Source organism: Brassica rapa, chromosome A02 (genome assembly GCF_000309985.2).
Source record: "Brassica rapa cultivar Chiifu-401-42 chromosome A02, CAAS_Brap_v3.01, whole genome shotgun sequence".
Lineage (NCBI taxonomy): Eukaryota > Viridiplantae > Streptophyta > Magnoliopsida > Brassicales > Brassicaceae > Brassica > Brassica rapa.
In genome coordinates, this window is record NC_024796.2 from 31,065,956 (window position 1) to 31,138,044 (window position 72,089).

General features: G+C 30.7%; 6 protein-coding genes across 7 annotated transcripts; 5 read left to right on the forward strand and 1 right to left on the reverse strand.

The window, feature by feature from the left end:
* Positions 1 to 7,113: 7,113 nt before the first annotated feature.
* LOC103855309 (transcription factor bHLH93) lies at positions 7,114 to 17,360 on the forward strand. The gene is made up of 4 exons (XM_009132271.3): positions 7,114 to 12,197; positions 13,473 to 13,655; positions 13,809 to 13,976; positions 14,081 to 17,360. The coding sequence occupies exons 1-4, from the start codon at positions 11,559 to 11,561 to the stop codon at positions 14,165 to 14,167; spliced, it is 1,077 nt and encodes a 358-aa protein (XP_009130519.1). The 5' UTR covers positions 7,114 to 11,558; the 3' UTR covers positions 14,168 to 17,360.
* Positions 17,361 to 18,782: 1,422 nt separating this feature from the next.
* Positions 18,783 to 19,909, reverse strand: LOC103855310 (uncharacterized protein At5g65660). The gene is made up of 2 exons (XM_009132272.3): positions 19,534 to 19,909; positions 18,783 to 19,138 (listed from the first exon to the last, which is right to left on the reverse strand). Exons 1-2 carry the CDS (start codon positions 19,765 to 19,767, stop codon positions 18,956 to 18,958), a joined length of 417 nt encoding a protein of 138 aa, XP_009130520.1. The 5' UTR covers positions 19,768 to 19,909; the 3' UTR covers positions 18,783 to 18,955.
* Positions 19,910 to 29,899: 9,990 nt separating this feature from the next.
* Positions 29,900 to 31,805, forward strand: LOC103855311 (auxin-responsive protein IAA9). The gene is made up of 6 exons (XM_009132274.3): positions 29,900 to 30,067; positions 30,338 to 30,729; positions 30,804 to 31,026; positions 31,105 to 31,246; positions 31,334 to 31,395; positions 31,488 to 31,805. The coding sequence occupies exons 2-6, from the start codon at positions 30,613 to 30,615 to the stop codon at positions 31,523 to 31,525; spliced, it is 582 nt and encodes a 193-aa protein (XP_009130522.1). The 5' UTR covers positions 29,900 to 30,067; positions 30,338 to 30,612; the 3' UTR covers positions 31,526 to 31,805.
* Positions 31,806 to 32,035: 230 nt separating this feature from the next.
* On the forward strand, positions 32,036 to 38,663 carry LOC103855312 (probable E3 ubiquitin-protein ligase WAVH2). The gene is made up of 2 exons (XM_009132275.3): positions 32,036 to 36,432; positions 36,651 to 38,663. Exons 1-2 carry the CDS (start codon positions 36,034 to 36,036, stop codon positions 38,376 to 38,378), a joined length of 2,127 nt encoding a protein of 708 aa, XP_009130523.1. The 5' UTR covers positions 32,036 to 36,033; the 3' UTR covers positions 38,379 to 38,663.
* Positions 38,664 to 38,913: 250 nt separating this feature from the next.
* Positions 38,914 to 45,941, forward strand: LOC103855313 (phosphoenolpyruvate carboxykinase (ATP)-like). Of its 2 annotated transcripts, XM_009132277.3 has the most exons (9): positions 38,914 to 43,096; positions 43,347 to 43,519; positions 43,613 to 43,766; positions 43,860 to 43,944; positions 44,052 to 44,625; positions 44,710 to 44,954; positions 45,033 to 45,202; positions 45,294 to 45,462; positions 45,575 to 45,941. In XM_009132277.3, the coding sequence occupies exons 1-9, from the start codon at positions 42,807 to 42,809 to the stop codon at positions 45,716 to 45,718; spliced, it is 2,004 nt and encodes a 667-aa protein (XP_009130525.2). In that variant the 5' UTR covers positions 38,914 to 42,806; the 3' UTR covers positions 45,719 to 45,941. The 2 variants fall into 2 exon arrangements, with proteins under 2 accessions (XP_009130525.2, XP_033140900.1); XM_033285009.1 differs by having other exon boundaries at positions 43,347 to 43,766.
* Positions 45,942 to 50,426: 4,485 nt separating this feature from the next.
* Positions 50,427 to 55,330, forward strand: LOC103855314 (transcription factor RAX3-like). Its single transcript, XM_009132279.3, has 3 exons — positions 50,427 to 52,331; positions 52,452 to 52,581; positions 52,682 to 55,330. Exons 1-3 carry the CDS (start codon positions 52,196 to 52,198, stop codon positions 53,529 to 53,531), a joined length of 1,116 nt encoding a protein of 371 aa, XP_009130527.1. The 5' UTR covers positions 50,427 to 52,195; the 3' UTR covers positions 53,532 to 55,330.
* Positions 55,331 to 72,089: the final 16,759 nt, after the last annotated feature.

Below are 72,089 nucleotides of genomic sequence, written 5' to 3' on the forward strand. Positions count from 1 at the left end.
CACCTTTTCCAATCTTCAGCTTATTGACATTCATTGTCTTGGTTTAAGCTTAACCGGATTGATCTTCCATCACCAAAGCTCTACACATAGTAGTTCGGAAACGTCGATCCGAATATTTTATATTAGTTGGAAGGCATTCAATATTTGGATTAAGATTAGACAATATAACAATCAATCCATTCTGCACCATTAAATATATTTTTTATAAGTGACTGGACCAGTCAATAGAGCAAATGTTTTTTTTTTTAATAAGTAAACGGTGTTAGAATTGATATGAAACTCGGTTGGTCGTTTTATCGTATATATGTATAAGTTTTCAATAATATATCCCTTACTTTTACGTAGAAAAAGTGTTAAAGATTATATCATCGCTTATGTCTACGCTAATAATAACAACATAAACTATAATTTTTTACTATACCTGCAATTTTTTTAAAGAAGTATACTGCAATTAAATATCTACTGGCCATGTTTCAGGTTTTAACCATATGTACGATTTCATTATCTTTTTTTTTACCACATTTCATTATCTAAACAGGGATTTTCAGTTTCCCTAAACTTATTTTTATAACACTCAATATATGTTTGGCTAGTACTTTTAACAAAATTTATGAAAGGTATTGTCTTTTATGTCCTTTGATAAAAGCATTATTGATTTCTTTTCGTTCCTCATATATGTTGTATACTTGTATTAGTCAGTCGTTTAACCTAAATATTTTCTTTGTTAAAATGTTTAATCTAAATCTAATATTTTATATTGTAAAATCAAGAATTAAAATGTGTATACAGGACGAGCTGGCTCAAGAAATTCCTAGTTTGAATATACTTAACAATCTGGAGAGAGAATTTAGCAACCGGCTTTTATCTCTGACTCTGAAATAATTAATCAGACCATAAGGTCTGGATTATCTTCTGATCTTTAAAACAAATTAAAATGTAATTTAGGAGCCACAAACGGCCCCCAAAGGAAGAATTATGTGTCTTTCTTTGTTTACAAAAAAAATAGTGAACAATGCAAAAGAGAAAGCGGTTTTGATAAGAGAATGTGGCTAAACTATGGGCTGTCCACCGAATTCATGCAATGCAAACAAAATCTCCCTACGTACGTTTTTTTTTAAATACTATTTTTGCAAAAACATTAGATTCTCAATCAAGTAAACTATATATTTTATCTACAGATTCTCAACTCCAGCCAAGAAAAATAATTAAACATTTTCGTGTTAGATTAAATATTTAATAGCTGCTCTGTTCTTCTTCCATACGACCATACCTCTTAAATAATTAGTTTTGGAATAAACACGGAAAATTCCTACAATCATTTAACGGTTCTTTTCGGTATGTCGATATTCATTATCATATAAAGAAAAACAGTTATTTTTATTAATTTGGGGGTATGTTAATCCACAAAAGTAGGTACAGTACACTGATAGATCCTATTTTCGAATATGCAAATATACCGTAAGTAAAATCACATATCCGTGTAGATATCCAGAACAATATGACTTAGTTTCATACAACAGGTGGATCGAACGTAAAACGTGTTGGCATTCCAAATCCCTTTCTTTATCAAATGACCACAAACCCCAAACAAATAGTTGTTCATTTTTTTTATTAACCTGAGAAAATAATATATTGTGCAGTACCTTCGTTAATATTTTAATATAATACTAAATTTTGATCTGTTTTCTAGAATTATTTTTGGCTGAAATATTTTTTATGATGAAAATTGGATATACATTTTTTATGTAATCTATATTTAAGTTTGTAGGTATGATTTATTTTAGTTATTTCTCTTAGGTGAACTAATCAAATCAAAAATTATGATGGTACATTTATTTAACCTGTTTATTTAACATGTTTTGAATTGATTTTATTTTTAATATTTTTTTAAAAAATAAGATAATCAACTTTTTAACCATTTTTTATTAATTAATTTTAGTGTTTCATAATACAAATATGTTAATATGTTTGTTCAACCCTTTATACTTTTTTTTTGGAACATTTCAACCCGTTATATTTGATACATATTAATATTGAAATCATGTTCATTATGCCATCATATGTTTGTTCGATGCAAAAATTTCTATGAAATGGCTTTGGTTACTATTGACATCTTCTAGACCATACATGCATTTACTATCTATACTAATACTTATACATAAAATATGAATTGTTCTAGAAAATGATAAATATATGTGATTGACTACGGATGTAGACCTCCTAAAAAAATCTTGAGACTAACAATGAGGAAATATTTATAAATAATTAGTCTATAATCGATGAGGATATCTCTATGAAAATGTTAACAAAATCATGGGTAGACTAAATTGATTAACCATCGCTAAAAAAATGACAAAATTGGTTAATTAACCATTTATATAGGATAGTTGCACACGATTTTGTTAGTCTTAAATTGCACTTTCACTTTACCCTTTATGAGTAACTAATTTTTAGGCAAATTCATGATGGCACAAAATATAATATCCAAAAAAAAAGACAAAGTTGCACACGATTTTGTTGATCTTAAATTGCACTCTCACTTTATCCTTAATGAGAAACTAATTTTTAGGCCACAAAATATAATATCTCAAAGAAAGCCAAGAGAAAATCTAAAAAATGATAATGTTTTAATTGTATTGACTAGATTATGAACTGAGTATATAAAACGCGAGAATATTTTTTTAACAAAATGTATAAAAATCAGTATGTTTTCACATTTTTTATTTTATTATATTTTAATACTATATAATTATATTATTTTGTATTCATATTAAATATGAAACTGTATTATATATTACTGAATTTTGTTTTTCAATTATTTCAACCCCGTTTCATTATTAGTTTTTAATAAAATATCTGTAATTTTTTTTTAAAATTGTGTGATAGATATTTTGATATATATAAATAAATATTCTATTAATTTAATTTATTTCATATCAAATAAAATTATTTTGTAGTATCTAAACCTATTTAACATAGTTGTACTTGTTTTTAATATTTTCATAAATTATTTGAGTGTTTTAGTCAATTATTTGATTTAACAAATAATTTAAAAAAATATTAATAAAAATTTATTAAAAATGTAAGACGTAACGTTTTATATTGTCTGGATACAAAATCAATTATTGTGTTAGAAAAATATTTAGTAGCATAATATAAATTATCCTTAATAACAATCTAATGTTTTTATTAATTAATAGTGACATTCAATTTAATATAGTGTATAACTAAAAGTTAAATCCAAATAAATGTTTTTATTTTAATAAGAGAGATTTTAGAGGGAAAAAAGGAAGAAAATAGTATGCTTTCTTGTGAAAGTCAAAATAGCTATTCCCCGAAATTAAAATAAACTGTGTTCAAGGAAACCAAAATAAACAAACATTGTGCGCGTCTGCATCGCATCCCTCCGATTTAAGCTCTTAACTAGATTTTGACCCGCGCTTAAAAGCGCGGATTATTTTTTGGTTGATAAAAATATTTGATAGGAATTAGTATTTTTTTTTTACATTATTATGTTACAAAGTCATATTTTATCAAAAGATAATTTTTTAATTTGGTTATTTAATGTAATTATATTTTCAATTGCTTTTATTAATTATTTTTTAAAATTTTATATGGTGTGATCAAACTCAGCATGCCTATTTTTTAAATTAGATAAGAAAAAAATTTATATCAAGTTCAGACCAACGGTCAAACCGGTAAACAATAACTTGTACATAAGTTGGTTGGGATTTAAGGAAAACTCGTTAATTTAAAGCATGCAAACTTTAAAAAACTCGCAATCAAGTGTGATCTGCGCTTATAAACAAAAATCTCGTTAATTTAAACCGGTAAACCAATTTTTGAATTGTATACAGTGAAATTAACAATAAACTCAATAATAGTTTTATTTAAATTCTATCATCAATTTTCATTGAACATAATTGGTTTTACATGATATTAATTTGTAGCTGGTAAAAAGTTGATGAACACAAATTTATTGATGAAATACTTGTATGCATGTATGGTAATAGTGTAGTTTGAAGGCATTTAATTTTGACTTCTAAATTTAAAAAAAAAATTGTATGGAGTAATTGATATCCAAATATATGTAAAGATAATAAATGATGAAATGCATTTATATAAGAACTAATCGTTGGAGGGCTTAGCAAATAATAAAATATATGTAAAGATAATAAATGATGAAATGCATATATATAGGAACTAATTGTTGGAAGGCTTAGCAAATAATAAGGGAACCTAATAACAAATTTTGTATATATATATGTTTAAGTTTCTAATGAATAGGTTCAACAAACTTTTGTAAGTAGATTTTTTATGATTTCTTTCCTTTTAATAGTATTGATGACACACTATATATTATTAAAATAATTGTTATTCATAAACTTTTTTTTTGTCCAAAAAACAAAATTCATAAGTTGTAAAATTACTAACAGTTACTTTTTGTCAGTAACAATTTTTTTGTCAGTAACAATAACAACTACTATTATACAAGAGCATTTTGTTTAGTTTCTTCGCATTTTGTTATTTTTGGCGCATACGGAAAAGATGCGTGGTCGCTTGGCATTGTTAACTCGAACACGTGTGCGCTTCAAAGAAAGGCTATGTATGAAAATTGCTTGGAGAATTCACGTGGTCTTGGCCCCTTTTCTTTGTCACACATTCACCTTGAGGAACAGCCCATAGTTTAATATCTAAATGTTATGCCTTTTTATAAGTAATTCTAAATGGTATGTTATATATCAAATAAATTATATGTTATATATATCAAAAGATATCTGGTTATCTTATAGAACACTAAGTCATCTATAATTTGCTAATTGTTTTGATTAAACTGTTGGAACATTGTCTATTTAGCATTAGTTTATACATCACCACCATCGGTTTATTGTCTAGCCCCTAACAATAAGCATTTTCTTACTAACTTTAAAAATAATTATAATGTTACAAACTATGAAAACAGAAGGTTGTGGCATGTTTAAACTACAACTTTTCTTTCTGATAATCTAACATTTTAAAATAATGAAGCCAACTACTTGACTTAAGTGATGAGATTAGGGCTTATACAACAAATAACCAGCACTCGTTATTAACTGGCAGTATGTAGATGTAGTATTATATACTTTAACTATCGTCTCTAGTTTTAACATCTAGAAGTTAATCACGTTTCTCAAAAAAAATCTAGAAGTAAATTATTTCCTTTACGTAGATGAATAAATATTAAAAATAATCATTAAAATTTGTCGAACTATCCCAATCGTCGAAATTTCTTAGATAAGCAAGGGGGTTGACTTATGATTATAGTCCAAAAATAAGTTAGTGGAAATGACGAGTATGTACATGCAGAAGATGAAGACGAACTTATAATTAATGTTTTTGACGAGCATCTTTTTGGTTAGTTGAGTCATGTGAAGAGGAGGAAGACGAAGATAATAGAGGAGTTCATTAATTAGGGACAGGGTCACGATAGATAACAGTTCACTGAATGTGCCCCAACAAATTCTCACGCATATCACAGCTTCCGAATACAAACAAGCCTCGATCCATTCCACAGCCTTGTCCGTCTCTTCTTCTTCACAACATTCATCGTTTCTGATAAATATAAACACCTATCCTATTATACGTATTAGAAGTGTATCAATATTATTAAAAGGGAAGGAGTCTAAAAAAATCTACCTATGAAAGTTATTTGGACTCTTTCATTTAACTCATTATTTTTTGGTCTTACCTTAAATTTAAACTAACAATATGTTACCATATATTTCTCTAACAATATTTTATTCAATTCTTTTATTTATTTAAATCTCACTCCTAAATCCTAATCATTACTATATTTACCATTTTGATTTTTAATCGTAAAAGCATTGAAACTAATGTTTTATAATATCACTTTTATTATATAATATATGATTTAAAGCAAGATAAATTGCAAGACATATATGTGTACATTCTAACTTTCTCTTTCGTTTATAATAAAGTAATCATATAATATATAAACTTTCTCACTAAAATCTCATATCATATATTAAACTTTCAACCGTCTATAGTTTGATAATATTTTCATATTTAAAAATATTTTTTTCTGAATATTCATGTTACCTTCAAAAAAATGAAGAAATTCATTGATTCTATTAAAGCTAACCCGACTTCACGATAACAGTATTGATTATTCAAAATTTTAAAAATTATTGGTTTAGATATTATACTTTTATATACTTTTCACTTAAAACGAATCAATACTATTAAAAGGGAAAGAGTTTTAAAAAATCTAATATAAAAGAAATTGTTGGAGTTATGTATAACTATTTATTATTTTTCTGATAATACATTAATCATTCTAAACATACAATATTTTAAATATTTTTAATAGCTCTTATATTATTTCTTATGATACCTTTACTCAGAAAAATATTTCATCAACCATGTTTTTGTACAATAACGTTAAAAATCTATATCAAAAGGTTGTTGGACCTGATATGGACGTAATAGGTCCACATCTGTTCGAGTATTTAGGATCCTAAAAGAATTCGAAATATCTAAAAAATCTGAAAAATATCCGAAACGCGAAAAGTATTTGAAACTCCAAACAAATACCAAAAAAATTCAAATACCTAAAAATTTAAAATCTTATTCAAACGATGAACTGAAAAATACTCAAAATTTTATCCAAATACGCAATTTTTTTTTTAATTTGAAAAATTTACCTGAAATCAAAACTCTAATCGTAAACCAAAAACTTAAAAACAATATCCATAATACCAGAAACATATTCGAAATGTCCAAATATACCTAATAAACACATATTTATGATCGGGTCTAGGTAGGATCCGGACTCAAACAAAGACCTGCGGATTCAAAAAACCCAATAGGTTATCTTCTCTGGACCTGAACCAAACCTATAATTTTGGGTCGGTTCGGTTTGTTTTTTTATCTGGATATAATTCTCATATCGAAAAAAACTTACATAAAAGTGTACATATAAAATCTCAAATAAACTAATTTGTAAATTATATAGCTGTTAAAAATTATGTTTTTCGATATAATAAGACTTTGTATATTATAATATAATCCAACAACTCCGCGCTTTTCAAGCGCGGGTCAAAATCTAGTATATACTTATAAGTTACATTCATTTGTTTTATTGTTTATGTGTGCCAGAACCGGTTCTAGAAAATATTAGACCTGCAATTCAAACTTTGGTTGGAAGCAAAAAAAAGTTAAAACCCTTAAAATTTTACCACTAGACCAAAAGAAAGTTTTGGAATTTTATGGCCGAAATTGTTCTTATAATTAAGTGGCTAAAAGCAGTGGCTTATTCGGCTTGGTCCAAGGACCGGCTCTATGTGTGCCTATAAATACATTTTGCAGTATCTTTATGTTCTTAGTAAGTTTTTATCAAGCAACTTGTTTTCAGTATGTATTGATAATAGACTGACTGTTTTATGTTGAAACATAAACAACATGTTTGTTTGATACTTAAAATTCTACTTTTCATCAAAAAATAATAATTGTTAATGCAGACGACATATTATGCAGTATATAATAATATTTTAAGCACAGAACATAATTCTTTTTTTTTTAACACAGCACAGAACATAATTCTAAACATATATAATATCACATTATTACTTACGTTTTAATTAATGTGGCAATCTTCTACAATATATATATATATATATGGCAGCCTATCAGGCACCAGCAAATGTATTTTTATCACAGGCGTATACTTTTTGCTTTATTATAAATGATGTTTAAAGTTTTTTTTAATACGCATGTCAAAAATTTGTTACTTGTACTATAATACCCGGTCTTATTTAAATTCAAAATTCAATTAAATATGAAATGATAAAATAAAAATAATCACAAAATAATTTTGTATTAAAATTATAAATATATTTAAATAACACAATAAATTTTGTCTAAAATATCCAAAATATGATAAAGAGGAAATAATACTAAACAAATTGACAAGCAACTGAGCTAACAATATCCAAACAGATAAACTAGCTTGTGTTTTCTCTTTCACAATTAGAAATACTTTTCTTTGATCTAACTAATTATATATAGAAGAATTTTTGAACTTATAAATTTCAGAAATTCCAAAACTTTACTCATAAACTCTTGCGGTATCTATATATAGTCAACCATTGATAGTGTTACAAAAAAAAGTGTTACAAAAAAAAAAGTCAACCACTGATAATATCATATTCAAAATGTAAATCATTTTTTCTTAAATTGAATTGAAATAGTGATCGTCACCATCTTGAAAACTTTCAAGTATCACAAGATCACCATCCATATTTTGGTTAGAGAATTTTGAAATACATTATATACATATATATATGTAAAAATACTCACACCTGTACCATAGAAATGTGAATGTATATATATGGGTTTATTATAGATTGAAAGTGAGTGAACTGAAAGGACGGGAGAGGCCTTAGACAGCTTGTTTGTTTTCGTGAACATGGAGCTTCGCTTTGCCATGTGCTCTCTCTTCTTATATTCTTTTATTTATTCTTATGTTTTATACACAACTAGACATTGATTCGCGGGTATTTATTTTATGTTTTTAGTTTTTTTTTGTTTATATTAAATGATGCATTTGTAATATTAAAACATAAATTTATATTGAAAATTAATTTTTGCAGTTATAATAAAAATTAAAATTAAAAGTTTAATAAAATATTCTGATATAAATTTTAAATTTCCTAATTAAAATAATATAGAGGTGGTCAAATTTTTTTCCAATTTAAAAATCTAAGTTTCCTTAAAGACAAAGAAAATAAATTTATAAATATATAAAATATATAAACATATTTGGAACTATAATTTCTATTAAAATAAATTTGTTAAAGAAAAATAATCTTGCTATTGTTATTTTTTCTAGAACTTGATCTGTGACCGTATAAATATATATATATATATATATATATGTAAATTAAAATGTATTACACAATTGTTAATATAACATTTTTAAACATGACAACTTTATTTATTACTTTGAATAATTATATTTTGTGATTTTAATCGTCTATTATATCACAATGTATAATATAAACAAATCTAATATTTATAACTAATTGGACTTATATTATGAAATCATTATACTAATATATGAATAAAATATTTTATATTTTATTTATATGTTATATAAATTGATTATGATGTGTGATTTTTTATTTTTTTATTTATTACTTGTAAATATTAAAAATATTGAATATGTTAATATGAAATATATTAGGAAATTTAGTTTGGCTATGATTTGATAAAGAAAATCTATTATTTAAATTTTAAAAAGACATTAAATGCTTAAATCTATTATTTAAATTAGGAAAAGACAAGCATTCTTAAATATAGGTTCAATAAATATCTCAATGATATTTTAATGTAAATAAATGGTAAAATTAAAAGGTATTTCTATTTTATATTTCTCTTTTAATAATATAGATAAGAATGACACTGAAGATGGAGCATGAAGTGTACATGCAAACATAGAAATTAATAGAAAATGAGAAAGCTACATTCTAGGCATATATGCGTGATTGTCCACGGATTTGTTTCGTATATAAAATACCACCCATATGCTTAGCAGTCAAGTAGCTAGATTTGCTTCTATAAGTGTGTTTCTAAATTAACCCTTAACTTTCATATTTGCTAAACTACATCCCTAATAGTGCCCTAGTTAATAGCAAACCAAAGTTCCAATTTGTTGGGTGATTAGTTTATAATAATTGCAGCTTACAGTCCATCTGAATTATGAAAACATGACTTTAAAAGCGTACAATTAAAAGATAAACGTCCATATCAAATGTACGTGAGACAAATGTGAACATATACAATAAGGCAATTATTTCTATAGCCTATGTTCCAATCATTTAAAAAAGGTTGGGATTACTATTGACAAAAGATACCTTGATTTAAGGGTCGAATAGTAACTAAAACCAAAACTGAGGCTAATTATCGAATTTAGGGTAAGATCGACGCAATTTAGTTATTTGCGTATACACAAGAATAGACAACTACGTACCCTGTGTGACCAGATAATAGTAATTTCCTCTGAAGACACTAGTTCAACATTAGTTTGTAAATATAAAAATATGTCAGACAAAATAAATAAACATATACATAAAGAGTATAAATAAAGCAAGAGGGAGTCGACAATGTTGATGATCCGTTTTCGTCGAGACAGAAAATTTGTGGGATCAAAGCTTTCCTGTATGGAAAGGGATTAATCAAACGTATACTCTCTCTCCTTTCTTGTTGTTTGTCATTTACGTATAACTAATTATTAGACTTTAGATAATTACATTTTCATTTGTTGATATAAGTCTGAATTTGGGTCTTTTTTTCTTCTTCAAAACAACTTAAATCCTCCTTTTTATTGAAAGAGATATTAATTTAACATCATGTTATGTAACCACTATTATTACAGAATTTCGTGATAAACAAATCTCCAATTGTAAACCATATAACCAACGTACACAACTGAAGTTTACTAATTCCGCAATCGTACGTATGATACTATTTAAATATATGGATATGCGTGTATGAATCATACATAAAAGAAAAATCAATATATAAAACACTTTATATGTTGGATTCTATAGTGGTATAGTGGTTCAAATCAAAAGTGTTAAGATTTTTAAGGATCCCTACAATTTCAGCAATAATTAACACCAAATGTAATAAGAAACGATCACATGTATGATGTATATAATGAATGAAAAAAAACAAATTAAGAATGGCGAAAGATTTCACGTTTTAATGGGGGAATAGATAGTGTAAACCTATAGATCTTCCATCTTCGTTTAGACATCTTAACGTTGCATCGTATTTATATATATCGACATAGAACCTCTAGAAATTAGAAACCGCACATACTGCAATAATATAAATCATCAAAACTAATCTCTTATAGAATTCAACTATGGCTTCCTCCTAACTTTCTACAAACTATCGAGTATCCATTTAAAAAACAAAGACTTATGCGTTCTATTATATGATTTTTGAGTAAAACTCGATTAACATTCGCATCTTTATTTTTGCATAGGCACTCGGCAAAATAAAAATTACATCGATTTATGTCAAGTCTTGTACCAATATAAATAGCTCATCTACTCATCATAGCTAGACAGAGGTAGAGCCTAGAGCTAACGAAAATGTTTTTTATTAGAGCAAATTAGCTCAATACACTAAAAAGAGTGAGATACCATTGAATTAAGGGAAAATAGTAGTGATGGGGGGAAAAATTGAAGAAAAATAGTGTATGGAGTGCAAATAGAGAGGAAGTTGTGTGTAGGGAGTACAAATACTCTTTTTATTATTCGTCACGAGAAATAATTATAAAATGTGTTAATCAAACCAAACAAAGCCACACATTATATAAAGCCCAAATTAAGACGAGTCTTTAATTTAATCAATAGATTTCTCTCTCACTGAAACATCTCTCTGGATTTTATTTATAAATACGCTTACGCTTCATCTTCTTTAATCCACAAAACTCTTTATCTCTCACACACATACACACTGTATTCTCTTCCCCTTATTACAGAAAAATGGAACTGTCGACTCAGATAAATGTGTTCGAAGAGCTTCTTGTTCCGACAAAGCAAGAAACCACCGACAACTACAACTACAATACCAGCATCAACAACCTGAGCTTTAATGGCGGATTTGATCATCATCAGTTATTCTCAAATGGATGGAACATTGATTACCTCTGTTTCGACAATGAAGAAGAAGACGAAAATACTCTTCTGTACTCATCTTCTTTCATGGACCTAATCTCTCAACCTCCACCGTTGCTTCTTCACCAAACACCACCTTTACCACCACCCTCATCTTCATCTCCGCCGTTAATCTCCTCCACGGCCTCAACATTCGATGACCCTTTTCTTGAGGCCCTACAAGAGATTATAGACTCTTCTTCCTCTTCACCACCAGTGATGCTTCCAACTTCCCAAGAAGAGAGCTTCATTAATCACTCGTCGTATCCATCTCCACTGGTGGAGTCTGATCAGAGCAAAAGCTTCAGTGTTGGATACTGTGGAGGAGTAGTAGAGACAACAAACAAGAAGAAGAGCAAAAAACTTGAAGGCCAACCTTCAAAGAATCTCATGGCGGAGAGGCGTCGAAGAAAACGGCTTAACGATCGTCTCTCTATGCTCAGATCCATTGTTCCAAATATCAGTAAGGTAAAATAATAATTCTAACGTTTTATGATTTAACCTTTTTGAATAATTATAATCATAATGGTCAAAATCAAGAAAAGATTCTTCCCCTATTTTTTTTAATTAATGGGAGTAATGTATTTTTTTCTATTATTATAGGGGCCAATAAACTGATAAAGAGATCAGTCTTTTTAATCATTATGTTCGAACTTAGTTAAATCTCAAAATTTAAACCCTAGCTAACTGTAGTATTTGTTTTATTTGAAGATTTAACGTTTGGTTCAAAAGATTCGTCCTTTATACATCTTATATATTAAAACAGAAGTCACAACCGTGATTCATGTGTAATTTAAAAAAAAAAAAATTTAATGGACATATTCCTAAAAAGTCATATTATATTTAATCTCTAATTTTATCATTTAAATTTTGAGTCTACCAGAAATTTTTATTGGGCTATCAATAATTGAATTTAAACAATAGATCCATTGGATTTATAGATAATATAAATTAAATAGATATAATTTAATGTTGTAATATTATATCTTCATATATTAATTATTTAAATATTTATCGATGTTAAATTTTAAAATTATGAAGATTTTTTTTTAATAACAAAAATCATATTATCTAACAATGATTAATCTTTACTACCTTAAACCAATGAAAACAAATTTTAAACTATATAGTTTATTTTAAAAATTAAACAAAAACTAAATGTTTAATTATTTACTCAATAATATAAATCTGTCAAGTAAAGTTTAATTTTTAAAAAACTTTTTAAATTTGTTAAATGTTACAATATTTTTGAATATGACAATAAAATAATATTTTACTAATCTTTATATAGTTACGATTTTAATAATGAAATAATAATCCAAAAAAATATATATATAGAAGAAGGTAACAATACATGTGAAGGTTTGAAACAATTTATTCAATGAAAAAAAAACCGTAAATTTATTATGTTTTAAAAATTGATAGACACATATATATTATAATATATACCAACTTAGAATTGAAAGCAAAATGTTTATATACAAATAAATGAAAACAAAAACACGTGTGGTTGCGTGGATCGAGATCTAGTTAATATATTAAAAGTGTTTTCATGAAAATAGCGTTTTCTATGTTTTCAACATTATATGTTTGTTTTTCTTGTTTGAACCTTTTTTAAGACTTGTTTAATTATCGTGTTCTTACTTTTATGGGAATCTACAGAACCTGTTGAAAAGTAGATATATAAATGTTTAATAATTTAAAAGTTTTTAAGATAATGATTATTGTTTTCTTCAAAATTAGATGGACAGGACATCGATACTAGGGGATGCCATAGATTACATGAAGGAGCTTTTAGACAAAATCAACAAGTTACAAGACGAGGAACAAGAACTCGTAGTTAGCAACAGTTCACATCATTCTAAGCTCTTCGGTGATATCAAGGATCTTAATACAAACGAACCTCTGGTCAGAAACTCACCAAAGGTATAGCAAGAATGAATTTTTTTTTCTTTTCATGTCAGTAATCTTGATTTTTGTAGTTTTACTTGTGAACTGTTACTAGAAATACCCTCGAAGTTTCACAAAATCACCAGTGGATGAAGACTGATTTTGTTAATTTCGTTATGTTTTGGATAGTTTGAAGTGGACCGGAGAGACCAAGATACTCGGGTTGAGATACTTTGCTCACCCAAACCGGGATTGCTTCTATCAACTGTTAATACACTAGAGACTCTAGGCTTGGAGATTGAACAATGTGTTATTAGCTGCTTTAGTGATTTCTCTTTGCATGCTTCTTGTTCCGAGGTAGTAAGAATATATCAAGATAATATATGAATACGATATCCAAATAATATATCTGCAAGGGTAAGATTGATGAGTTTGTTTGTGTTGTGTGTCTGTCTTTATAGGTAGCTCAGCAGAGAGATTTCATCAACTCCGAAGATATTAAGCAAGCATTGTTTAGAAACGCAGGTTATGGAGGAAAATGCTTGTAAGGAGTTATTATGACGAAATTAATGAACCAACATACTATTTATTTAATGCTTTCAAAAAATTAGAAGTTTGGTGTCTATTTCCATTGCGAGCTTGAATTTTCTAGGGGGAAAACATTATGAGTTGTTAAAAGAAGGAAAGAAAAAGATATTTTCTTGGAGATTAGATTTGTAGATGGAGGTTATAATCTTAATTAAAAGTTCAAGATCGAAAAGTGTAATGATGTATCAATGAATAAAATATTGATTAATAAAAGGTAAAAGTTTATACTGAATTCAATAATTGAAATTAGGGTTTGTAGATGACAGTGCAGATGTCTCCGATCAGAAAGATACGTATAATAAACAGCGTATTAATCACAAAGTTTTAATGGCTAATGATGGGAGTGATTATAATGTTAATCCCTGTGCCGTCAGGCCCACCATCACACGCATTCATCATTACATGGTACTGTATCAGTGTATCAACATTTAATCTTACCGATTTTTCATAATTAGGAAAGAAAAAGTTAATTCACAGAAGCCTAAGGCGTAAGCAAATAAACTGGACAGGCCCATAGTTATAATGCTGTATCATTTGGGCCTTGGAAGGAATAGATATTGTTTTTGACTGTCGAGATCTTGCATGGTTTTTGGAAGTAGAGAATAGTTTCTCTCGATTTATTTAATGAAACAAACGGAAACTATAATAATTGGACTAAGAATCATCGCATATTTGGAATGAAGTTAAACTCCCAAGAAAAGGAAAATACTCACACACAAAACATTAGTTTTTAGTTGAGAAATGACTCCACTTGGGCACTATGAAACAACTTGTCACAATAACGCTCACTACCACAATGAAAAGAAGGCTACCCACAATCCGGAAACAAAAGACCATAAAATATGTTCATCTCGTTTTCTTAGTTAGATAATTATACTTGATCAGGCAATGATTAGAAAACTGAGAAAACACAAATCAAAATCTCCTGTAAAAATACAATAAGACTGGTTTAAAGTAGCAAATATCATCAATGCTATATTAGTAAAGTCTAATTACGAATCTTAGTTATGCAACTTGCACAAGTATAGATATTAAGCGTGAACTGTATAACATTTGTCCACATCCCTGTTTCAACATCATCAACATCTTGGTACTAATGATGAAACTTTTTTGAATTGTGGTTTATCCCCACAAGTTGTGTAGCAGCCCTTTTACAATCATGCTTGACAGATAGTATTACAGAAACAATAAAGTCAAAAGAGAAATAATAGAACATATATGAATTGATGGTTACTTTAGATTTTTAACTATGATAAAAATCTAATAAATTAGAAAGCATCATATAATACTTTCAAATTAATTTTGCTTGTAGATAACAATATTGTCGAAAATACAAGAAACTATCAATAACACGTGAATAATCTAATTTAATGATCTTTACATGGAAATGAAAGAATCTGGAGTTGGTTACTTTAGATTTTTAACTATGATAAAAATCTAATAAATTAGAAAGCATCATATAATACTTTCAAATTAATTTTGCTTGTAGATAACAATATTGTCGAAAATACAAGAAACTATCAATAACACGTGAATAATCTAATTTATGATGGATAATAACCTCCAAGAGGTTATAGTCCACAAACTACATTAACTGGCATTATTTAACATCTGAATGCTTTATAATTATTTGGCCAATCCCATGTTTCTAAGCAAATTGTGTGTGTAACACCAAAAGAAAACAGGGGTTGGTATTAATCCATGTTTAGTTTTAAGATCGTATTTAGAGAAAATACACAATCTTTTTGTTTTATGTTCGAAAGTGAAATGAACGATGTATTTAATATCATTGTAGCTTCCTGCTAATATATAACAAAGAGAGAGAAAAAAGAGAATAAGAAGAATGAAGAAAAATGAAAAAGGTGGCGTCAGAAATAAGGGAGCGATAAGAAATGTTTCCCCATGTGATTTGATATTCTTCAATCTCCGGCCCGCGCTTGTCTTGCTTATCATCCGTACGTTTTACATTATACTCCGCTTTTTTTTTTTTGAAGATAATTATACTCCGCTTTTCATCCATTTAAATTCATTTTCTTCTAGTTTAATTTAAATTATTTCAATGACTTAAAAATTTTCATTTGACTATTTATTGTTGAGTTATTTGGAAGGTTTTGTATTTTCGAATAGTGATAACTAATTCTTTTTTCGTGAAAAAATGAAAACGTTCATGAAAATGCATGTTTTCTTATTTATTAATCATATTATTCAATATTCTCTGCAATTATAGCTCTAAAAACAAATAAAGAAATGAAATGGCATGATCCCTAGGTTTCAGCGGTGATTGCGGTGCCCTCACATGCTTTCATATGACTACACAGTATAATAAATTTGTTTTTCATGATAATATAGTATTTTCAACAGGAATATATAGAATAAAATCTACTCTCTCTTTTTTTTTTACAACTCTAGTCAATTAATTATACGAGTTTTCCTCCATCTGTTACACAAACAAAATAATTCGTAAGGCACGAAATAAAGAAACATCGTTTTAAAAAGGTAGCTTAAATGATCCATATTCCTTTTTCTTAACTAATTGAGCAATATTCTTTTTGTTTTATAATAGGTTTAATTCATAAAACATCACATATAACCATTTGTATAGAATAAAACTTGAGATCAGATATACTGAAACAAGATGCTTTCATGGGATTGTAAGCAAAATATTTAATTTTGTTTTAGTTTAATTTAGCTAATTAATTAATTTTAAATATAAATTTGAATACTCATAAAATAATATGGGATATGAAAGTTTCTTTATAAAAAAAAATATCTTAGCTGAAAAATTCTATTTACTCTATTCTTCAATTTTTTTAATTTATTTTTGGTGACTTCATAATCACTTTGATTTCTTAGCGCGTAATGTATATAACAAATATTTAATACCAAAGCTTTGTTAATTGATATTTATAAATTTATTTGCCAAATAACAAAAAAAAAGATTAATTTTTTAATAAAAGATTAGAGAGAGATAAGAAAATAAATAAAAAGAGAGATGATGTTTTTGGTTAGATATCGAATTTATGTTTTTTTTCATGGTTATAAGATGCAAATTCTTTATTAATGGGCTTATTGAATACCAACACAATAAAATACCCGTAAACAACAACAATTTACAAAAATAAAATAAAACGGTTGTTGAAGAACCGCGAAGCATAGATAACGTCATCAAAGGAACCAATCCCAGTTTTGTACTTTGCAGTATGACTTACTTGACACAAGCACTGATTACTTTGCATTTTTCGTTTTTTCTAAAAATATACTATATGGAACTCTCCAAGCATTTTTTTTCTTTTTATCACGATGACTCTCTGCAAGCATTTAATAACTCATTCGAGAGTGAATTTAGTTAGTTCTAACATTTTCTGGTACTATTATTTATGTCGTTTGATGGGTCAGAAATTTGAAACTTGATATGATAAAAAAAGAGCTTTGATTCGAACTTTCGACCTGACCTAATTTATTTAACATTTGGTGTTCTCTTTTTTGTTGTTGTATAATTGATAATTAGTGGACTTGAGCAAAAGGTAAATCTCTATCGATCAGATTCGGAAGTATTTGGGTTAGAATATTAGGATAAACCAATGCATTATAAAACTGATATTCAATTTAAAATGACAAATCAGCAAAGTATAAGAATAATATGTATATGTATAACAGTGAATTTAGGTCATGAAGTGGATTGTTAAATTGGAGGGGTCAGTGGTGGGGATGTGTTTTGAGCACTTGGTTAAGAAACTTGCTAGTGACGTCAATTTTGGATTCATAACTTTAGTGCCAAATTTATGAAGTTTTTATATTTTGAGTGACTCGAACTTTTTTTCTTTCTTTTTTTGTGTAAAAGTGACTCGAACTTTATTAAAACAAAATGGTTATGACCGAAATAAGGGTCGTAATTAACGGAGAGCTATATTGTTATCTTCGTCCGTCCATACTGTAAATGTAATAATTAATTAGCTCTTATAGAATGTTTACTATGTTCAATGATTAATCATGAGGTTTCTTGTTATGACGCACAAGCTTTGCAATTTAATTGATATGCCTGTTTTCCATTTAAAGTATCAAACGTGGTTACAGAAAACACCTTTTTAAAATTGGACTACTAATAAAGAACGGAAATGTGAATATAAATACAATCTGCGCTATTTCTGGTACAATTCAAACAAATCTCGAGATATCCTAAATTAGTAGTAATCTATAGTATTATTTTGGTAAAAACAACAGTATTACAATAAAAATATAATAGTTTTTTTCGGTTAACGTCTATTTCATACAGTAAGTATTTGTAATTTTGTATAGCCAAAGGAAATATAATTGAATCAGGACATCGACATCGAAAATATCGTCCGACGAAACGTGCCATGTGTTTTGTTGTTGCATACAGCATTCATAGATAAATAATAGCTCAAATCGATGAATAATATTCACCATTAAAAACAAAATAACCATGTAGTTTTACCTCAGTTTTAAGTGTGCGAGTTTATAATTTTTTTTAACCAATCAAACAATCATGTTTTAAAAGAATAACATCTAACTACATCATTAGTTGATTAATATAAGTGTCATTCTCTATAAAAATTTCACACAATCAAACCACTTCATAATGTTGCCAACTGAATACATAAATAATAAATCAGAGAACAAAATTAAATTTATAATAGTTTCAAAAAAAATTTATGATTTACATGTACATCAAAACGAGATATTTCGACATTTTTCCTCCTTTGTGTTATCTTTTAGCTAAATTAAATCTAACAAAGAGGAATGGGAAAACGCGGCGGCTTAACAGGTGGTGAGAACGGTGGACTTTGGACATCAACGGTGAGGTTCTCTGGCCGAGGTGGTGCACACGGACACGGCAATGCTATAAATTTAGGCGTATTATCTCCAGGCATCACCACCGTTATGCTTAGATCCTGGGGTTTCTTCACATCCTGTTCACAATAGTTATTTTTAGTTCATAATCAACTCACTAGATTTATATTTATATTTTATTTTTTACTTTCTACTTACTAACTAAATTTTCAAAATTCAACTTCTGGTCCTTAATAAATTACAATTTCATCAAGATAGTAATGTATTCCATATGCTTTCACTTACTTTTCGATTTCTAAAATATTTATAAGAAACCCTATTTTGTATTTACTCGAAAAAAACGTGAACTTTTTTTATTAAATTTAATAGTAACTAAAATCCTTCAAACATACGAGTTTTAAATCCTCGATGAGAAATGGAAATAAAATGTTGTGGCAAATATGTTTTCCCTTTTTTTTTTGTTGGTAAAATCGAAATTTATAATAATTTCAGAAAATGGGAGAGGAGACTATACCGGAAAAAAGGGTCTAGGTTTGAACGGAGAGGACTCTATGTCGGCGGAGGGATGACCAGAGGCATTGGCCAAAGAACGGCGGAGCGAGCGATGTTTGTCCCAATGGTAACAGCAAGAGAATATCCCGGAAAGGCTGAAAATGATTATGAGAAGCAGAGCTGTGCCGAGAGGGAATCCTAGTGACGGCCGAGAAGCGTCCATGTGAGGCGGCGAGGATCCTTGAGTGTTCTCCATCTAAGCTGGCGATATAACCGAAGACTGAGATTGTGAGATGAGTTTGTTCTCTCATGCGTTAGAGAGATAAACAGAGAGAAGAGAGAGGGAACTTGTGTGAGTTTGGAGAAGACAGGGGACGGGGAAGGAGAGGAGATATTGAGCGCTTATTTATAAAAGAAAATTTTCACTTTTAATTTAATTTATCTTACTACTATTATAAATTTATGGCCTCAGTAGAAAAAAAAAAGCAAAAATGCTGTACAATAAAGTTGTCACTTATCTTTTTCCATTGAAAATTTTATTCCCGTTAGCTATTATATTATTAAAGGATGAATTTCTTAAAAAAATGCATAAGGATTTTATATGTTTCTTGACTTTGCTGAACCATTTCTATTTTATAATTTGTGATGTTGCGGTAGATATTATAAATGAACTTATACTGAAAAAATAAGTTTCACTGTCTGAGCTAGAATTATTTTTTAAGTGAAATATCATTATTCTAATATGTTAAGTTAGCAAAAAATTTATTCGTTAGAAATGTTGATAGGCATAATATTTGAGATATTTACACAAAACAAAATTTTGGAAGTAAACTTTTGGTATCATTATTCATGTTTACTTTTCCGATTTATAAACAATTATTTAAATAAATAATTAAAAGAATTTCATTTTTCGAGTTATACATTTTTTAAATTTGAAATTTTTCATACAAAATTATTTTTATTCGAATTTTCTTAAGAAACTATTTTTAAAATTTCATTTATTTATTAAAACCCTAAACTTCAGCCTCTAAAATCACAGCTCTCAAGTTTAAACAAAAGTCTAGATTATTTAACATTAGAGTTATAAATGTTTATTTATCTGTTTAAAACTAAAGATAAATGTAGTTAAAGCAAACATGAAAAGTGATACTAAGAATATGCTAATTTAAGCAATTTCTAAATTTTTAAGTATAAAAAAACAAACCAACATGAGATTAATAATATTATAAATAATATAATAAGATGAAAGAATTTAGTTAACAATCATTTTTTAACTGGCTTTCTATATTTTTTTGTGTTTTTATCAATACACCCTTATGTTTTCTTAAAAGGATATAACAACATATATTGTGACCTGAAACAACATATAAGAGTATCTCCAACTATTTATATATCATAAAGTAGATTTATTGAAATATATGATTCTATAATAATTTGTTTTTATTTATATGAGTAAATGTAGAAAATGTTATTTTACCTCTATATATAATAATTGAAATAGCTTTTTCTTTATTTTCTTTATAAATAATGAGACTCTATTTTAAATATATACATTTCTATAGATGGATTGAAGAGAATTTACCTAATAATGAAATTATGTTTTTGGATAGTCTTTGAATGTACATGGAAAGAGGAGAGAGGGAGGCTGCCTGTACGGAGAAGACGTGGACTTAAAGCTCCACCATGTTAACGTTTTTTGCCTTTGTTACCTGACCTAATCTTCGTTAATTACCCTAATCATACTATTATCTGCGCTAGCTACTCCTACAAAATATAATAGCTTAAATTTCCGTTGTATCTGTTTTATAAGTAATTATTTACACTTCCAGAAAATTCAATTTCATGTTCTCTTGTGTATGAAACCCACACTGAAAAAATTCTTCACATCTATGCAATGCGCTCTCACGTGTTTTTGCGGTTTAGATACACATCAAGTCGGACTAGAAAGAGTTCATAACATAATTCTATTATTCTTTTTAAAGTTAAAGACGAAGAAAAATCGCTATAGTTTTTGTTTTTTGTTTTATGCAAGCAATAACGAATAGCGTTAGCTCGTTGATGAGTTTATACATTTTATAATACTCTTTGGCGTTTTTAAATACGATGAAAAGCATATGCTGGGTACGGGTACTATTATGCTACCAAACCAAAACAATTATCACATGGTTTGTCTCTATTGAGATCGATTATTTTCAACGATTACAATAATTCTGATAGAGATTCGTACATCACTTAATATAATATGTATCCTGACGTGATAAATATATAATTATTTTATTCACAATGTTATGGCCGAGATTTTAAAAGCCTTTAACATTTTTAGACTAGGTTTAACATAGAGAAATTTCAATAATTAAACGTCATATTACTTATGATATTTAAAAAAAATTGGAGGGCGTTGACAAAAAAAAAATTGGAGGGCAAGACAAATATTTCATCGGATGTGTTCAGATCTGCTCTTGATAATGTAAATGCCATAAGCAAATCCTAACGACAATTTGGCCTAGACATGTTAGTGTGATATAGGCATATAGCTAAACTTCTACTCTATATGAAAACAAATTAATACCATTTTATGGTCCTGTGCATTAATTTGTGTGGGCGCGTGCTAACAGGCACACCCAAGTTGAAACGATTGGAAGAGAAGTTGAGTACGAGTTCCTTGATCATACGAACGTCCTTTCGTTTTTGTATTCGTTGTTTGTAAAAGAAAAATATACAAATCAAAATGAAAAAGGTGCTCTTTTTTTTTTAAGAAAACAAACAATAAGTTGTGGTAATTCTGTTTATAGTATAAATTGCTGAACTTCAAAACCGATAGTGTGGAATTGTCGAATTATGTTTGGTTCCTACACCGCCCAAGACAAACCAGTCCCCACTTGGTATATTGAACCAACTGAAAAAGAAATTCCGGATGACTATGAAATAACTTAACTTACGTCAAATGTTTGGGACTTTTGCCGGCACTGAGTCTCACCCTCTTCTTCCTTTTACTTTGTCAGTTTGATTATTTTTATTATTATTATTAGAATATAGATTTGACATTTTTATAAGAAATGAATAAAAATGTTGTCTAATGAAGAAAACCCTTGCTACTCAAAACTACCACTGAAATTACGAGAATGGACCTGACCGTTTTTGTGGTTGGTCCTTTGGCCTTTTGAGTTCCTAAGGGTCAAATATCAGTCCATGGATTTTAAACGACTCAACAACTGAAAGTACAGAAATCCATGACAAGATATGATCATGGGAATTGCTTGTTTGTAGTATTTTATTATGTTTATGATAACAGTTGACGTGTATGTCATAGCAATATATAAACGTAACATGTATGATCGTTGAATATGCCTAGAAATGATAAAGAAATGCAATATAACAGTAATTAAAATATTTGACCACATGGGACAGTGTCAGTAACCCATAAATACTATTAAAGTCAAATTTAAATTGTAAATTTTACGGCTGCTATACAAATCTAATGAAAAAACAAAAGAGTAGCTGCCGTGTGGAACTTCTATTTGACAATACTCTTTACTTTTCTGACTTTTTTTTTAATAGCTGTATTTTTGTTTTTTTTGTGCAAATCTGTATTTTTGTTTTTGCAGTTTTAGTTGCAAATAATGCCAAATTCAGCGAGTCTAAATTTTACGATTAATATTTTTTGCCTTTCAAGGTCTCACAAGTTTTGTAATACAAAAATAAAAGATCTCCCAGTTTTTATTTTTATTTTTTATTTACGTTTCCTTCAGGCTTAAATATTTCACATTGACATGAGAACTACACAATTTCATGCTGCCACCAATCCTTTTCTTATAATGGTTAACAACATTTATTAAGTAAACTACCATTGTTTCTTTGCATTTTCACGCTGTTTGTCCTAATCATTATCATATCTGGTATATATTATAAAACAAAATATTATTAGTCTTACGAGATTTACTTGAAAAATTGAACTAGACTTGCTATTTATATTTATATGCGTGTTTCTGTGTCTGAACTGTAAATGGGTCTTGAACTGGTCACCGCCGTTACTTTTAAGGTCAATGAGTGTGTTATCCACTACACAAACCCAACTGACACTTTAATATTACAACTTGTGTCTTTGCTTTCTATCAAGCTAAACTTCCATAAAACGTTTCTTTTTAACTATCGTATTCATATGTATGTTTTCATATAATTCAATGGACTCTGTATCATTTACCAATTACGATCTCAATGGGTATGCAACATGCTGGACTTGTTTTGAGAGTGATACCAGTCCTTTTCTACTCCAATCTACTCAACGATGCATATAGATTTTCTGATTCGGTGACATCACTTATAGAAACTAAGATATTTTCATTTAGCAAACAAAAATCCTAAGATATTTTCTTATATAGAAAAAATATTTAATATGCATTTATATTTTTACAGGAAAATCCAAACATATTGCACAAGTAAAACTAAGCTATATGGGACCATGTTGACGTAGACCAAGACCCATTGAGATAGGTACTAATGCTAATACAGGTGTTATTCAATATACAGAAGACGAAAAAAATCCAATTCATATACAGCTAGATATACCAACAATTTTATATGTTATCTTATGTAATAGTTTATTACGAGGGATGGAATTATATGTTACGAGAGATTTATATGTGAAAACTCGAAGGTGTATCTGATTTTGGCCAAGTATCCTTGTAAACGCGCTTAGTGGCCCTGGCCCATTAATAAGAAAATGATCTATGGGCCTATAATTAAATCGGTGTAATATAGTACAAAATAAGGCGTCATGATACTAAATGTAATTTGTATGCTTGTACAAGTCTGGGCCCTGGTAAGAGTCTAACGTGTCTTGTCGTAAATCTCCTTCTAATTATTACTCCCTCCGTTTTTTTATATAAGTCGTTTTACAGATATACACGTAGATTAAGAAAACCATTAATTTCTTATATTTTCTAAACAAAAACATCATTAATTATTTACCTAACCACAATTGAACCAATAAAAAAATAAAAGATATATTACCATTGGTCATATAACATTAATTACTAATAAATTTTACATAAAAAACCGAAAACGACATATAATTTGGAACAAAAAAATTTCTCTACAACGACTTATATTAAAAAACGGAAGGAGTAGTAGTTAGTTTAATTAATTATAGTGTATGCATCATTAATGAGGTAATAAAATAAGCGTGAAGGACAAAAGCACTACTGGACCCACTGTCTTGTCTAAACCAGCATTATTTGTACTCGCACTGCTAATCTGATCTACTACTGCTTTTTTTTTTTTTTTTTTAAACAAATCTACTACTGTTTACTTTTGCATTTGTGTAATAATTTTATCAGTATTGCTGTTGCATATTTTTACTAATCACTAGTATTTAATTAGCCACACATGTTTTAAGTACATGTAATATTAAATACTGAAATATATAAACTCCGCTTTGCACTCTTCTTTTCTCACTCTCCCAGAAATTCCGTTTTCTCCTGACTTAAATATTCGACATATATAAAATATGAGGAACAAACTTTATAAAGCTTGGGAATGTTAAGAAAACTCGTATACTTTTTGAAGGTGCATAAACGTTCATATAATTTATTTTGGAGATGTTTATTACTCCATGTTCTTTTTCGCAAAAGAAAATTACTTTTTTTTTAATAAGAGGGTAAATAATTAACGTGAGTTGTACGGAAGAGTGATGATTTCCGTCAGAGAACCTCATGATGGACGGACACAGGCCTCCTTCCATAATATTCAACGGCCAGATCTTTTGCTTCCCATGCGTGTTCCATTCCCATTTTCACCGCCTGTTATTATTACTAGAGTTTTTAACCGCGCTACGCGCGGATAAGATATTATATGTATTTCTCAATTCTAAAAAAATAATGTATAATATTGTATTACATTATTTAAAGAATATAAAATAAGACTACATAACATAAATATTTTTTTTTTAATTTTCTTTGTGAAAATTATTATGTTGTTTGATTGTTGTACTTGATTTGCATATTTTGCATAGATATATGTGATAGATGAATAACTTTATTTTTATTATCAGTAAATAATATATATTTATTATATAATATAAGAAAAATAAAATTATTTACTTTCTGAACAACCTTGTCTCATGTTGGGAACTCGGTTATAGACATATCATATTCGAAGAAGACATTTTACAGTTATCGATCTTCTTAAAAGTCAAGAAACAAATCTGAATATCAAAACAATATCTCATACGATCTCTTTGTGGAATAACTACTCTAAAGTAATTGAATTTAGGCATCAAAAAGGACTGGAAATGGATGTGCATATCTGTTATCTAAGTCAGCATTACAAAGTACTATTCATAGTTCATATATCATTTATGTCCATCCTATTTTTTTTGTCCATCATTTCTTAAAAATCTTGAAATAATTGATGCTAATTAATAATAAAATTTTGGCTGGCAAAAAAAATCAAATTTGTCTAATTATCGCTAAAATATTTTATTAATATTGTCTAAGAAGCTTTCAAGTGATATCATAGTTTAATTTTTGTTAGTTTTTTTTGTCAATTTTTAGAGTTTTTTGTATTTAAGATTGTTTTCATATTAAGCTTCTATTTCTTTCACTGAATTGATATATATATATATATATATATATATATATATATATATATATATATATCATAAAAATTACCATCAAATCATTTTTACTAATTTATTATTTTGTTTTTAATGAAAATACACCTTTAAATAATTTAATTTAAAATAAAATTATATATTAATTTGTTGTATTCTAACAATTTGATTGATTTAATTAATTTGCTTTGGTGGATAACTTAAAAAGTTTTCATATGAATCGGAGAAAGCAATCTTATGTTGTTATATTATATTTATTTGTGTATATAGAATCTATATATAATGCTAGTGTAATAAAGAAAGAACAATATTTTTTGTAACTTCAAAAAGATACATTATTATAATTTGAAATTAATTAAAATTGAATAAAATGGTAATTAAATATTTGTAAATCTAATTGTTTTTTTTTATCTTGTTCAGTTCGATTCTCATGAAAAAAAATCGATAGGTTAAACAAATGTTTCAAAATTTGAAATGTTTCAAAATTTGTTGTGTTATTGTTTTGTCTATAAATTACAAAATTTATTGAATTGATATATTTAACTATTGCACCCTTAAATAATATTTTATTAAGACATTAGAGAACTATGTTTTGAGTTGTTTTGTCAAAATTGTACAAAAATCTATGCTTTTTCATATTTGTCACGGAAATTTATATGTTAAACTTACTTTTACAAAATTCTTAACTTTGTCACGAAAACAAAAATCTATGATTTTTCATATTTTTCAATGTTCTCACACTTTCAAAGAATATATTAGCTTAGTCACTTACTTATTTTTTTTTACAAAACAAAGTATCGGAGTCTTGAATGTTGAATTCATATTATTGTAATTGTACATAAGAGTTTGTGATTACATACTTAGTGATTCTTGTATATGTGTTCAAGAAAGTTTCAATGGCTTAGTGGTAACTGTCCTATATTAATGTCATAATAACCCGGGTTCGATCCTTTCCTTCGCATTGTTTTTCATTTTTTACGAAAAAATAAATGAAATGACGTGGCAATTTCGGGCTCTCTGATTGGTTGATTTTTCTATCCTACGTGGACACCCTCTCCATTGCTTATATTTGCCTTTTAGTATAGTATAGATGCTCCCTTCTCCAACCTATTTTACTTATTTTTTTGTATTAATTATAACTTTAAACTCGAACGGTGATTACAAGTTACATAAACAATTTGAGGTAACCACAATTAACACCGTCAAATCTCCAGACTTTGTGACCAATGAAGTAAAAATAATGTAATGAAAACATTATTGAATGAAGCCTTTTCTAAGAAAAATATAATTAAATGCTATATTATTCTCATAAACTCGTCTAAATTATTGTATACAAACTTAACAATAACAAACTCAGAACTGCGAATAGTTAATCATTTATATATTAGACACAAAGTGTCCCACATTGGATGTTGGAAAAGATCTTTAGTAATATATAAGATAGATAGACCACTCTACTTAGCACCAATTGATTTTAGGTTAGAAGTCCATCTAGCTTAACATGGTATCAGAGCATGATCCACACAGTCCAACCCGATCCACATCAATCTGGCCTAAAGTTGACCCATCGATCTTTGCCCGAGCATTCTCAGATTGACGCTCAAAGAGCCATCATCTCGAGAGAGCGTATTATACACAGAGTGTCCCACATCGGATGTTGGAAATGATCTTTATCGTAATATATAAGATAGATAGACCATTCCACTTAACACCAATTGATTTTAGGTTGAAAGCTCATCTAGCTTAAATATAATGAACCAAAAAGAACAAAAACATAAGGTAAGTAAAAAAAAGATATTTGTATACAAAAACGCAAAATCATTTTTAAAAAGGTTTAGGGGACTAACATTTGTCTATTGGACCCCATCTAGTTGGGCCAATCTAAGTAAAAAATTAAAGCACGATAAGGAAGTGCAATAATGAAAGTTAAAAATAAATTAGGAAGGTGGCGGATTAACATTAACTAGATTTTGATCCGCGCTTCTTAAGCACGGGTTTGAGGTTTTTAATCTTTAATAAATTTTAAATCTAGTATATTTTTTTTGTTTCACATTATAACTATTAACTTTTAATGTTTTTATTATTCATTACTTTTTATAGTATGAGATTTGTTTGAAATAGATTTAAAGATGATATGTATGTTTTTAGTAGTAAAGATATTCATTATTAAAAATATATATGTTAATTATTGAACTGTATTAACTAATGTTTTGAAAATCTGATCGGACCGTACGATCGAACCAGTCGGATCCTGACTCGCTCTTCTAACTGGTTCTGAGTTGTGCTAAAAACCGAATTTGAGTTAAATCGGACTTAGTTCAATATTAAAACCCAGTTTTCGCAAATTCAAGTTAAAAAATAAAAAAAATTTGCAAATTTTAATAAGATTTCATCAAAATTTAATATTGTTTTCTACTACATATATAAATAAATTAGTTTTAAAATGGGACATTAATATTTAAAAATATGTACATTAATATTAATCTGTTTGTTATGACTATTTCCTTAAGTTATTTTCTGTATTAAGAAAATAATAATAAAATCTTTAGGTAAAATATTGTTGTTAGTTAAAATATCTCTTTTTGTACATTAAGGAAATTATGAGTTGATGTATGAAATATTACTTTGACTTAAAATATGCTGAATTATATGGTGTTAGTAACTAATAGGTCCAAACAACCTTGTATAAGTAGATTTTTTAAGAATGCTTTCCTTTTAATAGTATAGATTAAAATGAAAAAGGAAAGACTATCAAAAAGATTAAGAAGTTAATTAAACAAAAAAAAAAGGAAATTAGATTATGAGGAGGAGGAGGTTAGATGTCCCATTCACCACCCGGCAAACCGACTTGGAATGCCGCTTTCTTGTCCCCTCTCACTCCTCTTTTTCTCGCCTCGTAATTACCACTACACCCTTCACACTTCGCTTCTCCAAATCCCCTCTACACTAGATTTGGGCAAAAACAACCGGAACCAAAGAACCAAACTAGAACCGAACCGAAATATCCGAAACTAGAACAAGATACTCGAACAGTTCTTATAATTTTATATCTGAAATAGCCGAACTGAACTAAAAACCGAACATGTACCCCAATATATAAAAATATTAATTATATAGACATACATAACTATGTATATATATTTTTAATTTAAAGTCTATATATATATATTTAATTTAAAGTATATGAAAATGGTTGAGGATAACTAAATTATTATAAAGTATCTGAACTATCCGAAACTACCCGGATAATTTTATCTGAAATATCCAAAATATCCAAAAAAATTGTCTAATTCATCCTAATTATTTGATATTTTACCCTAAATAGCCGATATTATATCCAAATTATCCGAACTCTGAATCCGAACCGGATCCAAATGAGAACCAAAATTTTCCGAGCATTTTCTGGTTCCTAGTTTTACTATCCGTACCGAACCGAATCTGAAACTATCTGTACCGAACCGAAACTATCCGAACCGAACCGAACTGAAAATAGGTCAAGTAGTAAATGAATCTTCTAGCCCCCTACTCAAACTACCCGAAATATCTGAACCGAACCGAGCCCAGGCCTAGTTCACACTACGCTTCTCCAATCCCCTTCACAAGGGTAATATCGTCATCAAAGCAAAAGGGCAGGATCGGAACCATCCCCTTTCGGGAGGAGCAAGAAAGTGGTTTAATTAAAAGAGGATCCGACAATAAATCAACGGCTCAAACAACTCACCACAGATCCTACAGTCCTCGTCTCTCCTCTCGATTAAATCTCATCCGTCGGATCAGAATCCATCAACGTCCCTCCACTTATTTACAACCCTGCCACTTTCATAATTTTTTAATCACTCTGCAGCAGCAACGAGTTTTCTGGGTGGATGATGATAATTAAGCTTTTTTTTTTGTAAATGCTTTAATGGAAGGACCTTGACTCCACACCTCTCTCTCTCTTTTCGAGGTAAAAACTTCTTAGCTTCTTCGGAATCGAGCTTCGATTCGTTGATTGTTCGTGTGTTGGTTAGAGAATCTCTAGATCTACGAGCTTAATCTTCGATATATTATCTCGAATTGCGGTTTCTGTTAGCTGTTATTTAGATCGTAGAAGGTTGAAGAAGAACGTATCTGATTGGTTGGTATGGTTTAGATTCTGAAGCGTGATTTAGGAGAAGAGTGAATCCTCGCATTTCTATTTTAGGAAACCCTAATTTTGATATGGTTTCTATTTTAGGAAACCTTTTAAAGAAATGTTACTGGAGAAAGAGCTGCAGAGTTCATCACCAGCTAGCGTCTCGGGAGCATAACTACCTGGGCCTCTCTGACTGTTCCTCTTCCTCTGTTGGAAGCTCGACTCTCTCTGGCCTTGATGACAAAGCTGCTATTAGCCTGAAAGCTACGGAGCTGACGCTTGGCCTTCCTGCCAGAGAGACCGATGAGAAGCCTTTCTTTCCTTTGGTTCCTTCCAAAGATGAGGTTTCCTTGAAGAAAAGAGGCTTCTCTGATGCAATGGATAAGTCTAAAAGTTCGGTTTATACTGAGAAAAACTGGATGTTTCCTGAAGGGGTAGCAGCTAACCAATGTGTAATGAAGAAGGAGGCGACGCAGAACATGCCCAAGGGACAGGTAATGTAGCTTCTTTTGCTTGAGTTTTGATATGCAGAAGGGTAAGTTTTTGATTTCTTTTCTTCAGGGCACAGATTGTTGGTTGGCCTCCAGTGAGATCCTACAGGAAGAATACGTTGGCCACCACTTGTAAGAACAGTGATGAAGTTGATGGGAAGCCAGGTTCCGCGGCGGCCCTCTTCGTGAAGGTCAGCATGGATGGTGCTCCTTATCTGAGGAAAGTTGACCTGAGGAGCTACACTAACTACATGGAGCTTTCTTTAGCCTTGGAGAAGATGTTCACCACTTTCACTCTTGGTGAGATGTTTCTCTGTGATTTTGATAACTTTTCATGGTAGATCGATTAGTGAGTGCAATGGATTATTTTGTGTTTAGGTCAATGTGGAGCTAACGGAGCTGCAGGGAAGGATAAGCTCTGTGAGACCAAACTCAAGGATCTTCTGAATGGAAAAGACTATGTGCTCACGTATGAGGACAAGGATGGAGACTGGATGCTTGTTGGAGATGTTCCATGGGAGTAAGTTTTATGCTTTTGGAATAAAATCGAAACATGCATTGGAAAGATACTAATTGGGATTTGATTATTCTGATAAAAAAACTACAGGATGTTTATTGATGTCTGCAAGAAGCTGAAGATAATGAAAGGCTCTGATGCCATTGGTTTAGGTGAGTCTTTGTTTCCACTTGTTAACATGTTTAATGTGATAATCGCAATGTCTTGTTATATGATCGATATCGTGATGTTTTTGCAGCTGCAGCTCCGAGAGCAATGGAGAAATCGAAGATGAGAGCTTGAAAATTAGAAGCTTTCAAGTTATACAGATTATGTGCGGTTGAAATATCTCTTTTGGTGGTGTTTTAAAAAATTTCAAAACATCTTTAGCTTCTGATTTTTTTTTCTATTATAAAAACTACGTTTGTAAGAAATGAAGAAGAATTGACTACGCTTTAGCCGAAACAGTAAAGTGGTCGCTGTTTCTACTTTCTAGAGTCTGGTCTATGTTTGGTTTGATTTGATTTCGATGTGTGGTTTGACTTTTCTATTTTGGGATATTAATGTAATGTTATTCTGCCTCTCCGCCTTCTTTAGTTATCAGCTTCGTTTTGTTATAATTATCCGGCTTTGTCGTAAACAGAGTTATATTTAAGTTCAAAAATAACTTAAATTAGATAGGATTATTTTAAATATGAAACACCCAATTAGAATTTATTCAATTTGGTTCGGATACACTACATTTGGTTTCAGGTCAGATTCTCAATTAGTGAAACTATTCAGGTGACACAAAATTTCGGTTTAGTTTGTTTATACGATAGCATTTTTTTCTTGTCCACCTCCAGTTACGAATTAGGATTGATGCAGCAGACGACATGTTATTTTTGTCTGGTTTGAAAAGCTGATTGTCAAGAATGGAACCCGCAGGTTTTGTTTGCATGCATGCATTCGCAAAAACAATTTTGAATATCGATCCCTACTTAAATCGTGGAGGTGGGTTATTAAATTGTAAAACATTTACATGTGGAAGAGCGTTAAACCAAAATGCATACGTTAAACCAAAAGCATATATAGGATGGAAGGCATCACCAATGGAAATCAATTAGCTGTTCAAGTTAACTATCCAGTTCTAAACTTCTAATTGGTTTTCTCAAATCTGCCACTATAACTTTTGTGGATATCTACGTCTATCTTATTATATCAAGAAAAGATGCAGAGAAATTAATGCCTATATCTTCTGGCAGTCGGTTTGATATGCTGCTAAATTATTGGCGCAAGTAGATCCTTGAACCAACATTAATAATCCTCCTCGAAGACCCAAATGCTACGAGACAAAGGAAGAAAGGTTTGCGCAGGGAAGTGTTTGATATCGTGACTTAAAAATTTAACTTTCCATGAAACTCTTGACCAAACCTAAAAAACAAAACTTCATGAGTGTTAAACTCGTGAAAGTTAAACTCTCCAAGATGAATATATCATAGATTTCAAAAGCGGTATCAGTTTGAAATTCAGTGAGTACATTTTACCCAGATTTTAATAGTGCATTGAACTCCATCGTTTCACAAAATAATCAAAGATACATGAACATATTGATGGGATATGGACTGTATTATAATAAATACTCTCTCATCCTTCTCAAATTATTTTCTGTACCCAAAGATGCGAACGTAGTGCGCATTAGACTTTGGCAATGGTGGTTTGCTTATTAATAATTGTTTTATAAACAAATATTTCCATGATCTCATTTATTGCCCATTTTTATAATTTCCATTAGCGTTGACAAAACAGCATATAGGTTATAGTTTTATCATCCTTTGAAATAAACCCTACCCCAATGATGGTTATATTCCAAGTACCAAATTTCGAAGATGCATTAATTAATCAATTCCAGCGCATAAATTCGATCGAGATAATTAAATACTCATATACTCTAATAACAAAAGAATCTACTGGTCGAATTTAAATCGTTCTTGTTACTTTTATCCAAAGAATTGGATAGATGTGTGATTCTTATAGCTTCATGTGAAGCCTAGCAGTATGCGCATAAACAAATAGTCATTGCTTGTGAATCTCATTTAATTCGATTCGATGCACTGACTTCGAATGGGACGGACTATATAGTTTTATATAAGTTGATCAACTATATAGTATTACTGAACATTTCTAAAATTAAATATGACAAAGACTTAGGGAATGACATGTCAAATTTGTCTCCAAAAATATGAAATGAAGTATGCTTCTAAACGATGGAACGTGGCGTTACCTTTAACACTCATTTATATTGGTTTCCAAACTATCTCTATGTACACAACTATTTATATACAGATGAAACCAACAATCACAAAATGCCAACTAAAATGTTAAAATGGTAACTTGTGAACATATTGTTTTGGTTGATACTAGGAATGTATTCAAACCTTGTAGCAGTAAAAGGGTAAACTCAGACATATCAATGTCATTATCAGGTGTTTAAAAAAAATTATAGTACATTAGATTTATCAATCAATCTCACATGAATCTAATAATACATATACATACGAACATATAAATCAACACAGATAAACTATATACAAACGAACAAATTGTTTACACCTTTTCCCCACGTAAGCGGTACAAATCGCGTTCTCTCACCTTGGCTCTTCTCATTTGATAATAATATATATGTATGGTTAGCACTAGGCGTTCCATTAACCACCCAATATGTTTGACCCAAAGTTTAGAACATAACAGTTCAAACGCACACTGTTGGATTCAAGTTCTAGAAAAACATATTAACTTTGTATTCGCTCTGGGATGAACCTAGTGCTAATAAGTGCGTATAAATCATATAAATGAATTTTCATAAATGCATATACGATCAACAGAATGAGTGTTTTTATTTGGTAGACCTTCGACAACCCACCGAATTGATGGTATCCATGTATTTCTTATCAGCTATCAATCATGGGAGGTCGTGATCTATTTATTTATGGACAAAATAGTATCAGCATTATTATTGTTCAATTTTTCTTTTTCGTTTTGGAAGGTTTGATTATCAACTTTGTCCGGATAGTAACCAAAGTGTGTATACTTGTGATGTGTAGCGCATTAAAAGATCTCATTCAATTTTATAAAACCTAGTTAAGTTATTTACGAAGTAATATTTTCGTTTTCTAATGGATAGTCAATAATTCCATGGCGTGCACGCATGAAGTCATGTGATGTTCATACAAGGGTAGCAACTTAACCTACCAAGCAATTTACAAATCCTTACTTAGTATTTTAATTTAGCCATAACTAGTTAGTTTTAATCCGTATTGTTTCCTTCATTCATTCATGTGGCTCATCTGCAAAATTCCAAAATACTCAAAGCCACAAACTTTAATAATGTATGCTTTGGAGTTTATACCACTGATCTAGTAATATGGAGTTAGTTTAGGCACTGATCATCAGCCAGTAGATCTAATGGGTATTCGAAAAGATTTTAAAAGGGATAGTTAGAACTTAGAACTATCCCAGTCAAAGGAAACCACCATTTTTGCCATAGCAAGAATTCAAAAGTTTGCTGGACCAGTCTAATCTTTATGTCATATCATTAGCTCTTGTCGTCACCATATAATTTATTATTATTTGGAGCATTCGAAATGTGGACAAATTTAAATTATTTTGTTTGTAATAATAAATGCACTTCTACCTTTCTCCTTCAAACATACAAAATTTTCACATATAGTCCAAAACCAAAAACGTTAATTAAGTTAATCTGTTCAGTCCGTATATAGATGCTATATAATATAGTTAAAGTTAGATAAGCTAAACTCAAATGGAAGTAAAACAGTAGAAGTGAATGTGGAAAGATACTTGACTTTGATAGAGGGTACAGACACAGTCAGAAAAATAAATGCCTCTAGACCTACAGAACTCTGGTCATCTGCTAATTACGACGCAGTTCTGAAAAATCTCTCTGCAATCTTCATTTTTATTTATATATTCTTTTGTAATTTTTAGAACATGCTTCACCGTTTGTTGCTCAGATTCTATTTCTAACATCACGTGCCACATGAACAATGTTTGACTTCTCTTTTTTCGGCAAAACAAAATATCAGAACAACTAGACAAAGTCGAGAAAGTAAGGTTTAGTTTCTTCTACACTGAACCACATTGGAAGGTAAATATGAATCCAAATACGCCAGGTTATAATTGTTTAGTGTTGAGATATAATAATCAATTCATCAAGTTAAATTTGGTTATCAAAAAAATAAGTGAAAATTTTACAAGCAAATGGAACAAAGATTTACATGCATGCAATTTTTTTTTCCATGCAAATGGAACAAAGATCGCCGGGTCTTTAGTCAAATGAAAATCCCATATGCATATGGTCGGTTCCATCGTTGACCTTTTTTTATTTTATCGTCCATCCCAATGAAAACCATTTGAAAGATCAAACCCAAATATAAAAGTATGTAATATGACCTTCATAAACAAAGATTATAGTTTAAAAAATAGGAAGGGGACGTAACAAATCAGTGATTATTTTTCTTCGAGGCAAGAAACTATGAAAGATTTACATGCAAAATGCAAACAAAAGCCATTTCAGACGCATGAAGTCATAATTTTCACCTTTTAATATTGCTTACAATAAAAAATAATTAAATGTTTCTAAACGTCAGTAAAGAAGAAATATCTTTCTCTCTCTCGTCTTTATCTTATTTAATATCTCCATCTTCCTTATGATCAATAATGCCCAAAGCTCCCTTCATCTTCTATATAATCACTTAGAGAAAAAAAGAGTGGAAGATAGAAAGAACTTTTTTTCTTCATTTGTTTAGCTGAAAATGGTGTTTGGTTGGAGAAAAGCGTTCTGCACATCCTTTCCTAGTAATCAAGACAAATCTCATCAATCATCATCAGACCTTCTCCACACTGATCCACCTATTCCCACACCAAGACTCCGATCAAAGTTCGGTTTTTTCTCAAACCCATCAACTCCCCGCCTCCGATCTCGCGGCGGAGGTGGTGGAAACGGATGCCGCTCCGTCGCTTCAACCGCAGCCGCTACTCCATCTCTTCCCACTAGTCCCAGACTCCAATGCAGGACTACAAGCAATGCTACTCCGAGGACAAGTAACCCCTCGACTCCTAAGTTTCTCTCTAACCCTTCTTCTCCCAAATCATCATCTCCTTCCTCCCACGCCGGCGTCTCTCTCCTCCGTGCCACACTTCTTCTCAACCAGGTAAGAAGCATTATTAATTTTTTTTAAAAAAAATTTCTAATTAGTTTTATTTTCGTTTTAATTTTAGAGTCTTCAGCATACTAATCTAAATCTCTGTTTTGTAATAAGTATACTAATCTAAATCTCTGTTCTGTAATAACTATGCTAAATAAAGGCTGTTTAGTAATAAGTATATTAATCTAAAAGTACTAATCTAAAGTTCTTTGTTTGGGATGCAGAGCAATAGCAACAGATGTGGGATATGTCTACAGAGAGTTCACTCCGACCAAATCAATTCGACGGCGATTTTCACGGCGGAGTGTTCACATTCGTTCCACCTCTCTTGCGCCGTTAGATTACAAGACAAGCGCTGTCCTTTCTGTTCCACCGCGTGGAGTCACGCTCCGAGGAAAGATCCCCCGACTGCGAATTTCGGATCCGACCCGATTAGAAAACCCGGGATCCGAGAAATCAAAACCGGGAAGTCGCTGAGAGTGTACAACGACGACGAGCCGTTAGCTTACTCGCCCGTCTCTCTCGCTCGGTTCAACACTATACTAGAATCAGACGAAAACGACGACGTAGAGGAAGACGACGAGTTCCCCGGATTCTTCCCCGATTCTTCGATCACGCCGGCGGCTTCGATCTCCGGGAACCTCGAGGTTCAATTGCTGCCGGAATCCGCCGTGGTGGAGACCGGGAAAAGGATCGAGACGCACGCCGTCGTCATGAAAGTGAAGGCCTCGCCGATGAGGGACGCCGTTAGAGCGCGGCGGCCGTCGATCGATCTGGTGACGGTTCTCGATCTGAGCGGCGGCGGAGCGAATTTGCCGACGGTTAAGCACGCGATGAGGCTGGTGATCTCTCTCCTCCGGGAGATGGATCGGCTCTCGATCGTCGTGTTCTCGGCGGGGTCGAAACGGTTGATGCCGTTACGGCGGATGACGGCGAAGGGACGGGGGTCGGCGAGGAGGATCGTGGACTCGCTCGGCGGAGTTGAAGCCACCGGCGGCGGAGGGATGAGCGTTAGCGACGCGTTGAAGAAAGCGGTTAAAGTCGTTGAGGATCGGCGGGAGAGGAATCCAACGGCGAGCGTTTTGGTTTTATCCGACGGTCAGGATCAACCGGAGGCGGTTTTGAAAGCTAGGCTAAGCTCCACGCGCGTGCCGTTCGTCGTTTCCACCACTCGCTTGTCTCGTCCAATGATCCCTGTTCACTCGGTTTGGATCGCGTCTCCAAGCGCGTTGCAGTACGCGCCTCTTCGGGACGCGTTCACGGAGCGAGTCGCTGCTTTGTTCAACGTGGTTTTGCATGACGTGAAGCTTAATCTAGGTTTGGTCTCCGCATCCCCGTTGACCGAGATCTCAGCGGTTTACTCTTTAACGGGCAGACCCGAGAGTTTCGGATCCGGGTCGGCCGTTGTCGTCGGGGATCTGTTCGCGGAGGAGGAGAGAGAATATCTCGTTGAGCTCAGAGTACCGACTTCTTCGAGCGGGTCCCACCGTGTGATGTCCGTACGGTCTTCGGTCGTTGACCCCGCGACGCTTCAGCCGTTTCCTTGTCCGAACGAAAAACGGTTTTTGATCCCGCGGCCACAGACCGTCCGATTCGTCTCTGCTAGCATCGAACGGTTGAGGAGTCGACACTCTGTCTGCCGCGCTGTAGCTGAGTCACGTAAGATGATTGAGCGTGGTGATTTAGCCGGAGCCTATGAGGTTTTAACAGCGGCTCGGTCAAACGCGTTGGATGAGAATGATAGCTTAAAGAGCTTGGACGCTGAGTTAGCCGAGCTAAACCGGTTGAAACCGAGAGACGGTACAGCAAACCGAGCCGAAGAGGAGAAAACCGAGCAACTAACGCCTACTTCGGCTTGGAGAGCCGCTGAGAAATTGGCGAAAGTGGCTATCATGAGGAAGCATTTAAACCGAGTCAGCGACATGCACGGCTTGGAAAACGCCAGATTTTAAGTTGATTATTAGTTGGTATGTAATTATTTTAAATATTAGTAACCAATAATTGAGTAAGATATCATAAATAAAATTATAGAAGCATGATTTTTAGAAAGGGACCCTATAGGTGCATGACAGCGACAAGCAGTAGCCGACGGGTGTGGCCTTTTTTGTAATGCAGAGATTGGTACATTGAGAGAATTAATTGGTCTTGTAGCTTTTATCATCTCCCTTTTTGTAATTTTCAGAAAATCCAAATTTGTGACAGAAAAAGTTGGAAGAAAATAAATGAAGTTTGAATTTTTTTTATATACTATAAAAGTGTAGTGGATAATCAGAGAGTGGATGCAATGCTGGACTTCAAAATCAAAAGTAAGTTTGTACTTAGTTTATATTATCGTGCCGTTTAAATTTCATGAACTTATTATACTTTATATCTTTACATACGAAAGATCATGATTAGTCATGTGATCATCATTATAGGCTAGCATATTGTTATAGAAAACTTTAAAGGTTTACCAGAATAAAAAATATATTCCCAGTGGTTGTACTTGTATTATAATGTATGTCTTGTGACAACAATGAAATATAGAAAACTAATGATTAATATCATGAGAGACCCAAAAAATTGATTGGTGGTGCTTTGCTGTATTTTTAGCTCAGTAGGGCCAAATTTTGTAAAACAAAGATGAGAGAAGTAGGTATTGCCAAGCCCGTTAAGATAAAAGATTGATGTTGGCCCATCAATCCTTAACCTTTCATGCCACCACTCTATGTCCGATATGTCAAAAGATATAAACTATCTACCAGCAAGAAACATAAAGACCCACAAATAATTTAGTGAAAATAACATTTACACTACACTAAACCGGCCCAACAAAATGCCCTTTTTCAAAAAAACAAAAACAAAATGGACATATTCACCAAATCATGTAATTTAAGACTAGCCAGGAATTAAGAAAGTTAAGCCTTTTTCTAAACATTTTTGTTTTGCTGAAGCCTTTTAAAATTTTAATTTATTTCATGCTGAATACCAGTTGATTTTTATTTTTTACCAGTGGACGGCAGATAAAATGTACTACCTCCATTTTAAAATGTAATATGTTTAAAAAACAAAATGTTTCTAAATATAAGATGTTTTCAATAATTTAGGAAACTTTCAACTTCATTAAAAACTGTACACCCAATTATATTTTATAGTGTATTTTATAATTGGATAGCCTAATTTAATATCTGTTTCTGAAGAGAGAGAGTATCTGTTTATTGAAATTTTATCATTATTTTCTTTCTGAATGTAGTATTAGTGGTATAATTATTTAATTTAATTACTCAAATTTTAATTATTTGTAAAGTTGGTCAACTCTAAAAGACCCACGTCTCATAGATAAGGCACCTGATCTGGTTGTGATTAGGTCTGAAACTTTTATCCGAGATCCGGATTCGGTCCGAGATCCAGATTCGATCCGAGATTCAATCCGAATCCGATCCGAAAATCCGGATATCCGGAGAGGCCGAATTCGGATAGTAAAATGTTGGATTCGTCAAATCCGGATCCGAATCTAGATATCTTATTTTTTTAATCCGGATAACTGGATCCATAAATTTTATTAATAAGTATTTCAAAAATATTAATATCTATATATAAAAATTAATTTTATTGAATATGTTTTTGTTTTTATAATAGTATATATAAATTTTATGTAAATTTTGTAACATTACACATAAAAATAATTAAAACATTATATATATATAAATTATTGTTAATATTTTATATATATTATATTATTATTTATTTATTTTAAAAATCAAAATCTGGATCCGGATATCTGCTGGATATTACAATTTTCAGAAGGACACTCGGATATCCAAAAACGCTGGATCCAAATAAGAATAGTAAAATTATGGATCCACCGGATAAGGATTCGGATCCGAATACCTTAAAATTATCCGGATACCTGATCCGTCCGAGGTCTGGTTGTGATATGCGAAAAATTGTCCAACGTTGAAATTCGGATCACCGTCCCTTGAAATCGACTTCGCAGATCAAATACTGACACTTGGCTTTCTAAAAGGTTATCTATATCTAATTTACTCGAATTTTAAAGTAAACTTTTCCTAACTACAGCCCACGATTAATTATTTCTGGATATTTCTTTTTGATGACTTGTGGTTTGCAACCAGCGGTATAAACAATAACCATGTTTATATTTATTTATTACGCTAAATACAAATGAAATGCCATACATACTTACAAGTAAAAGATACGGGTTTCAACTTCCGCGTAACATTATAAATAAATTTATAGGGAAAACAATCCATTTTGCATTTGAAGTTCAAATAGTCTTCACTCACTATTTTTGTCTAGAGAAAGTAGTAATTTTTTTTTATCAACTGGTTACTTTCATTAAAATAAATCAAAACATAGAATTATGGCCTCGGGCCCAAATAAGAAACAAGACATGATTTAGCTAAATAATCCGCTGGCCCATTACAAGCCCGCGGGGTGAAGGTGAAGGAGCATGAGTGGAAGGGGGAGGAGGCGGAGAACGCCAGCGAGTCGATGTCCGATAAAATTCCATAGAGTTCCGTCGATCGTCTTCTCGTGGTGATAGCTCTGACGAGCACTTGAGAATCTGTGCGTAGACAGATGTTGGTGAACTGGAGGGATGAGGCCTGGATTAGCGCCTCTCTGATTGCTAGGGCCTCAGCCATGCAGGCGGAGGAGAAGTTTGCTTGGGGCGTGGATGCTCTGTGAAGTTCCTGGTCGTTCGGTCCGTAAAGATCCAACTCAAACCGGCTGCTTTTCGGTCTGATCGCCATGCGGCGTCTGTGTTTCCAAAATAATTAAATTATATTACTACTTAAGTTGTTTTTATTACATATACACGCATAATGAGTTTAACAGTTGATTTGATAGTATATAACCTAGTTTCCCTCATAACTGGTCGTATCAGTAAATCAACAAGGCCAAAATCAGATTATATTTATAATACATTAACAAATATTTCCACTTTAGCATGTTAAATTATCCACAAAATTATCGTATAAAAATGTGCCGTACCTTGAATAAAAACAGTATATATTATTTCAAGTCAAACAGCTGAAGACATGATCAATCATAAAAATCGAGCTTAAAATATGTTTGTAATTTGCACGGATAAGATTTTGGAAAACGACATTATACATTTGAAATACAAACATTGTGAAGATAAGAACTTGATGAGCAAGTCTTAGCAATATTCAAATGCTAACCAAAGAATAACTCAGGTTAAAGTAAGGTTTACTTGGGGTTGAGTTAGCAGACTTTGGACCAAAGAGAAGGCTCACTATTGGTGTATAGGTCTGAGCACAAAGCAGGACCGTTTGTCTCTATGCGTTTGGCCAAGACCAAGGTTGCTTCATCCATAAATAGAAACATTGGTCCAGAGAGAGAAAGTAGAGTAGAAGCGAGAGTGTGTGAGCACACAAGAAGCATTGTAAGGGTGAGAGAAACAAGATGTAAAGGCGTAAGCCTTGGGTAGTTTCTAAGGGGTTTTACAGAGTGGTTTCCTTAGCCATTCTTAGGAGAATCACTTGTAACCTCTTGTAATCCCTTTGTTCTAGTGGATTCCGAGCATAGTCTCGGCGAGATGTAGCGATCCTCGTTAATGGGCGTGAAATCGTTAAATGTCTGTGTGTTTTCCTTCTCTTAACTCTCACACTCTCTTATCCAAAGCTCTCTCTGTTTCATTCATCTCAACATAAATCTGTTCTGTATCTTTAAGTTAACACAACTAGAGTCTTGTCTGTTGAAGGAAATCTTAACAAACATATTTTCATACTGTTCTACCGGGGTGTATTAGTTGAATGTTACAATAGTTACCCGAATAGTTTCACGATTACCAACGTAAGACATGAACATATTCATCGGTCAAAACGGATATATGTAATATGCAAATTGATCTACGGTAGATCATCTACCATGTGCAAGCACAAGTTAACTATGTGGATAAACCAACGCAACGTCTAGTCATCTTACCATAGTAGACTAATAGTATATAGTAGTTGTAAACAACTGTCTTATCTACATTCTACAATCATGTATACACATTGCTACATGTGTAACGTGATAATCATCATTTAACTAAGTCAAACCACGTTTAGGCAAGTTAATTGAGACGCGTTTTCTGATAGTCAAAGGAAGCCTATAAAACGGCTTCTTCTTCTTTTCCATCATCACCCATTAATCTCTTCTCCTTTCAGACAAATCTTGTTTTTTGTTTTTGTTTTGTTATATATTCTTATTCTTCCACAAAGAAGAAGACATTCCGGTATTTACATTTTCTTCATAACTCTTTTTAAATTCATATACGTTTATATATTTGTGTGTGTGTGTGTAAAAATTGTGTAATATTTGTGTGTGAGCTAATTGTATATATTGATATATTCATCCCCACGTTAGCGGACATGGCGGGAAACGGAAACACTGACGGAGAATTCAGTTTCTCGGCTGCGGCTGCGCGTGATGCGCTTCCTCGGATCACCACGGAGAAGGGAGCCAAGTCTACGACGTCGAGTGACGTGTGCCACGACGACACCGCGTCACGAGGCAACTTTCAGACCATCGATCAGCTCCACAGTCTCCAGAAGAAACGATCTGCACCGACCACTCCTCTCAAAGAAGGAGGTGGCGTAGTGATGGGAACCAGTGGCCCTACCACTCCTGTCTCCGGTGAGAGTATGCTTCAATCAGTCAGGTGTGTAAATTTGTTATTAATATAACCCAAGGTCCTAATGTTTTTAAACTTTGTGATATGGAAATAAGAAATGTAATCAAGAAGTCAACAGAAAGTTGGATCTTAATTGATATATTTATAACACACAAAATGGAGGAATAACAAATATTATACGGTGTACGTGATTTATAAATCCAGTATATAATATGATAATATGAAATATGGGAAAACAATGACAATGAACATATATAATTTGTTGATGAATCGACAGTGCATCGTTGGCTTCGTTGACGAGAGAGACAGGACCGAAGGTAATCAGAGGAGATCCGACGTCGGCGGCTAAAGTGGCACACGTGCCACAAACTCCTACGTCAGTTCCGGCTGCTGACGTCAGCGACAGTTCTCTGAAATTCACTCACGTCCTTCACAATCTCTCTCCCGCAGGTAACCATCCAAAACGCAACCCATCTTCATTAACAAGATTTGATTACATATTTTACAAAACAAAACGTCACATTTTGAATTTTATGGTTGCAGAATTGTACGAGCAGGCCATAAAATATGAGAAAGGATCGTTCGTGACTTCCACCGGTGCGTTGGCCACTTTGTCGGGAGCCAAAACTGGTCGGTCTCCTAAAGACAAGCGTGTAGTTAAGGATGAGACAACTGCGTCCGAGCTCTGGTGGGGAAAGTAAGTCCCTCTCTATCTTAAACTTTAAACTATGATATAATTTATTTTTAACTTAACGTTGACTTTTACATTATATTACATTATTTTTAACAGAGGCTCACCAAATATCGAAATGGATGAACAAAGTTTTTTGGTGAACCGAGAAAGAGCTGTTGATTACTTGAACTCTTTGGACAAGGTATAACTCAAACAAACATCAAAGACTGCATGTTGTCAAGAAAATTATTTGCACTATTAGGGATAAATACAAACATTTATTTAGTTATATTTATATTATATCGTCAGGTGTTTGTGAATGATCAATACCTAAACTGGGACCCAGAGAACAAAATCAAAGTCAGAATAGTATCAGCAAGAGCTTACCATTCACTTTTCATGCACAACATGTGTATCCGTCCAACACCCGAAGAGCTAGAGAATTTCGGGACACCTGATTTCACGATCTACAACGCTGGAAAATTCCCATGTAACCGTTTCACTCACTACATGACATCATCGACAAGTGTCGACATAAACCTAGGAAGAAGAGAGATGGTGATTCTAGGGACACAATATGCTGGAGAAATGAAGAAAGGACTCTTCGGTGTGATGCATTATCTGATGCCTAAGAGAAAGATTTTGTCTCTTCACTCCGGTTGTAACATGGGAAAAGATGGAGATGTTGCTCTCTTTTTCGGTTTATCTGGAACCGGAAAGACTACATTGTCTACCGATCATAACCGATATTTGATTGGAGATGATGAGCACTGTTGGAGTGAGAGTGGAGTCTCGAATATTGAAGGTGGTTGTTACGCGAAATGCATTGATTTATCGAGGGAGAAAGAACCTGATATCTGGAACGCTATCAAATTTGGAACTGGTACGCACATCATTAAAACAAAAATTCTTTTTACAAAACTTTTTTGCCCTAACGTATAGCTCACGTTTCACATTTTGGGGACAGTTTTGGAGAATGTTGTGTTTGATGAGCATACAAGAGAAGTGGATTATACAGACAAATCAGTGACGGAGAACACACGTGCGGCTTATCCTATTGAGTATATCCCTAACTCAAAGATACCGTGCGTTGGACCACACCCTAAGAACGTGATCCTATTGGCTTGTGATGCTTTTGGTGTGCTGCCGCCAGTCAGCAAGCTGGATCTTGCTCAGACTATGTATCATTTCATCAGTGGATACACTGCTCTCGTAAGTCTTCTATCATCATCCAAGACTCAGCTAAATAAGACGTTCAGGTTGATGAGAAACGAATCTATGGTTTTGTAGGTTGCAGGAACAGAGGAAGGAGTTAAGGAGCCAAGAGCGACTTTCTCGGCTTGTTTTGGTGCTGCTTTCATTATGCTTCACCCAACCAAATATGCAGCTATGTTAGCCGAGAAAATGCAAGCTCAAGGAGCCACCGGTTGGCTTGTTAACACCGGCTGGTCTGGTGGAAGGTACAACCCATCCATCTCTACTTCAAGCTCTCAGAAAACCACAAAAAACATGTGTCATTGTTATAACTTTGAAATGTTGATAAATTTGCAGCTATGGATCTGGAAGTCGCATCAAGTTGGCGTATACAAGAAAGATTATTGATGCTATACATTCGGGTAGTCTCTTGAATGCAACTTATCAGAAAACTGAGATTTTTGGTTTGGAGATTCCAAATGAAGTTGAAGGAGTGCCTTCTGAGATTTTGGAGCCTATGAATGCAGTAAGTTAGAGAGATCAAATTTATATTTTATTTAACATGAGTCAGAATAAACCCCATATATTATAAAAACTATGAAAATTGACATTATTTGGTTATGTGTGTTTTGGTGCAGTGGGAAGACAAAGTGGCTTATAAGGACACATTGTTGAAGTTGGCTGGTTTGTTTAGAAACAATTTTGAGACATTCACAAGTCATAAGATCGGAGAAGATGGAAAGTTGACTGAAGAGATTCTTGCAGCTGGTCCAAACTTCTAAAGTGATGAAGATTATGATGATGAACCAACAATGTTTTCAAAAAGTACAACAACATATAAAAAAAATAAAGTGAATAAAGGAGAGAGTCGACGAATTTCAAGAAAACTCCATTTGATTATCAATCATATATTTTTCCAATTGAAGTGAGAACTATAATTATTATTTTCTTTTCATGAATGTTTGTTTACTCACAAAATAAGTTTACATGATTTGTTCAACCAAACTAATCTAAGTATCCTTTTTTCAAATAGCTGCAATGGCAGCAAGTATTTTTTTGGTTCTTGTATTGTTGATCTAGGTTTCTTGGGATTTAACTTGGATTCAAATTGTTGCAAAGGTAACAATTATGAAGTGTGTATGAAACAATGATTGGTTTTTAACTTTTGAGTTAAATGTAAGAAACTGAAACAGTGAAACCTATCATCCACATGCAAAATATCTATAAATCAAAAGTCTTCAATGTTTTTCTGATGAGATCTTTTGCTAACTCTTTTCCCTTTTCATGAAGCAATCTCTAGTCTACAAGATGCATTTATGATTTCTGCATCATAAATATAAACCACACCAACTTGTATTTATCTGGTTTCATTTGGGTGTTTATGTCGATTTGTATAGATTTATATGAATCTTATACTTCGTCTAGGTTTCTTATTGAAATTTTTGGGTCAAACATACAAAACTGTTGCTATCATAATGTTTGCTTCCATCTGAGCAGCAAGGTTTTGGTTTTGATCAAAAAGTTCAAGTATGAGACGACACAGCACCCTATGCATGATAACATATAACATATGGCTATTGTACTAAATTTTGATTTAGTTTACTGGTTAAGTTTGTAAGTATTGATGATGAAAGATCCTACATTTCTTTTATCAATTAGCAGGCAATATGCTTCAGTTTTGAAATGTACAAGTTCTTGTTTTGTTAATTGTATATTGCCAGTTTGATCGTATATATTGATGTTTTGTTTATTGTGTGTTAAGGATTTGTTTGAAGGTCTAAAGCTTATAGAAAACAAGATGGTAATATCTTTTCTTCCATCTAGTTTTGTTAGGCTACATACAATGAGGGTGTTTTTTTTGTAACACAATATTTTCATTAAAACAAGTTAAAACCCGATGTTTGAAACAGATGACACAACAGCGAACAAAGCTTGCTTAGCAAGAGCATCAACATCTTTGTTTCTGTTGCGATGAATCCAAACATAGATAAAATCAAAAGTTGACATAATGCACAAAATATCTGACAAAATGCCATACACTTCTGAAAGAAGCACATTTGATTTAGGGTTTGTACGATTTGGACTGAGTCTGAGGAAACTTGTAGGCGTTGAATAAGTGCAATGAAAGTGTTGAAAAAAAAATGACATGGAGTTTTTGGTATTGAATCTTTTCAACATTTGAAACAAAATTAAATGGGACCCACATTACTGTTGTGTTAACTTTGTATACTTTTACGAGACCAGAAAAAACAAGAAAGTATTTAAAAAAACAAAAAGAAAGAAAACAAATAATTGGTACAAATATATCTGTTTTATTGGTTCACACATTTTTAGATTTTTATTTCATCTTATCTATCTAAGATCAATTATTTTTTTACTAAATTATATTCTTAGAAAATAATATTTATACCATAATTCATAAATTTTTGTGTTCTATAAAATAAGATTTTTTTTTATTTGGAAATAAAAATATTTTTTTTGTGTTTTTGTAAGTTATAATTATTTGTTTTAATATGTGGAAAATAAAAAATGATGTGGAATGTTGAAATGGTAAAATAGGGTGTTGAATAATCTTAACCATTGTACATTGTCATAAGTGATAAGACTATAGTTTGAGAAAAAAATCTCTTATCAATGTTTTTTTTTGAGAACTAAATCACTATTTAATTTTGAATTGTGTTTTCCTTTAGATTAAATTTTATTTTTGAATTGTTTTGTCTATGGAATGTATGAAGAGTGATGTGGCTAAAATCAGAAAGGCCAAGGATTGAAACTAAATAACGTGTGAAATAAGTGAACAAATCCGCATTGATTTGCCGGTTTTTTTGCTTAATGAGTGACAGCTTAATTATACTTTACAAGTTGGCGTTTACTGATTATACTAATTACTATTGTTTAATACTACCAAAATAAGTATAATCTAACCTCCACTATCTTTGTCCTTGGACCGACACATTTCCCTCCTAATCCTGTTCAAACCTAAAAATTACCAATTCATGAAATCAACTCCTAATCCAATTGTGTTTCATGAGTTTTTTTCTGAAATTTATTGGGAGTAAAAATTATAAATGCTATATACGGATATACTTGTGGAAGATCTTATCAAACACATTAACCTTCTAGCGACATGAGGAAACGTTGAACTTTATGCAAAAGGATGTCATGATTATCTCATGATTACGATACAACAACATGTTTTATGGAGTATTAAATTATTATTAGATTAGTCATTAGTGTAACAAAAAGAGGGTTTATACTTGTCACGAGAGTCTTATCATAGAAGTAGGATTCACCTTCTTTTGCATAGAATACTTCCAGAAAGTAAATGAATCCTAAAAAGTACCATCAGGGAAAGAGAAGATAAAATCGTGGAAGAAAGAAATATGCCTTGAGATATATATTGTAGTGATCTTCCTCTTCTGTATCTTTACCTGCTGTTTGACAATTATTTTCCTCCTCTTTTCACTATTTTTAAAGCTGTTTAGTAGATCATTCAATTTTAGTCAATCTTGTACGTGTTATCATCAAAAATATTTTCTAGATGGATTTCATTTATTAAGATAATTACTTAAATCAAACTAGAATGCATATGATATAATCATGGATGGATTTCGCAGATCCTTGAATACTAGGTTGAAAAAAAAAATCATGGATGGATTTCGCAGATTCTTGAATAGGGTCTTTTCATAGCTTGAAAACGAAAATAACATATATAGACATGACTTTAGAATATCAAATCCAATATATTTTTTTCGCTAAAAATCGCTCATTCAGCAGTACGTCTTAACTCCTAACTTAAAGCAAACCACATTATTAATATATGTTTTTAACATAATTACTGATATATGTTTAACACAAAAGTTTTGGTTATTATTGAAATTTTAAGACACTAAAAAGAACCGTAGGCTTATTGAGCAAAAAAAAAAAAGGGGGGGGGATTGAATTAGCGTAAATGTCATATAGAAGTATGGAAAATTCGCAATAACATTATAAAAATCTCAAATAGTATAATTTTTTCTAAGTTTAACATTATAGATGCCATGATCCACAAAGTTTATTACTATTCTTATGGGAAATTTGGAAAAGAAGGGATGGCCTACGCTGCAAGACCAATTCCTGTTTCCTACTAGTGTTGTTGAAATCTGAATACAATTTTTATTTTATTTTTATCACCCTTAGCTTCAAAGTTCAGACTTTATTTAACCTTTCCATAAATAAAGATATTTTACCCATGATGGTTCATATTTTATTCCACAAAAGCATATAAACACAGTGAATAATACCTCAATAATTTGAAGACTTTATATTTCCAAGTGCTTTGACTTTTAACCCTTTAGTAACCATCACAAGTCAAGTCAAATTTTTTTGTTTCCTCTAGAAGCTTTGGCTCATTTAAACTTGAAAAATGAACCCATTCAAAGTTACATTTCAAATCTTCTTTGTTTGTTTATGAGTATTCAATAGTATTTCACTTGTTTTGCAATATACTAAATTATTATAAACAATACATCCAAATGGACCGATATTTATTTTAATCAAAGATTAGGAGAAAAAAAAACAATATTAACCATATACGTTTGTATAAGAACGTCCAAAATTGTGACGATACTTAATAAGAGACTGTGGGTTTTCTTGTTCCTTAATCTCAGCTGCCGTGGAAAATGTGTTAATTAGTAAATTACTATTAAGTTATGCTATGTTCTTAACATACCTATCAAATCTTTGATTAAAATTTAATTATGGGTCCATGAGACAGTCGTCATTATTAGGTTCAGTAGCTATACTGCATGATTACTAATTAAGTAGCTATATTTTTATAAGAATTAAACAAATCTATCAATATATCACCACTTCATTATATTACCTTTTAGCTATATTTCTATAAGAATTAAACAAATAGATCGAACAAATGTATATATACATGTAACAAAAAAAGTTAAATCCAGATTTATTAAAGACACAGACCTAACTCCCCGAATGGAGGTACAGCCCACGGATAAACCCTTTTCTGGGCATTCAAATGAACCGAAAGCAATAACTCATATCCGTGTGACCAGCGGGGTTCGAACCAGAATTCGCCATATTGAGTTTTTTCCTTCAAGCGCCACTAGACTACCACCACTGGTTCTATATACATATATTTTGTGTTAAAAAAAATGTTCATCTTATAATTCCTTTAAAATTCGTTAGATGTAAATTTTCTCCGAGGGTTGGCAAAGTTTTGTTCACCAACCATAACGGAATTCCCTCTCACAAATTCCGATATCTCTATTACACCTTTCATTTCATCTCTTTTGGTACATATCAATAACTCATATCCTTTTCAAAAGGGTAATATTATATTAACAAGTGATTCATCGATCATGCACCAAATCCTATATATGTTTGGTGATGATTTTTGACAGTTAATTTCATGGATTTGATTATTTATCTTGAATATTTTGGTATACTATAGATAAGTTGTTTGTATGTATCAAGGAGCGTTTAGTTACAATTAATTAGCGAACAGCAAAGGACGTTATACGATGCTACTCTTTTGTTAAATCCACGCTTAATTAGTTTTGATCTAAGAAAACTTTGTATGCCAAACGTTTTTTTATTGGTAACGACGATGGTCTACATCCTTTAGCGAACTTCAAATAGGCGATACATGAAAATACCAGTGTTCTCATATATTATTTTCTTGAGAAGTATTAATATATATTTTGATCAGTGAGATGTTGTTCAATACGAGTTTCTGTATATTTATATTTTTAGATGGTTCACACATTTCAATCACCAAACATTCGATGTATTTGTCTCTATCTCGACAACATGTATATACTCCTCTGTACTATATATACTACAACATCAATTACTAAAAATATATTAATAATGTATATAATCGTACGTACTACGTACAAGTCTCATTTTGACACTAATTGATTCAATTTTTGAAAATATTGAATTATTTTGTTACTCTTGATGACCAAGTCTATCACATGCATGTAATAAAAGTACACATAATCGGTCTTTCTTCTTATTCGTAAGCTGCCATGCAAGTGGGCCTTCAAGCTTCCGTGAAGTCTTATGTAATAATTACATACACACGCACACGCGCACACACGCTATATATAAGTATTTATGTATATGCATATTAATTAATCCATATGTAACTCCATTATAATCAAATCGAAGGTATTTGTGATTTTGCATGCCATTTACTATTTATGTTAATCATACTCCTAAACCACAGATCAAAGACTAAATAATAATTATAAAATCCATTACTCGCTAGGACATGAATCATGAGGAAAACCTATATATAGCGTGTAATATCTAATGATATGCTTGTTGCTCCACAAAAAAAGTGTGTAATATCATACAATAATCGTACATGTTTAAGCGTACATTTTACTAGCAACACAGAATGGCGGATAAAATATAATTACAATAACTTTTGATCAAAATAATAATAATAATTATTATAATAACTAACTGCAAAAACTCTACAGTGATAACACAACGATTAATTTCCACTCTTTCAAAAAAAAAAAAAAAAACTCAAAAGTGATTATAAATTTAGAACTAGATGCAACTCATACAATAAATTACAAAATATATTTCATAGTTTTCAATCTTGCTCTTCCATCCGGAAACTTATTTAGTAATAAACTGTTCTAAAGTTAGATGAATACAGCCTAAAATCGAGAATATAGAAGGAAGAGACAAAAGAGTCAAAGGATGGCGGCCGGCTAAGCAAACATTATAATTGACGGGGTGTTTTACATATAATTGGTGGGGTTTATATTTAACAAATTTTCCTTAAGACTAAATATACATCAATTAGTATTGAATCTCTAGATGCTGATGCAGGAGCAAAGACAAATGAGAAAAAACATTAGTCTCCCCCTTCTCTGTCATTCGTTTCTAAATTCTACTAATATTTTATCACATAATTTATATCATTAAATTTCCAATTCCATAAAGTAACTTTTATTCATTTTTTAAACCCTAACTTTTGACATCTTCATCACAACTATCTCCTCCAGCTATTATATACTCTCTCCTTTAATTTTTTCTTCATTCACATATACTTTTCTCCATTATACACATTTCCAAGTATGTATATATAAAAACCTCACATACACGCACCATCACACAAACATCCTCCTCCTCCTCTTCATCATCAACATAGTTGAGAAAGATAAAAAAATAAAGAGGGAGAGAGAGAGAGAGAGAAAGAAACACATCAAGAGAAAGAATCACGAATCAAGAGGATGGGAAGAGCACCGTGTTGTGACAAGGCTAACGTGAAGAAAGGGCCTTGGTCTCCTGAAGAAGATGCAAAGCTCAAAGATTACATCGAGAGTAGTGGCACAGGAGGCAACTGGATCGCTTTGCCTCAGAAGATTGGTATATAATTATGATTTAAAATAGTTTGAGACGGTTTGAATATTCTATAGCAAATAGAACTTTCGTGTACATATTTTCGCGTTGATATTTTGTATATATTTTATATGTACATGTATATAGGTCTAAGGAGATGTGGGAAGAGTTGCAGACTAAGGTGGCTTAACTATTTGAGACCTAACATCAAACATGGTGGCTTCTCTGAGGAAGAGGACAACATCATTTGTAACCTCTATGTTACTATTGGTAGCAGGTACTATACTCTACTTGCGTCAAGATTATTAATTAAGACACTTGTTTTGAATTAGAGAACCATTATGTTTATATGTTCAATGGGGTTTTTTTTTTAAAAGGTGGTCTATAATTGCTGCACAATTGCCTGGAAGAACAGACAACGATATCAAGAACTATTGGAACACGAGGCTGAAGAAGAAGCTTCTTAACAAACAAAGAAAAGAGTTCCAAGAAGCTCGGATGAAGCAAGAGATGGTGATGATGAAACGACAGCAACAAGGACAAGGACAATGCCAAAGTAATGGTAGTACGGATCTTTATCTGAACAACATGTTTAGATCATCACCATGGCCATTACTGCCTCATCTTCCTCCTCCTCATAGTCAAGTACCTCTTGTGATGATGGAACCAACAAGCTGCAATTACTACCAACCGACACCGTCTTGCGCATTAGAACAAAAGCCATTGATCCCACTCAAGAACATGGTCAAGATTGAAGCAGAACCGGAGAGATCAAACCCTGATCATCATTATCCGGAAGACTCAATGACAAACTCTTTTGATCTTTCCTTCTCTCAGCTTTTGTTAGATCCTAATTACTACCTGGAATCAGGAGGAGGAGAAGGAGAGTTTGCTCTCATGAGTAGCAGTACGAACTCTCCATTACCAAACACAAGTAGTGATCACCATCAACATCAAAAAGAGATTACTCAATGGTTTGGGAGTAGTAATTTTCAGACAGAAGCTATCAATGATGTGTTCTTAAACAACAACAACTTAGCGAATTTTGAAACCAACGACGAGAACGCAAAACTATATGCAAACTCATCAGTAGCCGGAGCTGGAGCAGCGTTTGCCGGAGGAACGACGAGTACATCGGCTGATCAAAGCACAATAAGTTGGGAGGACATAACCTCTCTTGTTAACTCCGATGATGCAAGATACTTCAATGGGCCAAATAATGTGTAATTTTTTTCTGCAAAATTTTATTTTTACTTATATATATAAAGAGGTTTTTGTATAAGCTTATGACTTAAGAGAGTGGTAAAAAAAATCACATGGATTGAGATTAATATTCTCATATTTGTTTATTTTAGTTTCAACTTAGCTTTATTCACGAAAAACAATATATATGATCTTTTGAGTTTTTCTTTTTGATTAATGCTTTTATAAATTTGAAAGAGATTCTACCTTTTAGCTTCTTCCTTTTTCCCTAATAATTAGGTCTTTAGAAAATCTATAAATATTTTCAAATTACAATACATCTGACACATAAGAAGAAAGAAACAACTATGAATATAAATTTGAAAGCCTAAAAGAGGATTGTCTTTTAAACGCACCAACATCCACCAATATAAAAGTTCTTATTTTTAAAAGATAACACTGTTAATCATCTTATATATACGACATGGTCGTGTATATAATACACATGAATTGTTGGGTGCCTATAGTATTCATAAAGAATCCAAGGATGATTTCCTTCCCTGTTTCCTATGATCAACTCCACTGGAGTATATAATCATGCATGTAGATATGCATGATTATGATAAATTTGTCAATATTTATAACAGTAAAAACATTTATGACAGTCAAATTTGCTAAATCAGGTCATAAATAACAATCCAAATTTTATTGTTTTATAAATTAAATCACCAATGACTTCGAATACTTTATCAATTAAAAAATATAATGTTGTTTAGAAGCATATATAACAATATATTAAATAAAAAAAGTAATGGGTTTATGTTATCAAAAAAAATTATAAATTCATTATATTATGAAAACTATATATATGGACCAGCTTTAAAATATACGAAAATGGCAGACCCAATCTAATTACCTAAAAACATATTTGTCTAAAATAATCATAAAATAAAATTTAAATTTTATATACATATTTCAAATCAAAGTATTAATTTAAATTAATTTATATCAAAAATTGATTCAAAAATATACATATATTCAAAAATTGATTTTACTAAAATGTTTTTATAACCATTATAAAAATGTTTTAAATATATTTAAGAAAAATAAAATACAAAGCAATTTCAAACACCAACGTAAATTATGATTTTTATATTTCATATTAAGTTTTAAAAATATAAAATATATGATTATTTATCTGATGGTACATATAAAATACTATTAATTATATGATTACTTATATGATGGTAGGTAAAAAACACGATTAATTATATGATAACACATATATAATATTTAATAGTGACATGAAAAAAATAAATAACAACATATTTTTGCAATATTATATCTTCTATCTTATTAAAGTAGAAGTATCTTTGGGAATGTTTGGAAACAAGAAATTAAATTTTTTTTTGATGTCCATTATATTCTTATAAATTATCTGTTTGTACCAGATTTAAAATATAAAAAAATGACTCAATCTAATTACTTTTTTTGTGCAACTGGTCATCTAATTAACTAAAAACATATTTTGTCTAAATTAATCATTAAACAAAATTCAAAACAAAAATTGATTCAAAAATATATATGTATTCAAAAATTGATTTTTACTAATGTATTTTCCAGTAACAATTATAAAATTGTTTTCAATATATATATAAAAATACAATACAAAGGAACTAATAGATTGAGTAAACCTTATTTCTAATTTTTTTTATGGACCACCGAAACAGAATTAGATATACAATACTAGAAATAACTATAATATTTGAGTTACAATATCAAATAAACAATGAAACAAAAAATTAATATATGAATGTATTAGTATTCCTTTATTCGTATTACAAATGCAATAATAGTCAAACAATAATATATAACGAGACCATAATTTTTAAAATCCAACAATTACCGATTAGTTATGAATTTATAATGTTTTTGCAAATTAAAAGAAACACCCGCATGATCTAGTATTTAATTAAAAAGGACGCAGCAATATGGACACGTACATGGTCGGATCTATATGGCTTCGTCTGATAAGAGATATTATGACAAACACTCAAATACACATATGCAAATGGGTATGCACAACTATACACATGTTCATTTTTCTCAACAAAATATATGCTAGTTGTCATTTATTATATACTAGATCTCGATTCGCGCTACCGCGCGGATTTTTGTTTTCGTTTATTCTTACATAAATATTTTGTTTTCAATTCTAAATTGGTATATATTATAATATATATGTGTCTATCAATTTTTAAAACATAATAAATTTACTGTATATTTTTTTCATTGAATATATTGTTTCAAACTTTCACATGTATTTGTATCTTCTTCAATATATATATTTTCGGATTATTATTTCATTATTAAAATCGTAACTATATATATAAAGATTAGTAAAATATTATTTTTTGTCATATTGAAAGATATTGTAACATTTCACAAATTTAGAAAGTTTTTAAAAACTTAAAATTTTCGCTTCATAGATTTATATTATCGAGTAAATAATTAAACATTTAGTTTTTTTTTTAATTTTTAAAATAAACTATATAGTTTAAATTTGTTTTCATTGGTTTAAGGTAGTAAAGATTAATCATTGTTAACTAATATTATTTTTGTTATTTAAAAAAAATCTTTATAATTTTAAAAGTTAACATCGATAAATATTTAAATATTTAGCATATAGAGGTATAGTATTACAACATTAGATTATATCTATTTAATTTATACTATCTATAAATTCAATAGATCATCTATTGTTTAAATCCAATTACTGATATCCCAATAAAATTTTTTGGTAGACCCAAAATTTAAATGATAAGATTAGATATTAAATGTAATATGACTTTCTAGGAATAAGTCCATTATGTCTATTTTTTTTTAAAATCACACATGAATCAAACTTGTGACTTCTGTTTTAATATATAAGACTAGATCTCGACCCGTGCAACCATGCGAGTTTTTGTTTTCATTTATTTTGTATAAATATTTTGTTTTCAATTCTAAATTGGTATACATTGTAATATATATGTGTCTATCAATTTTTAAAACATTATAAGTTTACGGTATATTTTTTTCAATGAATAGATTGTTTTAAACTTTCACATGTATTTGTATCTTCTTATATATATATATATATATATTTTGGATTATTATTTCATTGTTAAAATTTTAACTATATATATAAAGATTAATAAAATATTGTTTTATTGTCATATTCAAAAATATTGTAACATTTCAGAAATTTAGAAAGTTTTTTAAAAATTAAACTTTTCGCTTCATAGATTTTTATTATCAAGTAAATAATTAAATATTTAGTTTTTGTTTAATTTTTAAAATAAAATATATAGTTTAAAATTTGATTTCATTAGTTTAAGGTATTAAAGATTAATCATTAATAGAGAATATATTTTTTGTAATTTAAAAAAATTCTTTATAATTTTAAAAGTTAACATCGACAAATATTTAACATATGGAGGTATAGTATTACAACAATAAATTATATCTATTTAATTTATACTATCTATAAAGCCATTGATAAGAGTAGAGATTAAATGTAACATGATTTTCTAGGAACATGTCTAATAAGTCCATTTTTAAAAAAATTACACATGAATCAAGGTTGTGACTTCTATTTTAATATATAAGATATATATATGTGTGTGTTGGAAACAACCATTATTGTGTAAGAATGATTAAAAATATACTGTTAATAAATAACGAATAAATAAATATATGATTCAAAAAAAAATCTAACAATGTAGAAGAGTTTTTTGTGATAATAAAATGAAGAGGAGTTGTCTTACCAATTCAACGAAAGAGTACGTACAGCTTCGAAACTCTTTCTAGTCAGTTTGGTTTTGAAGATCACAAAATCAAATGATGTCATTCAAAATTCTCTTTCTCTGATCGAGTTTAGCACATATCTTTGCCCATTCAAACCTCCACACGAAATCATGTTCACTTTCACACTTCTTTTGGTAAAAGTTTTTTTGCACCCATTTTTATCTCGAGTGAACAATACAATGTTATATCTTTATATCTACCAATTTGAAAACAATATACATATACACATATATTTATATTTTTTTTTTTGGGCAAACAATACTTATATTGAAGCTTATGTAATAGAGTTTTGGAACAGAAACAGAGCCTCTTTGGCTAAGCCATCAGCGACTACATTACCATTACGAGGCAGAAACTTAAACAGGATAGAAGAAAAGGAGTTACTCAACACACCAATGTCATGGAGAATCCCTTGTAAGGCGATCACAGAGGGATTATTTAAAACATGCAAAAGAGTGGCAAGACTCGACTGCGAAAGTGACCCCTCGCCCTGCTTCAGCAAAAGACTGCCCCATTGCGGTGCCTCAAACCCAGTACCCCTTGAATGCAGCTCTGTGCTATTCTGATGCAGCGTGGAACAGCGTCTCGTGTAAGGGAGGAATGGGATGGACAATCTCAGACTCCGACGGCGCAACTCTCCTGCAGGGATCACTACCGCTCGAGTTCGCAGCCTCTCCACTTGTGGCCGAAGCGGTGGCGCTAAAGGAGACTTTAAAAGCTGCTAAATCCAACAATCTCAGTCACCTGATCTGTTTCTCAGATTCAAAAGGACTGATCAATCTGATCACAGGAAACACATATATTTATATATTAAACAAAATTACTAAAGATGTTATGTACATGCACTAACTACACACAGGGAAAACGGTAATGATATGACGACCTGCTAACCCGACAATATATATCTAACAGTCCACTACGTTTTAAATCTTTAAATCTTTTCCTAGAAAATGACATATTATCTACGGTTTATACTTATTCAACCGTGCCTGATTGATTACTACTATACGTAAATAAATAATAGTTCAGAGGAAAGATTATTGTTTATTTCGTTTTTGTATATACATACACGTAAGGACAACAGAATAAAAGTATGTTCTTTGTTTAAAAAAAAAGCCTGTTTCAAAGAATAATTGAAAAATTAGTCTCTGAAAGACGAGTCATTTTGCATGTTTCCAAACATTCTCTACAAACAGAAACCGACAAAACTTATGGAATTATCCGCTTCTAATTAATACTTAACTTAAATCCAAATTATGATAAAATTATTTAGTTAAATAGTCGTAATCTAGGGGGAAATTGAGGAGATTCTAGAGACGTGTCATATCCATGTACGTGTATGCTATACTTAGCCATATAGCCATATAACTTTTTTAGTTGTATTAAATCATTCCTCATCTACCTACAAAACGCCATACCATAAAAAATAATATGGGTATACTTGTGTATATAAATATAATAACAAAGTTAATGAAAAAGAAGTATATGCAATAAATAGACAAAAATAATTTGAAATGATTAATAAATTACCATAGCATATTTTTATCCTTATTGTTTAAAAATAAAGCATTAGTATATGAACAAGGAAGACGGAATAATTATCGTTGAGAGGAATTCAAGGAACAAAACGATATACGAACGAGGGAGAGACTATTGATTCATGAGTATACGACTCACTTATATGATTTATATTAAATCCATTGATTAGTGGTACATTCTGTCAAACCTTTAGACGATAAGTAAAACAAAACCATATGAAACCTTGATTAGCTTCGCGACAATTCGCCCCGCGACGACCTTGTTGTATATTTTGAAGCTTCTTATATATTTGTTTAACCATTAATATTGGACCATTGTCAAAAAGGAACCAACGTTCTTAATATTTTGATAAATGCATATAATGCAGCTGATGCTGACACTCACTAACACGTTAACATTATTCACCCTGATTTTTTGCCTTTTATAATGTCAATGATCATCATCTTTTCAACTTTGTGTTTCTGTTTTCTGTCCGTTTTAAAAGTTAGGAATTTGGTTTTTTATTAACATAAAATAATGAATGAGATGTTGTATTGTGAAAATGGGAGTAATGTCGCGTCGTTTGATGGTTTTCTACGGGCTCTTAGCTTTTTATCAATTAATCTATATTATATTATTTTTTGTCAACATATTATATTGTTTACATCACATATATAAATTTTGTCTAATTCTTGTTATCTGCTATGGAGAAACATATAGATAGTCGACAATTTCCGCTACTTTAAATAAAATAATGAAAAAAATTTCCACACAACAATAAAAAATATATTATATATTTCTTCCACTCTCTTATTATATTAGCATATCTTTCTTACCGTTCACCTTTTAACAAACTCTCCTTCGATCAAAACTATTAAAGCCCAATAACCCATGTAACGGAAAACATATAGGCCCATTATAAGATATGAACAATATGTTTGAATGTTTCTCGTAAGGTCCACAAAGGCAGTGACTTAGCAGAAATACTCAAGTGGTGGCTTTGAATTTGAGAATTAAGCATCATCATGTCATTTTTACTTAGATTGAAAGGCATGAAGAGCCGACTAATTTTATTATCTTTGGAAGAACAATACACAAAAATTCAAATAATAAAAATAGATTAATTTAAAAGAGAGATTAATTTTAACAATGTTCAAAAAGATGGGAAGAGGAGGATGAACGTTGATAAACTCCATGAGCATTAATCAGTAAACTTTATATTATAATTCCTGCCGGTGCATCTAAGCTAAAGAAACGAATCTTTGTGCGATTTAATTCTTGCTTTTTAAGTAACAAATGTGCGATGAATCTTTCTTAATCGTGTACATATTAAGTGGATGTATTTATACACGAAGCACAACATTAATCAAAGTTCTACTGTTATTAAAATATAATAAAAATAAAATATGCTCTTTAATAAAAAAGTTAAAGTGACTTCCCGATTCATAAGCTTTGCATCAAGTACGAGAAAGGCTAACGTGACCCACATGCCATATCAGAGCTTACAATATATGAAGTTTTAGTTCTTTTTTCACTATGTTTATGTACGCATCAAGTATGTGTGTGTGTGTGATGTAAGTAGCAATGCCATACGTAGATGGCCCCTCATGCATATATGGACATCAAACGGGTCCACGCGTATGTTTTTGTAATTTGGAAGCCAAGTGATTTGTCCCATTTTCGAAGTCAAATATGGATAAAACCAAATCGTTACAATTCATTTTGTTATGCATATGAATTTGATCAATATATAAATATGTACAAGCAGGACTGCAGGAGATGTTATATGGTTTTGTGTCACGGCATGTGCAGTTATATGGCCTTACTTGTGAAGCCCACGTGACTCAAAGCTTGGTTCAAACTTGACATGTTAATCCATCTCTTATTTAGTAAATTGCCTACGCTCAACGTTTCTTGTGATTATTTATTGTGGGGGAATTTTATTTTCAAATTATTTTCATGACATTCCATTAAGCTTTTGTTTTTCTAACATAATTTTACTTGAAATTCTATTACGTGTACACAAATCTTAGAACTTATACATTCACCCAATTGAAATAAATCACATTTTAAGATCATAATAATGATATAGCATTAAAAAACATATTATCATATTATCTTTCCATGTTGCTTAATATATTGCGAGTAGTACTACGGCCAAGATAAAGACGAAATTTATTTGGTACAACGACTACACAAATCTCAGTTTGTGTAGTTATGGTCGGTCATATGCAACTAGGACTTTTAAGTACAATACTCAATCAGTATTACTCATCAGGGATTCTGAAATCCAACCAAATTCTCAATCTCATATCTCTCAGAGTACATACATATCTCCATCACATTTTTAATCGAATTGTTAATTAGTTCAGAGATTTTTTGGGACTCAACCACCAAATAATGCTCTTCACATGTAAGGATCATTTGCCGTTACGGCCGGTATAGCCGCGTATCATGCTTAAATTAAAAAGAAATCGGTTAGTAAAGTTGTATATATATATATATATATATATATATATATATATATATATATATATTTCAAAGTCTTCGTAGTACCAACAAAGCTCATGGCATTTTCAATATTCTTATTTTTTAGATATTATAAATTCGATCTCTAATATGCTTAGCATAATAACCTTTGACCGGATTCCTATATAATGATTAGGCAATTATATGAACACTAGCCTACTTTACCCAATGCCTTTTCTCTTCAAATTATTGGGGCCTTTTAATCTCCAAATTATCAAAATTATTGATTTCTCGATAGCTATGATTGGAACTGTATCGTATGTTTAAATCTCTAATCATTGCAGTCACTGGACCATGGTGTAGTATTTGTTAGCATCGCTTTGAAAGTCGGTCATTGTACAGGTTTTAGACAGTTGTAAAACGATCCAAATATATATTTTAATGGAGTAAAGATCGATTGTTCAGCTCATCAATATTCTATATACTGAAGCATATGATCTTTAGTGTTGTTTTAAAACTTTTAAATACATTTTATATTTGTATTAATGTATATTAAACCCTCTTTTATGGTACAAAAGCATTTTTTTAATTTTTTGTCAATTAATTTAATAAAACATCATAATACTTCCTAAATTGGTAGACTAACCACTATAAAATTGCTATTTTCTAGAAAAACGGAGACAACAAAACTTTCAAACCACTTTGATCTTCATCATATGTTAATAAATGATGCAATTATGCATTAAAATAGTATTTTCATATTTTTGATTTTTTTTCTCAAAATCTATGTATTAACCCCCCTATGAAAATATTTAATTTTTCAGTAAATGCTCTATATACTAAAACCTATGATCTTTAGTGTTGTTTTAAAATTTCTAAACACATTCTAAATTTTTGTATTAATGTATATTAAACTCTCTTTCATGGTACATGGACATCTTTTTAATTTTTTGTCAATTAATTTAGTAAAACTTCATAATAATCACTAAATTGGTGGACTAACCACTATAAAATCGTTATTTTCTAAACAAACAAAGACAACAAAAGTTCCAAACTTCTTTGACCTTCATCATATGTTAGTGAATGATGCAACTATGCATTAAAAGGTATTTTCAAATTTTTGAATATTTCTCAAAATCTATGTGTTAACAACCCCTACGAAAATATTAAAGTTTTCGGTAAATGCTCTATATATTGAAGCCTAAGATCATTAGTTTTGTTATAATATTTCAAAAACAATTCTACATTTGTAGTAATGTATATTAAACTCTCTTTTATGGTACATAGACATCGTTTTATTTTTTTTGTCAGTTAATTTAGTTAAACTTCATAATACTCCTTAAATTGGTGGACTAACCACTATAAAATCGCATTTCTCTAGAGAAACGGACACAACAAAGGTTCCAACCTCTTTGACCTTCATCATATGTTAGTGAAGGATGCAACTATACATTGAAACAGTATTTTTATATTTTTGAATTTTTCTCAAATCTATGTGTTAACCCTACGAAAATATTAATTTATTTGGTAAATGCTCTATATACCGAAGCCAATGATATTTAGTGTTTTCTAAAATTTCTAAACACATTCTAAATTTGTACTAATGTATATTAAACTCTCTTTCATGGTTCAAGGGCATCATTTTAATTTTTTGTCAGTTAATTTAGTTAAACTTCATAATATTCCATAAATTAGTGGACTAACCATTATAAAATCGCTATTTTCTAGAGAAACGAAAACAATAAAAGTTCCAAAATTCTTTGACCTTCATCATATGTTAGTAATGATGCAATTATGCATTGAAATAGTATTTTCATATTTTTGAATTTTTCTCAAAATCTATGTGTTACTAACCCTCTACGAAAATATTAAATTTTTCAGTAAATGCGCTATATACTGAAGCCTATGATCTTTAGTGTTGTTTTAAAATCTCTAAACACATTCTAAATTTGTATTTATGTATATTAAATTCTCTTTCATGGTACATAGACATCTTTTTAATTTTTTGTCAATTAATTTAGTAAAACTTCATAATACTCCCTGAATTAGTGGACTAACCACTATAAAATCGCTATTCTCTAGCAAAACGGAGACAACAAATGTTCCAAACCTGTTTGACCTTCATCTTATATTAGTAAAGGATGCAACTATACATTAAAACAATATTTTTATATTTTTGAATTTTTCTCAAAATCTATTAGTTAACCCCTAAGAAAATATTCTTTTTTTTTGGTAAATGCTTTATATACTTAAGCCTATGATCTTTAATGTTGTTTTAAAATTTTTAAACATATTTTACATTTATATTAATGTATATTAAACTCTCTTTCATGGTACATGGGCATGTTTTAAATTTTTTGTCAATTAATTTAGTAAAACTTCATAATACTGAAGTTATTGGTAGACTAACCACTATAAAATCATTATTTTCTAGAGAAACGGAGACAACAAAAGTTCCAAACCTCTTTGACCTTCATCATATGTTAGTAAATGATGCAATTATGCATTAAAATAATATTTTCAAATTTTGAATTTTTTCTCAAAATCTATGTGTTAACCCTAACCCCCACGAAAATATTGAATTTTTAGTAAATGCTCTATATACTGAAGCATATGATCTGTAGTGTTGTTTTAAAATTTATGAACACATTCTAAATTTGTATTAATGTATATTAAGCTCTCTTTCATGGTACATGGGCATCTTTTTAATTTTTTATCAATTAATTTAGTAAAACTTTATAGTTCTCCATAAATTGGTGGACTAACAATTATAAAATCGTTATTTTCTAAACAAACAAAGACAACAAAAGTTCCACACCTCTTTGAACTTCATCATATGTTAGTGAATGATGCAACTTTGCCTTAAAAATTATTTTCCTATTTTTGAATATTTCTCAAAATCTATGTGTTAACAACCCCTACGAAAATGTTAAAATTTTCGGTAAATGGACTATATATTGAAGCCTAAGATCATTAATGTTGTTATAATATTTCAAAAAAAAGTTCTACATTTGTAGTAATATATATTAAACTCTCTTTTATGGTACATGGACATCGTTTTAATTTTTTTGTCAGTTAATTTAGTTAAACTTCATAATACTCTTTAAATTGGTGGACTAACCAATATAAAATCGCAATTCTCTAGAGAAACGGAGACAACAAAGGTTTCAAACCTCTTTGACCTTAATCATGTGTTAATGAAAGATGCAACTATGCATTACAATAGTATTTTCATATTTTTGATTTTTTCTTAAAATCTATGTCTTAACCCCTACGAAATTATTGAATTTTTTGTTAAATGATGTATATATTGAAGCCTATGATATTTAATGTATTTAAAACTTCTAAACACATTCTACATTTGTAGTAATGTATAATAAACTCTATTTTATGGTACATGGGTATCGTTTTAATTTTTTCTCAATTAATTTAGTAAAACTTCATAATACTCCTTAAATTGGTGGAGTAGCCACTATGAAATCGCTATTCTCTAGAAAATCGGAGGCAACAATGGTTCCACACGTCTTTGAACTTCATCATATATTAGTGAATGAAGAAACTATGCATTAAAACAATATTTTCATATTTTTTAATTTTTCTCAATATTTATGTGTTTAACCCCTACGAAAATATTGAATTTTTCGGTAAATGCTCTATATATTGAAGCCTAAGATCTTTAGTACTATTTTAAAATTTCCAAACACATTCTACATTTGTAGTAATGTATATTTAACTCTCTTGTATGGTACATGAACATCGTTTTAATTTTTTGTTAACTAATTTAGTAAAATTTTATAATACTCCCTAAATTGGTGGACTAAACGTTATAAAATCGCTATTCTCTAGAAAAACGGATATAACAAAGGTTTCAAACCTGTTTGACCTTCACCATATGTTAGTGAAGGATGCAACTACGCATTAAAACAGTATTTCATATTTTTGAATTTTTTTCAAAATCTATGTGTTAACCCGTACGAGAATATTAATTTTTTTGGTAAATGCTCTATATACGGAAGCCAATGATATTTAGTGTTTTCTAAAGTTTCTAAACACATTCTAAATTTGTACTAATGTATATTAAACTATCTTTCAGGGTACAAGGACATCGTTTTAACTTTTTGTCAGTTAATTTAGTTAAACTTCATAATACTCCCTAAATTGGTGGACTAACTATTATAAAATCGCTATTTTCTAGAGAAACGGAGACAACAAAAGTTCCAAACCCCTTTAACCTTCATCATATGTTAGTAAATGATGCAATTATGCATTGAAATAGTATTTTCCTATTTTTGAAATTTTCTCAAAATCTATGTGTTAACAACCCCTACGAAAATATTAAATTTTTCGGTAAATGGTCTATATATTGAACCCTAAGATCATTAATGTTGTTATAATATTTCCAAACAAATTTCTACATTTGTAGTAATATATATTAAACTCTCTTTTATGGTACATGGACATCGTTTTAATTTTTTTGTCAGTTAATTTAGTTAAACTTCATAATAATCTTTAAATTGGTGGACTAACCAATATAAAATCGCAATTCTCTAGAGAAACGGGGACAACAAAGGTTTCAAACCTCTTTGACCTTAATCATGTGTTAGTGAAAGATGCAACTATGCATTACAACAGTATTTTCATATTTTTGAATTTTTCTCAAAATCTATGACTTAAACCATACGAAATTATTGATTTGTTTGTTAAATGCTGTATATACTGAAGCCTATGATATTTAATGTATTTAAAAATTTCTAAACACACTCTACATTTGTAGTAATGTATAATAAACTATATTTTATGGTACATGGGCATCGTTTTAATTTTTTCTCAATTAATTTAGTAAAACTTCATAATACTCCCTAAATTGGTGGACTAGCCATTATGAAATCGCTATTCTCTAGAAAATCGGAGACAACAATGGTTCCACACATCTTTGAACTTCATCATATATTAGTGAATGAAGAAACTATGCATTAAAACAATATTTTCATATTTTTTGAATTTTTTTCAAAATCTATGTGTTTAACACCTACAAAAATATTGAATTTTTCGGTAAATGCTCTATATATTGAACCCTAAGATCTTTAGTAATATTTTAAAATTTTCAAACACATTCTACATTTGTAGTAATGTATATTTTTAACTCTCTTTTATGGTACATGAACATCGTTTTAATTTTTTATTAACTAATTTAGTAAAATTTCATAATACTCCCTAAATTGGTGGACTAAACGTTATAAAATCACTATTCTCTAGAAAAACGGAGATAACAAAGGTTCCAAACCTGTTTGACCTTCATCATATATTAGTGAAGGATGCAACTACGCATTAAAACAATTTTTTCATATTTTTGAATTTTTCTCAAAATCTATGTGTTAACCCGTACGAAAATATAATTTTTTTTGGTAAATGCTCTATATACCGAAGCCAATGATATTTGGTGTTTTCTAAAATTTCTAAACACATTCTAAATTTACTAAATTATATTAAACTATCATTGAGGGTACAAGGGCATCATTTAATTTTTTGTCAGTTAATTTAGTTAAATTTCATAATACTCCCGAAATTGGTGGACTAACTATTATAAAATCGCTATTTTCTAGAGAAACGGAGACAACAAAAGTTCCAAACCTCTTTAACCTTCATCATATGTTAGTAAATGATGCACTTATGCATTGAAATAGTATTTTCATATTTTTGAATTTTTCTCAAAATCTATGTGTTAATAACCCCCTACGAAAATATTGAATTTTTCGTTAAATGCTCTATATATTGAAGCCTATGAACTTTAGTGTTGTTTTAAAATCTCTAAACACATTCTAAATTAGTATTCATGTATATTAAATTCTCTTTCATGGTACATGGACATCTTTTTAACTTTTTGTCAGTTAATTTAGTTAAACTTCATAATACTCCTTAAATTGGTGGACTAACCGTTATAAAATCGATATTTTCTAGAGAAACGGACACAACAAAATTTCCAAACCTCTTTAACCTTCATCATATGTTAGTAAATGATGCAATTATGCATTAAAATAGTATTTTCATATTTTTGAATTTTTCTCAAAATTTATGTGTTAACCCTAACCCCCCCCCACGAAAGTATTGAATTTTTCAGTAAATGCTCTTTATACTGAAGCCTATATGATCTTTAGTGTTGTTTTAAAATTTTTAAACACATTCTAAATTTGTATTACTGTATATTAAATTATCTTTCATGGTACAAGGACATCTTTTTAACTTTTTGTCAGTTAATTAACTTAAAACTTCATAATACTCCTTAAATTGGTGGACTAACCATTATAAAATCGCTATTTTCTAGAGAAACGGACACTACAAAAGTTTCAAACCTCTTTGACCTTCAACATATGTTAGTAAATGATGCAATTATGAATTAAAAAAGTATTTTCATATTTTTGAATATTTCTCAAAATCTATGTATTAACAAGCCCTACGAAAATATTAAATTTTTCGGTAAATGCTCTATATATTGAAGCCTAAGATCATTAGTGTTGTTATAATATTTCCAAAACAATTCTACATTTTTAGTAATGTATATTAAACTCTCTTTTATGGTACATAGACATCGTTTTAATTTTGTTTCAGTTAATTTAGTTAAATTTCATAATACTCCTTAAATTGGTAGACTAGCCACTATAAAATCGTATCTCTAGAGAAACGGAGACAACAAAGGTTTCAAACCTCTTTGACCTTCATCATGTGTTAGTGAAGGATGCAACTATGCATTAAAACAATATTTTCATATTTTTGATTTTTTCTCAAAATCTATGTGTTATAACCCTACGAAATTATTGAATTTTTTGTTAAATGCTCTATATACTGAAGCCTATGATATTTAGTGTATTTTAAAATTTCTAAACACATTCTACATTTGTAGTAATGTATAATAAACTCTATTTTATGGTACATGGGCATTGTTTTAATTTTTTGTCAGTTAATTTAGTAAAACTTCATAATACGCCCTAAATTGGTGGACTAGCCACTATGAAATCGCTATTCTCTAGAAAAACGGAGACAACCATGGTTCCAAACCTCTTTGAACTTCATCATATATTGGTGAAACATGCAACTATGCATTAAAACAATATTTTCATATTTTTTGATTTTTTCTCAAAATCTATGTGTTTAACCCCTACGGAAATATTGATTTTTTCGGTAAATGCTATATATATTGAACCCTAAGATCTTTAGTACTATTTTAAAATTTCCAAACACATTCTACATTTGTAGTAATGCATATTAAACGCTCTTTTATGGTACATGGACATCGTTTTAATTTTTTGTCAATTAATTTAATAAGACTTGATAATACTCCCTAAATTGGTGGACTAACCACTATAAAATCGCTATACTCTAGAAAAACGGAAGCAACAAAGGTTCCAAACCTCTTTAACCTTCATCATATGTTAGTGAATGATGCAACTATGCATTAAAACAGTTTTTTTCATTTTTTTCATTTTCTCAAAATCTATGTGTTAACCCCTACGAAAATATTGACTTTTTCGGTAAATTCTCTATATACTGAAGCCTATGATATTTAGTGTTTTTTAAAATTTCTAAACACATTCTAAATTTGCATTAATGTATATTGAACTTTCTTTCACGGTACATGGACATCGTTTTATTTTTTGTCAATTAATTTAGTAAAACTTCATAATACTCTTTAAATTGGTGGACTAATCACTATAAAATCATAATTCTCTAGAGAAACGGAAACAACAAAGGTTTCAAACCTCTTTGACCTTCATCATGTGTTAGTGAAGGATGCAACTATGCATTAAAATAGTATTTTCATATTTTTGAAATTTTCTCAAAATCTATGTGTTCAGCCCTACGAAAATATTAATTTTTTTGGTAAATGTTTTATATACTGAAGCCAATGATATTTAGTGTTTTTTTAAATTTCTAAACACATTCTAAATTTGTACTAATGTATATTAAACTCTCTATCTTGGTACAAGGACATCGTTTTAATTTTTTGTCAGTTAATTTAGTTAAACTTCATAATACTCCCTAAATTGGTGGACTAACCATTATAAAATCACTATTTTCTAGAGAAAGAGAGACAACAAAAGTTCCAAACCTCTTTGATCTTCACCATATGTTAGTAAATGATGCAATTATGCATTGAAATAGTATTTTCATATTTTTGATTTTTTCTCAAAATCTATGTGTTAATAACCAAGCCCCTACGAAAATATTGAATTTTTCAGTAAATGTTCTATATTCTGAAGCCTATGATTTTTAATGTTGTTTGAAAATTTATAAACACATTCTAAATTTGTATTTATGTATATTAAATTCTATTACATGGTACATGGACATCTTTTTAATTTTTTGTCAATTTATTTAGTAAAACTTCATAATACTCCCTGAATTGGTGGACTAACCACTACAAAATAGTTATTCTCTAGAAAAACGGAGACAACAAATGTTTCAAACCTGTTTGACATTCATCATATATTAGTGAATGATGCAACTATGCATTAAATCAGTATTTTCATATTTTTGAAATTTTCTCAAATTTTATGTGTTAACCCCTACGAAAATATTAAATTTGTAAATGCTTTATATACTGAAGCCTATGATATTTAGTGTTGTTTTAACATTTCCAAACAAATTCTACATTTGTAGTAATGTATATTAACCTCTCTTTTATGGTACATGGGCATCATTTTATTTTTTTGTCAGTAAATTTTCATAATACTCTCTAAATTGGTAGCTAACCACTATAAAATCGCAATTCTCTAGAGAAACTGAGACAACAAAAGTTTTAAACCTCTTTGACCTTCATCATATGTTAATGAATGATGTAACTTTGCATTAAAACAATATTTTCATATTTTTGAATTTTTCTCAAAATCAATGTGTTAACTAACTCCTACGATAATATTGATTTTTTCGGTAAATGCTCTATATACTGAATCCTATGATATTTAGTGTTTTTTAAAATTTCTAAACACATTCTACATTTGTAGTAATGTATATTTAACTCTATTTTATGGTACATGGGCATCGTTTTAATTATTTGTCAATTAACTTAGTTAAACTTCATAATACTTCCTAAATTGGTGGACTAACCACAACATATCCGAGTGTTGGTACGAGTTTGCCGCAAGAAGCTTCAGAGGATTCTAGTATGGGAAAGAGGAAGAAGAAGACATCGCCTGCGTGGGAAAACTTCACTGTGGTCACGAGAGTTGTTGTGGTGTCTCAGAGTTAAGAGCCAAATGCAACCACTGCAACAAGGACTATGCGTATGAACCACTGAAGCAAGGTACTTCAAACTACAATAGGCATTCACTAGTATGCATGGGAACGCCTAGAGTTGGAGAAGTGAATCCTTTGTCCCTTACTGGACAAGGAAAACTACAAGTTAGGAAGCCTGATCAGAATGTTTTCCGTGAATTGGTTGTTAAATGCATAATAGAGCATGATCTTCCATTCTCCTTTGTTGAGTATACTAGAGTTAGGCTGCTCTGCTCTTATCTGAATGCTGATGTGAAGTTCATAACGAGGAAGACTGCTGCTTCAGATGTGTATAAATTCTATGAGTTGGAGAAGGCTAAGTTGAAGATAGAGTTGTCTGAAGTCCCTGGTAGAATCTCCTTTACATCAGATCTTTGGACTGGTGTAACAGTGTAAGGGTACGTCTGTCTGACTGCCCACTACGTTGACAAGCATTGGAAGCTGAAGAACAAGATTCTTGCTTTTTGCACAATGCCTCCTCCTCACACTGGTATAGACTTGGCTATGAAGATTGTAGAGCTGTGGAAAGAGTGGGGGATAGAGAGAAAGGTATTCTCGCTGACTGTAGATAATACCAGCAACAATGACAACATGCATAACATCTTGAAGAGCCAGCTTGTGATCCAGAACGATTTGCTATGTGGAGGAGAATTCTTTCATGTAAGATGCTCTGCCCATATTCTAAATCTGATCGTTCAAGAAGGGTTAAAGGTGATGGGTGATGCCTTAGGAAAAATCAGAGATAGCATCAAGTATGTTCAAGCTTCAGAGTCTCGCCGAAAGTTGTATGCGAGTTGTGTGGAATCTTCTGTGCCTGTGAATGATCAAAGGCCCGGGTTGACATTGGATGTCCCAACCCGTTGGAACTCAACCTTCAAGATGCTAGATAGAGCTATCAAGCACCGTGCAGCCTTTGGTAGTTATCGAGGGATTGATCCAAGTTACAAGCTTCTTCCCACAGAAAGAAAATGGGATTTGGGAATTCAAATCTGTGAGCTGCTGCAACCGTTTGATGAGATAACCAAGTTGATCTCAGGTTCGACTTACCCTACCTCTAACTTGTACTTTATGCAAGTGTACAAGATTGAGTTGTGGCTGAAATCGCATGAGAACAATAGTTCAGAAGTCATTGTCGAGATGGTTGGGGCAATGAAAGCTAAATTTGACAAGTATTGGCGTGAGTACAGTGTGATTCTTGCAATGGCAGCAGTGTTTGATCCTAGGTTTAAGTTGTCTCTACTCGATTATTGCTTCACAATGTTGGATGATGGTACTGCTGAGCAAAAGGTGGTTCATGTCTCAGATAAGCTGGAACTTCTTTTTAAAGCATATTCTAAACCAGAAACAGAAGCTGCTCCATCAACTGGAAACAACACAGACGATTCAGTAGCTGGAGTTGAATCATCACAGACCTCTCTATATGATGTAAGTGCCGATTTCTTGTCTTAGGATTATCTCTCAGACTTAGTTTATATTGTTCTTACACAACCTATTTCT

What these genes read in the sequence shown, in the direction of transcription:
- LOC103855309 (XM_009132271.3), top strand. Translation starts at nt 11,559, where the DNA reads ATGGAACTGTCGACTCAGATAAATGTGTTCGAAGAGCTTCTTGTTCCG. An exon ending in TGGTCAGAAACTCACCAAAG is followed by an intron (nt 13,656 to 13,808) that starts GTATAGCAAGAA and finishes TGTTTTGGATAG; the next exon opens with TTTGAAGTGGACCGGAGAGA. An exon ending in TGCATGCTTCTTGTTCCGAG is followed by an intron (nt 13,977 to 14,080) that starts GTAGTAAGAATA and finishes CTGTCTTTATAG; the next exon opens with GTAGCTCAGCAGAGAGATTT.
- LOC103855310 (XM_009132272.3), bottom strand. Translation starts at nt 19,767, where the DNA reads ATGGAGAACACTCAAGGATCCTCGCCGCCTCACATGGACGCTTCTCGG. An exon ending in AACCTAGACCCTTTTTTCCG is followed by an intron (nt 19,139 to 19,533) that starts GTATAGTCTCCT and finishes TATTGTGAACAG; the next exon opens with GATGTGAAGAAACCCCAGGA.
- LOC103855311 (XM_009132274.3), top strand. Translation starts at nt 30,613, where the DNA reads ATGGATAAGTCTAAAAGTTCGGTTTATACTGAGAAAAACTGGATGTTT. An exon ending in AGAACATGCCCAAGGGACAG is followed by an intron (nt 30,730 to 30,803) that starts GTAATGTAGCTT and finishes TTCAGGGCACAG; the next exon opens with ATTGTTGGTTGGCCTCCAGT. An exon ending in GTTGGAGATGTTCCATGGGA is followed by an intron (nt 31,247 to 31,333) that starts GTAAGTTTTATG and finishes AAAAAACTACAG; the next exon opens with GATGTTTATTGATGTCTGCA.
- LOC103855312 (XM_009132275.3), top strand. Translation starts at nt 36,034, where the DNA reads ATGGTGTTTGGTTGGAGAAAAGCGTTCTGCACATCCTTTCCTAGTAAT. An exon ending in CCACACTTCTTCTCAACCAG is followed by an intron (nt 36,433 to 36,650) that starts GTAAGAAGCATT and finishes TTTGGGATGCAG; the next exon opens with AGCAATAGCAACAGATGTGG.
- LOC103855313 (XM_033285009.1), top strand. Translation starts at nt 42,807, where the DNA reads ATGGCGGGAAACGGAAACACTGACGGAGAATTCAGTTTCTCGGCTGCG. An exon ending in ACCGGCTGGTCTGGTGGAAG is followed by an intron (nt 45,203 to 45,293) that starts GTACAACCCATC and finishes ATAAATTTGCAG; the next exon opens with CTATGGATCTGGAAGTCGCA. An exon ending in TTTTGGAGCCTATGAATGCA is followed by an intron (nt 45,463 to 45,574) that starts GTAAGTTAGAGA and finishes GTTTTGGTGCAG; the next exon opens with TGGGAAGACAAAGTGGCTTA.
- LOC103855314 (XM_009132279.3), top strand. Translation starts at nt 52,196, where the DNA reads ATGGGAAGAGCACCGTGTTGTGACAAGGCTAACGTGAAGAAAGGGCCT. An exon ending in CGCTTTGCCTCAGAAGATTG is followed by an intron (nt 52,332 to 52,451) that starts GTATATAATTAT and finishes ACATGTATATAG; the next exon opens with GTCTAAGGAGATGTGGGAAG. An exon ending in TATGTTACTATTGGTAGCAG is followed by an intron (nt 52,582 to 52,681) that starts GTACTATACTCT and finishes TTTTTTTAAAAG; the next exon opens with GTGGTCTATAATTGCTGCAC.